Source organism: Cynocephalus volans, chromosome 4, assembly GCF_027409185.1.
Source record: "Cynocephalus volans isolate mCynVol1 chromosome 4, mCynVol1.pri, whole genome shotgun sequence".
In the NCBI taxonomy this organism is placed as follows: domain Eukaryota; kingdom Metazoa; phylum Chordata; class Mammalia; order Dermoptera; family Cynocephalidae; genus Cynocephalus; species Cynocephalus volans.
The window spans coordinates 43337674-43409762 of NC_084463.1; the positions used below are offsets into that span (position 1 = coordinate 43337674).

At 38.7% G+C, this 72089-nt stretch overlaps 1 protein-coding gene across 1 annotated transcript; it reads left to right on the forward strand.

The window, feature by feature from the left end:
* The first annotated feature begins 21162 nt into the window (after nucleotides 1–21162).
* LOC134376067 (zinc finger protein 717-like) lies at nucleotides 21163–38545 on the forward strand. Its single transcript, XM_063094749.1, has 7 exons — nucleotides 21163–21200; nucleotides 24353–24411; nucleotides 32220–32383; nucleotides 34053–34179; nucleotides 34419–34541; nucleotides 36855–37284; nucleotides 37447–38545. The coding sequence occupies exons 1-7, from the start codon at nucleotides 21163–21165 to the stop codon at nucleotides 38543–38545; spliced, it is 2040 nt and encodes a 679-aa protein (XP_062950819.1).
* Nucleotides 38546–72089: the final 33544 nt, after the last annotated feature.

Sequence of the window (72089 nt, forward strand, 5' to 3'; positions counted from 1 at the left end):
TAGAAAATTCTTGTCCTGTTCTTCAAGGGCATCACCCTGAAGGCAGTAGTCTAGTTTAAAAACACACGGTTTGGAAAACCATTGATCTAACTATATGTGCCTCAAATATGTCTCTAGGATTACATTCTGCTGGTTATTTCCTTTCTGTTAAAATAAATTTACATCTACAAAAGGAATCTCCATTTATAAATGGATGTTATTCTTGGCACCAGAAAAACAGGAAGTACTAAATCACTAGAAAAGGAAGAAGGCATGGACTTTAATGTAAGTCACAAAACTTACCTCTGTTTAAGAGTCTTCTCCTGGCCATCTTATCTTAACCAGCATTTCCCTATACTCTTTTTTGGGTGTGTTGACTAATGATGAAAACTATGCTATGTGCCTTTGGTACGTAAGTTTTCTGCTTTGACTTCTCTAGGACATGATAGCTTATTTTTTAAAATGAAAATGTAGGAAAGATGACATCAGAAAAACAAGAAAAAGGTGGAATATGTAGAAATTGGGCAAATAAAAATCTTGTCTTTTCCATAGAAATCGTGTCTCTTCTATAAATACTAGGAAAAAGCATGAGCCACCAAAGTGAGTAATCTTAACATACTCATCTGACAAAAACAAATTTGAGTCCACATTTTATATGCTAGAAAGTATTGTGTTATTGTGCCTATTGTACATGGCTAACATTTTAAAATAAAAACCTATATGATCTGTTTCTGTGTGTGTGTTCATGTACATGTACGTATGAATGTGTGATTTGTTTCTTTACCACCAGATGGTGTCAATAAAATTTGTTTATAAAAGATCTTTAATTGTTGTAAAGAAACATAATTGATTTTAAACTTCCAGAAATATAAACTTTTAGAAACTAACTGAAAAAAATTTTGCTTTTTAATTCATGTGATATGGGGTCATTTTTAGTTAGCAATAGCTAGTTAAAATTTGTTTAATTAAAAAAGGTAGGTCTTCAGAGTGGTAAAAATTAAATGTAATGCAGACCCACAACTTTTATTCTATTTTGCCTTATCAAGTAGTAAGTTTAAAAATTAAGTTATCTGTATTACCAAATTTGTTAGCAAGGAAAAATAACACAATGGTAGCTAGACTTGTTAGGTATTGTAACATGTTTAAAAATAGTTTTCCAAATCTCCTCAGCAACTTACACCCTTCAAGTTTGTCTTTGTTAAATTAAATGATGGATATTCATCAAGTTTTTAGATCACATTCAAGTAAAATAAAATAATGAAACATTAATTTCTGAACATATGTTTATCTACTTTGGATTCTTATTACACATTAACTAAGGATATTTGAGTCTGTTAGCAAACATGTGCTGTACCTCACTGAGAAACTGCATGCTGGGAAAACACATGCTTCTATTTTATTTTTGAATCCAGTAAATATTTACAAAGTAGAAAGTTGAACAAACTCCACGGAACTCAGCAGTACACATTTTCAAGGAGAACACTTGACAAACAACTTCACTATAATTGCATTTCTGGTGAGAGATAAAGCCATAAAATTTTTATTTATAGTTTTTCCTATCTGCAGAATGCTGGTGTGACACACTAATGATTTTCTAGTTCTTACTACACATTAGAATTTATAAGAATTAAAAATTATAACTATTTCTAATTCTAATTACTATACACATTATGTGAAACATCACTGTAAGGAGTGAAGGTAAGATATATTTTTAAGTGAAGCTATGAGGAATAAAGGACGTTCTTGTTAAATAAAGAGTAATTTTGTCCTAATGTAGAATGTTTGGTTGTTCCATAATAAGAAAGAGAATGAATGGAACAAAATGAACTTCTAGAAGGTTTACTGAAGAGAAATTTTGAAAAAGAAATTTTATGTGTGATCAAAGTGGCTAAGAATTGAAGGAAACTACTATGAAGGTTTTTTTTAAAATTGATCATTAATATCGTAAACCAACTGATTCAAAACTAGAATTGTATCTTCTCTATTAAAATAACAAAGATTTCCTGGACTCCTGGTCTGTTCTTATTAAGAAATTGTGGAAGAGATTTTTTGTTTTGTTTTGTATTTTGTTTGTTTTTGTTTTTGGTAATTGAACTAGGAAACAAAGTTTCTTTGTTTTATGAAGATATGTTCTATATTCCTGTGTTTCATGTTGTGGTTATTAGGTCTATTATTTAAGAAAACTGAGTGTATTTGTCTGTTTTTGCGCTGCAATAATGGAATACCTGAGGTTGGGTAATTAATAAAGAACAGAAGTTTATTTGGCTTATGATTCTGGGACAGCTGCATCTGGTGTGGGCCTCAGGCTGCTTCTACTCATGGCAGAAAGCGGCAGGCAGCTGACAGCACATGATGGGAGGAAGCATGTGCACATGTGAGACAGAGAGTGAGAGAGAGAGAAACAGGGGAAGTTCTAGGGTCTTTTTAAACAAGTAGATCTCATGGGAACTAATAAAGCAAGAACTTACTCTCCCCCCCAGGGACAGCATCAACCGAATCATGAGGGATCCACCCTGTGACTCAGCTCCCGACACTGCCACACTGGGGATCAGATTTCCTCATGAGTTTGGGGGTACACCACATCCAAACTCTACCACTGAGTTCTTTCTATTAAATTGCTAACTTTTGCTACAACTATGTGACTATTCATTTTTGCCATTGAAGTCTTTTAATTACTACCCTGGTTAAATGAATAAACACTGTTTCACAGCAATCTGTGATCCTATTGTAATCAAGTGTTTTAAGCTCTATGACATTATTCACATTTACAAAATAAAATTCTAAATTTAGTAAATTTTTTGAGATTGACCTACTTTGGGGAGTTGTGAGAGGGTCCCTGGAATAACTAAAAGGATTTTTTTCTCTCTGTACTTATAAAAAGAAGAGATGTTGTGTTAATTAGGTTTATTTTACATGCTAAATTGCAGGGAAGCAATATCAAATAATAAGCAAATCTTAAAGTGCTGAACTTCTTTTAAGTTATTAAGGGTAGATATGATTAATATGTGTTCATAAATTGTATAAAACTCCTTAAAATCTAATGTGTCTAATATAACTAAAATTATGACTGAGTACATTATGGGTATAATGATTTTTGCAAATGATGTGCATTTAAGAAGTTTTATGAAGAAGAGTATGAGCAGTTCGGTTTTCAAATACCTTTAACATCTTGCCATTGGACAGGGCAACAACTTTCAAAAGTGTAATGGAGCTGCTAACCCAACACCACGAAGAACAAAAATTAGTTACTCAGAGTTGTATGAACTGGTAATGAATAATTGTGTGGTTTTTTAAAAATAATATTTTTTTTACTTGCTGGTTTTTAAAAATATTTTGTCTTCCAGATTCAAGAAAACTTTGTTTTTCCTCTTAAGCTATCTATAGCTTATTTTAATTTTCAAAGTTTATCTTTGTGAAGTAAGAAAAAACAATTACTTTGTCTGTTTGCCTGGTCATTCTAGAACTTGAAAACTATTAATGAGCATTCTTATGGCAGTACAGTTATTTGCAAAAATTCAAAAGGAATTTATGCTTTTTACAACAGGACATAATTAGAAACATTTGTTACATTACCAAGACTTAGACTAGAATGCCATATTTGAGAATGTGCATTGAACCAAATATGACCAGAGGGTTTTAAGAAACTAAGGTGGACTTCATAGAGCCAATAAAACCTGTTGGAATAAGCTTGTTCTGTTATCTGGCTTTAATGGTTTTCCAGCTTTGTAGATTGAGTAAGGAAGGCCTAGGAATCTTCAAAACTATTCTAAGACATCAAGAAAAAGAGGAATTCACCCTAAATTGTAGGTATTGTAGGCAAAGTTTGATGCCAAGTCCTTGGCATGAGGTCTTAGCCTGAAGAGGCTTTTTATAGTCTAATCTAAAATTCTTAAATTTAAGCAAAGCAGACTACAAAAGAGCATATATGATCAATTTCTACAGTTGTGGGCATGGAGTTGAGGTGATGATTAACTCGATATGACCACAATTGTGTCTTTCCACAATGTCAAGCTTGATTGAATCAGACAAACTCAATTCACCTATAAATTATGTGGAGTTCACCAGGAGCTATTTCCTGAGTACTGTCCCTGTCACTCAGTAACGTGGCACAGCACACAGAGATGAACAAAGAAGAATCTACAAATTCCCACTTCAAACAAGGGAAAATCAAAGAAGAAAGAAAATAAGAAGGGGGAAACTCAGTCATTCAAGGCGAGGAAGCAGCCAATAGTAAGGGGTTAATGAATCAGTTCCAGTCTTTCATGCTGCTTGGCTGGGGGTCTGCACAGTCTGCATCTTGCAAGGCAAGGTTCAAGGAGGAGCCCTTTTTAAGTTCACAGACTCGGGCTGCTTGAGGGTAGATGTAGTGAATCAGTGCAGCAGAGTGACGGTCCATGAGTCCAAGCAAGTACTGACCACGGGCTAAGGCAGAAGCAGTTTCTTTTTATACATGCAGGTCGTAGCTTATCTTTCTTGCCAGAAGTTGTTTATTTCATGGATTTGCACAGGCAAGTGAGTGTGTCCAGTGACTCCCCAAGTAAACACTTTTAAAGTCATCAAAAATAAAGTGGGAAACTTGTAAACAGCAAAATGGAGTTACTTATGCTAAGTTGGTCTTGCTCTATACTACTATTCTTACTGCACTATGTAAAAACTCAGGCCAAGTTTGATGAGACTAAACCTACTTTGTAAACAAATTAGTTGTACTCTGATTATCTTTGGTGGAAATGGGGATTATCGTAGGTCGAAATTATGCTTTAGTAGGTAACTACAGCGTAGAAAATAAAATATGTTAGTCTTCCTTATTGCCCTTGTAATTTTATTTTCTAACTGTTTTGTGTTCCTGAAGCCCCACATGCTGGCCTGGATGATTTTATATGCACTTCAGAAGACAAGCTTTTATATGGTGACTCATGAACCTCTTAGGGAATGCACTGAAATGCCCCACGCCATAACTAGAGACATTCAAACTGCAATCCAGGAAATATCCTTCCAGCTCAAATCGAGAAATCTTGAGTGACTGCCCTATGGACTCAGAGATGAATTTATATTTTGTTATAGCCATTAAAGTTTGTTTTTCTTGTTTTGTGTTTGGCTTGGTTTGTAGCACCCTTGACTAAAAATCTGACTTCACTCTCTAGGTATTATTTTTCTGTTAGTCATATTCTTTCCTGTAAACTGTGTTCTCTCAATAGTCATAGATGCATATTCACAGACATCAAAATTATATCGGGAGGTCTCACTGTACCTAGAACAAAAAAAGAAAAAATAATAATTTTTCCACAAGCTTGACATCGTGACTAATGAGTTCCATGCTGAAACAAAGGCAAATAAGTCATAATAGTCACAGAGTGACACTTATGCCTGAGATTTTGTCCGTCTGTCCTAAATGAGAGGGTGACCAAAAATAAGAAATTGTGAAAGCATTTAATTATAAGGACATTAAGCTGAGATGACTTCAACACCTTAGATTCCTACTCAAGAAAAGCAAGACCTAACTCAGTGTAAACAGGGTAAGGAAACTTAAGCTTACCCAGTTAGAAACCGCCAACTAACTTCAAACCAGTCTTTCCACTTCAACCGATCAAGTGTTTTCTTTGTCTGGCTTCTCCAAATACCTCCTAAGAGCTTTCTTTCTCTGCCCCCTCAGTAGAGCACTACATTTTTTCTTGTCTAGTGCTGGTGGGTTTAGAAGTTAGTAAATGCTCGATGTCTTTAAAGTTCTAATGTGTCTGCGTTTACCTTTCAACACAATAACAGAGATGAATAGGTGTGGCCATGCTCCAAAAGAATTTGCACACTCTGCGGTGTGGATTTCTTAGCACCGCACTCTCCCGAGTTTTTTTTTTTTTTTAAGATGACCGGTAAGGGGATCTTAACCCTTGACTTGGTGTTGTCAGCACCACGCTCAGCCAGTGAGCGAACCGGCCATCCGTATATGGGATCCGAACCCGAGGCCTTGGTGTTCTTAGCACCGCACTCTCCCGAGTGAGCCACGGGCCAGCCCCAGTGTGGATTTCATATATTTTCACACCATCGAGTATCTTCTATTTTTTTTTTTTTTTTTTTTTTTTTGTCTTTTTCGTGACTGGCACTCAGCCAGTGAGTGCACCGGCCATTCCTACATAGGATCCGAACCCGCGGCGGGAGCATCGCCACGCTCCCAGCGCCGCACTCTCCCGAGTGCGCCACGGGCTCGGCCCGAGTATCTTCTTTTGATTGTTGTCAATTATTTAAAAAGTGTAAAATATGTGCTTAAGACAGAGGATCAAAAAAATAGGCAGAGAGCCAAATTTAATTCTCAGGCAAAGGTTTGTAATTACATAATCCAGATGATAGCACGAGGCACAATTGTTTTTAAAAATGGGAAGTTGGGGGTTATAATTTAACAAGAGGTGATTTTTTGCCCAGATGCTGTGAGCTGGGGAACTGCAGAGAAGGAAAGACGACCCAGACTGAGATCTGTCTGGCCACACCAAGAGCCCAGGCTGCTTCCCAGGGTTGATTCTTTTTCTTCACTTTTTTCTAGGCTCCTAACTTCATATTCTTTCTGTCAGTGACATCAGAGGAACAGGAGACGGGTCTGAGTATAAAATATCAGGGTCAGCCATGCCAAGGGTGTGGCTTTGGGAAGATCAGAAATACTACCCCAGAGGAGGAAGGACTGTGAGTCAAGGTATGGCCTGCAGTTGACCTTGAGGGATGGTGTCCAGGAAGTGACAGCCAGTCCTTACAGATGTGCAGCCTCCACTGGCCACTGAGGAAACCATAGGTGGGGTCCTCCTCCTCATGCTGGCCAGGCCAGTCCTAAAGGTGTCTTCTCTTGGTTCTGCCACTTCAGAAATCATTTCATGTCCTAATAAAGTGGGTGATCTGATGGAGCGCAAAGCTCTTCAGCTGTTTCCAGAAGGCCATGCGGCTGTGGGAGACACACAGAGCGTGCTGCTGGTGCAGGAGCTGCAGCATGAGCAGAGGGTGGAGCAGCACTCACAGAAGCACAGCCTGGAGAACCAGGTGCAGCCCCACCACCTGGTGGGCCCCACAGAGAATGAGGCAAGGGACATACTCAGACTGTCAGCTGCCCTGAGGAATCAGCAGGGTGACCTGTGAACTCAGGAATCAGATGCAAAAAAGAGAGGGAGAAAGAGCTTTTATCCATATTTTACACCACAAACAAAAAAATCTAAAATCAGATTTTAGACCCAAACGTAAAACCTAATGCTATAAAATGTATACAAATGAGGAAAATGAGGTTTGCTGTTTTCATAGGCCTGGATGGGAGCAGCACAGATCTCCCTGAGCAAGATTCCAGTTGTGGGTTGTGTTCCTGGAGGAAAATATGTCTGTGAGAGAGTGTGCAGGACAGACAGACCCACAGACAAGAAATGTTGAGCATCTGCTTCTTGCAGTCACCCGAACCACAGGAGATCACAAAGTTGGGGGGGACATACTCAAAGTCTGATTTTGGTTATGACTGGTGATGAGGAGAGCAAGTAGCAGGTGCCATAGAACAGTGTAGCAGGGGACTTACAAGGTGGACTGGGTGTCCCTGATGTGTCCCATCTGAGCTGGGTCCCAGGGGCATAAAATGGACAAGGAATAGTATTCCAGAGAGAAGAGCCCAAGGGCCTGGAGTGAAGAGAGTGAGAGCAGTGACAACTTTGGTGCCCTTGTTGTAGAAAAGAAAGTCCTGGGCCTGCCTCGGGCACCTGAACCCAGTTCCAGCAGCAGGGACTCTGTATGTCACTGACATTCTGCAAGCTCTGCTGCCTCACTTCTGCTGCCTCTGGTTGTGGGGGTGGCCACCCAGCCCAGGAAATACACCCCGATGAGTTCTGGGACCAAATGAGGCATCAAGGTCACAAGAAAACACTGAAGTTTTACCTGGAAAAGGCCAAATATTTTCTGAAGAAAACGAAATCCTGTAGGCCAGCCAGACCCCCCAAATCAAAAAAGGATGGCCTGAAACTCATAGCCAAGGCCATGGGCAGACTGCTTAGAAGCCCGGGGGTGTTTCCAGAAAGCTGAAGACTACGTTTTTGCCTCTCACTAAGAATGTTCTAGATTTTGGCAGGTCTGCTCTCAGCCAACACAGAAGCTTCTGAGAAGAAGTTTTAAAAGTGAAAATGGCTTTCCTCTATAAAATTTAAGTGTGCACTGTCTTTGTTAAAGAACAACAACAAAAAAATCAGCCAATACCAACATGTAGAAATTTTCCCTTATTTCTACTAAATTATTTCTCTTTATAGATATATGCATTTAGATAGATAGAAAGACATAGATAGATAGAAAGACATAGATATGATTATATTTATAAAGCTATATACATAGATGCACATATGTAACGCGCTTTAAAAAATTTTTGTTTTTCAAATTTTCTACAAAAATCATACATTTGTTGTATAATCAAAAAAAAGTGACAAATCAAACCAAAGATTGTTGCTTTAAAAGGAAGGCCCATGCAACAGCTCCATGAAGAGCTACCTGCCAGATTTCAGACCCCCCAACGTGGGGTCAGGGTCATGACTCCTGACTGGGGTCTTCCACTCTTAGCCAAGCCCTAGTTAGACGTGGCCTCACCTACCTTCTTTCCATGTGTGAATATTTTTATGTCCTCCTGACATCAGAAGAGATGGAGTGCCCAGTCATCATGCTACAAAATCTCTAAACCTACAGCTGCATCTGCCGGAAATATTTGAACAGATGTGGAAATAAACAGACACATGTACACATTTATGTTTGGCTTTTGGGTGGCATTTTTGTTGCTCTATCAACTGGACAATGTCATAGCTGAAAAAACTAACCAGCCAGAGATCATCACTTTAGTCCAGTTTCTGTGTTTACAGATGAGCAAGAGGCCAGAGACAGGGAATGCAAGGCTGTTAGACTCTGTTTCTTGTAACTCAGCAGCATCTCTGAATGTTTATTGCTCTCTTCACCCAGAGAAGAACTTTGACCACAATCTCATTCTTCCCCTTCCTCTGGCCCAAGCCTTTGTTCATCTTGTCTGTAGCCCACAGACTAAGGAACAACAGGGGCCTCACAAGAGCCAATATTTATTAGAGGATTTAATCTCATCAATTTGTAAAAGGAAACCATAACTAATCCAATTTACAGATGAAGAAACTGAGGCTCAGAGAGTTAGTAATTTGATCCAAATCTCAGAAATACAAAATGGTAAGATCCAGGATACAAATCTACACCTGGTAATTCCAGAGTCTTGAACAATCTACTGTGTCTCCTGGCTTTGGAGTTAGCCAGGGAAAGAGTTCTGGATTTAATTAACTGGATTCATGTGTCAAAGCACAGCAGACATACCTAAATGTATGGAAGTAATAAGTTTATAGCTCAATAAATTATCCAAATGGGACACATCTGGTAACCAGTGCCCACAAGAAATGGAACATCCCCAACCCTGCAGGAGCCCCTTGTGTTCACTTTCCAAGATCCTACCCTGTCTTCCCCCAAAGTAAAGCATTTGCTAACTTTTGAATTAGCTTTACTTGTTTTTAACATTATATAAATAGAATCAAACAGAATGTACTGGTCTCTGTTTGTTACTTTAATTATGCTTGTAAGTTTCAGAATTTTTGTTTGTTTTTTTCTTGGTGGCTGGCCAGTGTGGGTGTCTGAACCCACGGCCTTGGTCTTACCAGCACCACACTCTCCCAAGTGAGCAAACTGACAAGCCCAGTTTCAGGGATATTATCAAATGTGGTTGTAGCTTGTTCTTATTTCTGTTTAATATCCCATTATAAAAAATAAAACTCATTTCATTTATCCTTTGTATTATTGATGAACATTTGAATTGTTTCCAGTTTGGAGAAGTATCAAATAATGCTGTTCTGAGCATTCTTCTGCATGGCGAGCAGAGGCAGGCATTTTCATCAGATATATATGTAAGAGTTAAATTGTTGTGTCACCGAGTGTGTATATGTCCATCTTTATCAGATACTAATAAAGGGTTGGGAAAATGGGTGAAACAAGTGACACACACAGCATTGTGCCAGAGTTTCAGTTGCTCTACACCCTGACAAGAGGTGATATTGTGAATGATTTTTAGTTTTGCAATTGCATAGTGCTGTCACGTTGTGGTAGTACTTTGCAATTTACTGATGAGTAACATTGTGTAGCACTTTTCATTCCCTTGCACACTTGGTTATCTTTTTGGAAAATGTCTTATCAAATTGCCCATTTTTCTCCCAGAGAATTGTTTAATTTTAATTTTGTTATTAACAGAGCTGGGAGAGGCTGAAGTTGGGAAGATCATGTGAGACTTACTTCAAGAGCAGAGGTCTTGGGGCTGTGCCTGCATGTCCCACCCTGGAAAGGAGGTCTAGCTTCCCCATTCCACGTGATCACCGACACTGGCCATGTCAGGAGGCCTGTAAATCTTTGTGCATCTAAGCCCAGCCTGCACTGAAACTCCATCTGGTGTTGATGGAGCCCTAATTCATGTCTTTGCAGAGCACACATATATGCTGTTCCACATCCATCTCTTCATTTACAATTTGTAAACTGAGGACAAGAAAGAGACTTAGACTGGTCCAAACCAGAAGAGGTGGGCAGAGTCCAGAATATTACATAGGACTCCACCTCTTCCCATCAGGATTTCTTTGAAAGTTTGAGCCACTGAGATCCTAAAAGACCTCCGTGCACTCCCTATCCACATAGGGACATTTTTCTTTCCACATGTCCATGTGAGGAAGAGCACACACACACACAGACACACACACACACACACAGACACACACACACACATTGATTTCTGAAGTGGAGACCCTGAAGGTGGAAGCAAAGGGAAGGGGCAAATACTAGGAAAGTGGCATAAGGGGGAAGAAAAGGCTGCAGACAGCTGTGCCATGGGGCAGTGGCATCTATTCTTCTGGTTTCATGCCCAGGGGCCCAGAGCATAGGCAGAAGATCTGAAATGTTCCCAAGATTATGCCTGAGCCAGGGCCATCACCAGCACAGCTGTGACAGGACTGAACTGAAGCCCTGTAGTATATTTATGTGAACATCTGGAACTGAGATGAGCCCTCCCAGTCTGTTGTAGACAGGGGCTCTGGAAAATAAGTGCATTAGTTTTTCTCTATATAAATTGTGGTGCTTGGAGCAAGTGACCCCACGGGTTGCAGGCACTCAGAAAGTGTCTGCTGGCTTTGTTTCTCTATCAAAGACCCATTGTGTTCTGGCTCCCTGCTAAAAAATATTTTTCACTCAGTTTAGATGGACAGCCTAAGTTTCTTATCATCTGTTGGCCTGGATATTCCCTCAGATCTCTGCCATGTGGGCCTCTGCATAGGGAAGCTGATAACATAGGAGCTTTCATTCACAGTTTGAGAAATAGAATGGAAAAGAGAGAAAGAGAAAACATTGAAGAGAGTAAAAGAAAATGATGGCTTTTTTTGTAATCAAATCTTGGAATCTGCAATGGTCTGAATGTTTTTGTACCACCTCGAAATTGTATGTTGAAATCCTAACAGCCAATGTGATAAAATTAGAAAGTGGGGCTTTGGGAAGTAATTAGGTCATGAGGCTGGATCCCTCATGAAAGGGATGACTGGCCTTATAAAATGGACCACAGAGGGCTCTCTCCTCCCCTCTCTGCCAGGTTAAAAGACAACCTGAAGTCTGCAGTCTGCGACCTGGAAGGGACTCCTCACCAGAACCTAAATGTGCTTCTACACAATAAAGTGAATGTACGACAAGTTCAATCTAATATCATATGTGACAGTGAAAGGTTGAAAGCTTTTCATCAAGTTCAGAAATAGAAAAGAATAGCAACCCTTTTCACTTCTATTTAACATAGTACTGGAAGTCCTTGCCAAAAATGTAAAGCAAGAAAAATAAATAAAAAGCATCCAAATCAGAAAGAAAGAAGAAAATAAAATATTTAGAAATAAATTTAACCAAGGTTGTGAAATGTCTGTGCACTGAAAGGATAAAGCATTGAAGGAAGAAATTGAAAAATACAAAAATAAATGAAAATATTTAGTGCTTATTATTTTGAAGAATTGATATTGTGAAAATACACATAATGCCAAAAGTGATCTACAGATTAATTGCAATGTCTATCAAAATCTTATATCATTGGGCCGAGCCCGTGGCACACTTGGTAGAGTGCTGCGCTGGGAGCGTGGCGACGCTCCCGCTGCGGGTTCGGATCCTATATAGGACTGACCGGTGCACTCACTGGCTGAGTGCCGGTCACGAAAAAAAAAAAAAATCTTATATCATTTTTTCACATAAATAGAAACAAATTCTAAAATTTGAATGGAACCACAAAAGAGCCCAAATAGGCAAAATAAAATTCAGTGAAAAGAACAAAGCTGATAGCATCACACTATCTGATTTTAAAATATAATATAAAGCTCTAGTAATCAATAGAGCATGCCACTGGCATAAAAACGGATACAAAGACCAATGGAATAGAATAGAGTGTCCTAAAGGGAATCCATACATATATGATCAATTGATTTTTGACCAAAATATCATTAACAGACAATGGGAAATCAATAGGTTCTTCAAGAGTGTCAGAAACACTGAATATCTACATCCAGAAAAACAAAAATGGACCATATTTTACCCATGTAAAAAAAAAACCTACAATAAATGAATGAAACCTCAGACCAGAAACTGTAAAACTGCTAGAGGTAAAACCTTCATGACTTTGGCCTGAGTAAAGACGTTTTGGACATGAACTCTAGAGCACAGCTCACTGAGGCAGAAATGGACACATGGCAGCTCCTAAAACTAAAAGCTCATGTGAAGCAAAGGAGACAATCAACAGAGTAAAGGGACAACATACAGGATAAGAAAACCATCTGGGAACCATAAATCTTATAAGTGGTTAAGATCCAAAATAGATAAGGAACTTAACTCAATAGCAAGAAAACAAATAACCCAATTAAAAGTGGTGAAAAACTGAACAAAAACCAAAATACGAAAAACTCTGGAAATGTATTTATCATAAGAAGATATACAAATACCACTAAGTATGTGGAAAAAATAATGTTTAACATTACCAGTCATCAGGGAAAGGCAATTTAAAGAAACAACTAATAGACATTACATCACAGCTGTTAGCATGGCTATTACTAAAAAAGAAAGAAAACTCTTGGAACGGGTGCAGAGATAAGCGGGCACTTGTACACCATTGCTGGGAATGTAAGTTAATAAAGGTATTATGTAAACCAGTATGATATTCTCAAAATATTAAAAATGGAACTACCATAAGATTCAGCAATTTTACATCTGGGTATATATCTAAAATAAATGAAATCAGTATGTCAAAGAAATATTTTTACTCTTGTGTTTATTGCAATATTATTCACAATAGCCAAGATATGAAGTTAATCAACATGTCCATCAGGACTAAATAAAGAAATGTGGTATATATACTATTAAAAAGACAGAGAATAACAAATGATGGTAAAGATGTGGAGAGAGTGGAACCTTCCTGCACTGTCGATGGGGCTGTAAATTAGTACTGCCATTGTGGGGAATAGTACAAAGATTCCTTAAACAAGTAGAGATAGAACTTCCACATGATCCAGCAATCCCAGTCCTGGGGATATATCCAGAAGATTGTAAAACATCAGGTCAAAGAGATACCTGCACTCCCATGTTTATTGCAGCTCTATTTACAATAGCTAGATGTTGGAACCAACATAAATGTCCACTGATGGATGACTGGATAAGGAAATTGTGGTATATAAACACAATGGAATACTACACAGCCATAAAAAAGGATAAATTCTCCCATTTGCAACAACATGGATGAGCCTGGGGAAAATTCTCCTAAGTGAAACAACCCAGGTACAGAGAAATACCACATATTCACAATCATAACTGGGAGCTGAATCCATAAATAAACAAATGAACCATAAAGAGAGACAGAGAGAAAGAAAGAAAGAAACAACAATCCCAGTAATAGGCTGAACTTTTAAAAAACTAGATGTGGCCACAACCAGCCCAGTGGCAGCCACCTAGCCACCACAGGAAGCACCCCAGGCTTTCCTGAGCTGGGTTTGTGGGGGAGCTCATGCTTTGGCCTCACATCCCCAACACCCACAGCTAGCTCAGCAGGGATCACTGAGTCACTGCAGGAAGCACCCTGGGCTCTCTAGAGCTGGGGTGGTGTAGGGCCTTGGGCCACAGCCACAACACCCTGACACCTGCAGCCAGTCCAGTGGTGAGGACTGAGCCACTGCAGGGAGTGGCTCAGGCTGTCCCACCCAGGATGGCAGGGGCTCTTGGGCATCAGCCACATACCCCAACACATGCAACCAGCCCAGTGACAACCACAAAGCTGTAGCAAGAAGGACCCTTGGTTCCCAAGCTGAGGTAGTGGGTTGTGAGGGCTTTTATGACACCTGCCTTACATCTGCACCCAGCCCATCAATGAGCAAGCCACTGTTGGAATCCCCCTAGTCTCTCCTGTGGGAATGAGGGGATGCCACAGGCCTCAATACCACCTCTCCTCCTTCCTCCTTCTTCCACTCCATTTCCTTCCCCTTTCTCGTCTCCCCCTCCCTCCCAAATGCACGGCAACAATATGCTAGAATGTAAAAAATAATATTAATAAAATTTCATTTTCTTTACAAAAAAACTAGAGGTGGAAAATGGGGGGGGTAGGAGAGGGGAGAGGGAAGGGGCTAATGAGGAATTGGTCAACAGGCACAAAACATGATTGTATATTGTAATGATGAATAACCTAACAATACTGATCTAACCACTACACATTGAAAACAAGTATTGAAAATCAACATTGTACCCACATGTATGTACAGTAATTAAAAAAAAAAAAACAGCAGGATACTTTTCATCCTTAAAAGTAAAATGCATGAACCTGGATGACATTATGCTGAATGAAATATGGCAGGCAGAGAAAGACAAAAACTGCATGAACTCATTTATATGTGAATCCAAAATTGTCTCACTTATAGAAACAGAGAGTACCATGGTGGTTATCAGGGGGTTGGAGTGGGGTGACAATAAAAGATATGTGGGTTAAAGGATAAAATATTTCAGATGAACAGAACAAGTAATTTCAGGGTATATATTGTTGTACAACAGAGTAAACATAGTTAAAAATAATGTATTCTATACTTTGAACACTACTGAAAGAAATTAAAGAGGACACAAAAAGGTGGGAAGGCATATTATGCTCTTGGAATGGAAGAATTAACATCCCGAAAATGCCTATCTCACCCAAAGCAATCTACAGATTCAATGCAATCCTCATCAAAATGCCAATGACAATCATCACAAAAAAAGAAAAAGCAATCCTAACATTCATATATAAAAAAAAAAAGACCCCAAATAGCCAAAGCAATCCTGAGGAAAATATAAAAATAAACCCAGTGGCATAACACTACCTGGCTTCAAATTATATCACATAGCTTTGTAACCAAAACAGCATGGTACTGGCATAAAAACAGACACTTGGATCAATGGAACACAATAGAAAACCTGGGAATCAACCCACATACTTACAGCCAACAGATATTTGAAAAAATCAACATGAACATACACTGGGGGAAAGACTGCCTCTTCAATAAATGGTGCTGGGAAAATTGGGTATCCCTACGCAGAAGAATGAAACTGGACTTGTACCTCTAACCACATAGCAAAATAAACTCAACATGGATTAAAAGCTTAAATATAAGACCAAAACCATAAAATTACTAAGGGAAAACATAAGGGAAACACTTCAGCAAGTACGATTGGACAAAGACATTATGCATAAGACCCTCAAAGCACAAGCAAGTAAAGAAAGTATAAACAAATGAGATTAATCAAATCAAATTGCTTCTGCACAGCAAAGGAAACAACCAACAGAGTGGAAAGACAATGTATGGAAGGGGAGAAAATATTTGCAAACTATACATCTGACAAGAAGTTAATATCCAGAATATAAAAAGAACTCAAACAACTATAGAGTTAAAATAAATATATAGATCAATAATAATCCAATTAAGAAATGGGCAAAGAAGATGAATAGACGTTTTTCAAAGGAAAACATACAACTGTCCAGCAGACACATGAAAAAATGCTCAGCATCACTAATCATTAGAGAAATGAAAATCAAAACCATATTGATATATTATCTCACCCCAGTTAGACTGGCCATTACTAAAAAGACTGAGAATAACATATGCTGACAAGGATGCAGGGAAAGGGGAACTCTTCTACACTGCTGGTGGGACTGTAAACTGGTGCAGTCATTATGGGAAATGGTATGGAGGTTCCTGAAACAACTACAGATAGAACTACCATATGATCCAGCAATCCCAGTACTGGGCATATATCCAAAGGAATGGAAATAATCATACCAAAGGGTATGTGCACTCCCATGTTCATAGTAGCTCTATTTTCAATAGCCAAAATATGGAACCAACCTAAATGTCATTTGATGGATGACTGGATAAGGAAAATGTGTATATATACTCAGCCATATAAAGGAATGAAATTCTGCCATTTGCAGCAACATGGATGTGTCTGGAGAAAATGGTGTTAAATGAAATAAACCAAACAAGGAAGGGGAAATAACACATGTTCTCACTCTTAACTGGGTGCCAAGAAGGAAGGAAGGAAGGAAGGAAGGAAGGAAGGAAGGAAGGAAGGAAGAAGGAAAGAAGACAAAACAATATGTTGAACATTCAGAAGGCGAGAACAAACCTAAAGATACTAGAGATGGGCGAAAAGCAAATTTTGGCCCTCACACTTTCTGATTTCCAAACATATTACAAAGTTACAGTAATCCAGATAGTATGAAACTTGCATAAAGACAGACATTTAGACCAGTGGAATAGAACAAAAATCCCAGAAATAAAATCACACACAACAGGGTACTTCAAAATATTTGTGAAAAAACAGAACAAAAGATAACTTTTTGAAGTACCCTCATATATGGTCAAATAATCCTCATCCAAAATGGCAAGACTACACAATCAGGAAAGGGTTGTCTCTTCAGCAAATAATGCTGGGAAAACAGGACACACATGTACAAAAAAATAAAGGCAGACACTTACTTTACACCATTTAGGAAATTATATCAGTTGAATTAAAAACCTACATGCTGTGCACCTTGGTTGTCTGTGATTGTAGTCAAATGCCTCAATGAAAATCTCCCAGTCACTTGTAGGCTATTGTGGGAAGGAGCAGACAACATTTGGCTGGGGTGGGGAGTCTCACTGGATGTCTGTAACCTGCTGCTCCCCTGCCCAGCCAAATGTTGTCTGCTCCTTCCCACAATAGCCTACAAGTGACTGGGAGATTGTCATTGAGGCATTTGACTACAATCACAGACAAACAGGGTGCACAGCATTTAGATTACAGATATCCCATGAGACTCAGGGAGAAGGAAACAGAGCGAGAATTCAAGAACAGCCTGTCACATGCTTTCCAGCTGAAGACCCACAGGTGACTCCCAGAGCCTTCTTACCTGTAACAGGAGAGAATGTGGAACAGACACTTCCCACACATGATGGAGGCAGACACAGTGGTTACCATCCAGACTTCTGAAATAGAGAGGATGGTATCAGACCCCTCATAAAATAAACCAGAAACAGTATTTTCAAAATGCACAAACGCACTTCTGAAATCTATGGCCAAAATCTATTCTACTTCCTTCAACATAATCCTTGTGTAAATAAAGGTTTACTTATTTTTCTCTTTTATTTCCAGCTACACACACCTTTGATATGCTGTGTCTTCTGCACTTTCTTCTCCTTTCTGCTAATATTTCCACTTCACAGTGAAGAAATAGAAGTTTTATTTTCTCAAATTTCTAAAGTGTGCACTTTACAGGTATCCTCCTTCCTGCCCTCTAACATTATTAGTATTTGAATTTCTAATTGACATTTCATGGGAGTGAAAAACAACCCTCCTCAATACCACAGCAGTCAGCTGCAAGGATAACTGAGATCAAGTGTTCTCAACTATTCACTCATCCACTCACCCTGTTTTTAATATTTAGAATCTGATTGCCTTCAGAAAGATTGCGTTTGTGAGAGAAGGATCCAGAAACAGAAAGGAAGATGAGCCGTTGGTTTTAAAGTGTCTGTAGAATCTGATTCCCAATATGTGCATTAAAAGCATTTTAAAAAGGTAACACATCTTCATGATTAAACACACTCAACAAACTAGAAATAGAAGGAACCTGACAAAGAATATCTGCTAAAATCTTACACCTACTTCGGAATAAATTTTTGAAAGTTCAAGATGTTTACAGCAAAAACAGAACTGCTTTTTTGAGTGAAATTATAAAAGACCTAAATAAATAAAAATACATGTCTGGTTTATGTATCTAACATTCATTGTTAACATGATGATACTTGCCAAACTGTAATGTAGATTCAATACAATCCATATTAAAACTTAAGCTACATTTTTGTCCTCTAGAAATGCTCATCTTAAGAATTATGTGAAAGTGCAAGGGACCCAGTATAATCAACACAATACTGAAAAATTTGCTGTAAAACATCAGTAATGAAGGCAATGCGATAGTGACAGAGCACAGAAAAAAATATATGTATCAGTAGAACAGAATTGAAAGATAACAAACAAATCCTCACATTTATGGTAAATTGATTATCAACAAATACGAGAAGATAATGTAAAGGTAAAATTTAGGATTTTCAACAAATAATGCTAAGAAAATTGGATATTTACAATGAAAATAATGAGATTAAACTCTCAATTCAGTGCATACACAAAAATTAACTCAAAATCGATCATACGCCGAAATGTAAAAAATAAACTATAAAATTCTTATGAGAGAATATAGAAGCAGAGTTTTGTGATCTTGCTTTGGGAAGTGGTTTCTTAGACATGACACCAGAGGACCTGTGACCAGCAGCTTAGTAAATGTGACTACCACTATGTACCAATGTGAACCTCATGATAGAAGCATTTTGGTGTATTTCAAGCACTCTTTTTCTTCATCCCATTAACCACTGGTGTTAGAGAATATGTCAAACATTCACATTGAACTCAAGGTCCACGTGGCTGGATGCTGAGATGATTGCTTTTGCATGGGCAGCATTTTTTATGAGACCCTCTCATGGAGAGTAAGGTCCCTCAGCTGTGGCCACACAGAAGGTCTGGGACTGTGGATTTCACACTAGGACCTCAGAAAATTCTAGCCTGGTGGTCTTCATCAGTTCTGGTATATTACATTTCTATACGTTGCAGGAAGAACAATGCAATGTATATGTACAACTTTATGCAGTTTCTTTCTAAATCAATAAAGAGAAGAAAGTAGAAACAATGTGCATTTATATTGCCTTTTTATAGGTGGTCATTTACCTTTACTGTGGCCCCATGTTTTTTTGTGTGTGAATTTGTATTATTGTCTGGGGTTACTTGCTTCCAGGCTTAAGAACACTTTTTCTATTTCTTGTATTCCCATCTACCAGCAGCAAATTATCTCAGTTTTGTTAATCTGGGTATAGTACATATTGCACCTTCATTGTTGGCACATAGCTTTTTCTCTTCTTTCCACTTTATGATAAATTATTATGTCAGAACATATTTATTAAAATGCCATTCTTAGTTGATCCTAAACAGTAGCCGCTGTTCTCAGTCTTACCGACTATCACCAGATCCCCGTGATAATAATCTCTGAGCAATGTTGGTCTCATTCTACCACTCAAGCCCACATCAACCTTGATGACTCAAGCCAGGCATTTCTCTGTTTGAAAAGAAGATTCAGTCGTAGCAGGGGCTTTGAGAAACCCATGCACAGAACTCCTTGCCAAGTCTGTGGCAGAAACCAGGGAAGAAAAGGGAAAGTTCAGGCCCATCACATACACTCACAAACACACAAAAACAAATAACGAAATATTTGACTGATGCATATATGGATAAATGAATAGGACCTGGGGGCTTGGGGGCAAATAATTATCAGACACTGCAAGTGTAAATTGACACAGGATTATGGAGTGCACCTACCCTATGACCTGCTATTTTATTTCACTATATACACAATAGCATTTTCCCAATTGTACAATAAAATCCATTGGAGACTCACAAATTAGCTTATTGGATGAAAACAAACATCTTTTGATGAACTGGAAGAAAGTTACCATAATAATTTCTGGCTTGCTAAAACTTTTCAAAGAAGGATTACATATTGTGATGATGAATAAGCTAACTATCCTGATTCTACCGTCGCACGTAGTACACAACTACTGATAGTTAAATTCGTACCACAAAAATATGTATAATAAGTTACTTCAAAAAAATTAAAAACATTAAAAAATAAAATTAAAATAAAATAAAGTCAAATTGGTAAATAGTTTTTTTCATACTTTAAAATGCATCTCTAGAAAATAGACTTGGGTTCTATAACAGCAATATATATATCTATATAACAGAATACTAATATCAGAAATAAAAATTTTTAAAAAGGAACTTATTAATATCATCTACTCATTTGCCCACATTGAATTTTCCCTTTATCACCACAATGTCTCTCATCAAATAAGGATTAAATCAAGAATCAGAATTCCTCATCACCAACATCTGAATAGAGATCACAGCTGTTCCATCACGGCCTGGTGTCCCAGTAGCAGATTTCCTGCTGGAGAAATAAAAATTTCCTCCATTGTTCCCAAGGGGGTACCACAGAGGCTTGTGGGAAATAAAGTCTCATCCTCCGTTGACATGACCTGCAGAGAGCTATGGAACCGGCCTTGTGTATCTTCTGCGCATGTGCCACTCAGTTCGCTCTGCAACCTGGGAAAGGTAGTTTGGCTTTGAAATGACGTCACCCGCACGGGATCCGGGCAGGGCTGTTCTGGATTTGTGGTGCGCATGTGCGGCCTTGCCCGTTCCCTTCATCTTCCGGAGGCTGCGGCCACCTCCACGGTGCTGACGAGGTTCTGTGGTTGGAGTTTGTGTCCTTGAAGGTGGGTGCGAGGGTGAAGGAGGGGACCCTGTGGAGCAGACGGGTGTCTCAGCGTTTGGTGGAACAGGTCCGCTGGTCGGTCTGAGGTGGGCGGAGCCTGATGGGCTGGTCTGAACCATGGACCTGGGCTGGGGAAGGGGGGCCTCCCCCTGTTCTTTCGACTGCTTCGTCAGAGGAATGTGGGCCTGCAGAAGGCGGGGCTTGTCCTTCCTGGAGAACAAAAGCCGGTTTTAGAAGCTCCGCCATTGGGGGTCAAGACCAAGATGGCGGCGGGTCTGGAGTGGGGGCGCCTGAAGACAGCGTGAGCCTGGGAGGAGTGCGGTGAGTTCCCGTTGCGGCCCTGCCATGAGGGCACCTGGTACTAACCTAGTGACATTCAGTTTACTGATGTGTAAGATGAGCGCATTCGCAATAGTAGCGAAATTGCCTCAAGTTCCCAGAGAAAGAATTGTGAAGCGTGTGCACACTCAGTGTTACTCTCTGCAAGTTGTATCTGTGGGGCGTCTTGGTGTCTCTTTTAGCAAGTGTAGTTTCTGTTCCCTCCAGCACTGTGTGGCCTGCCTAGCACTTCTGGTCCGAGTCTACAGATGTTTGTACATGACCGAGTCTCCAGGGACAGTGACTTCTAGGACAAAGATTGGGACACTGGCTGATGGTCCGGTTTTCTTAGGAGTAAAGGAGGTGTTAAAGAGTTTGAAGGATGGTTCCCAGTGAATTGGAATCTCCCCTGCAAGAATTCCCCTCTGACCTGAGACCGCTCAATAGTGCTTCAGAGCACTGTTGGGGACTCAGTGCTATTGGAAGATTTGCACCATCTTTCAAAAGCGACATGAGTTTGAGTATAGGCGAGGGCCTAGGAAATGTTACTTATAGTAGGGGGCTTGAATGTATGGTCTGGGATGAAGGAATAACCTGGCATATCTGAGAGGATCTGCCTACAGTGCCCTCTAAACACGCTCTCGTTTCTTCTATCTTCTCTGATTGTTTCTAGTGTCTGAGCTCTCTCAAACATAGCCTATCACCATATTTGGCATCTAGAGAGAATCCTGAGGCTCTCACTGTCCTGATAGTTGTCCTCAATCGTTCGGGAAGTGTTTGCCAAGTTATTCCTACCTTATTAGAAAGATTGTTTAAAAATGGATTTTAGGAGATGTGATTTGCCCGTGGTCACATAATCTGTTGATGTTACACAGCCTGACTTTTTGGCTAATGTTATCCTTTTGCCACACTTAAGTCAAAATAAGTGACTGCATGCCTTGCCTCATAAGTGGGCACTAAAAAATAAATGTATAAATTAAAAGAAAGAAAGAAAAACAGTCATTAATACATTGAACTTTTCGAAAGGAGAGCTGAGGTTACCAGAGGTGGGAAAGGGGAAGGGGGAGGGAGGAATTGATAAAGGGCTGTGAAAAATGATGACGGTGTATTTTGTTGAACATGCCAGTTATCCTTATTTGAGCATCACATGTTGCACACAGGTATCGATATTCAACTCTGAACCCTACAGATATGTACAATCAACTATGTTACAATAAAACTAAGATTAAAAAATATAAAAAAGCATTTGTTTACTTTTGAGATTATCTTTGTGAGAATGAAATTAAATTAGATCAAACATTGCTTTAATATACTATGCTTTAAATATCACTATCCTTTTTTATTTCCAAAACTTTCTATGGATTATGTGATTTCAAAGGGTCAACAACACAAGTGTTTTCCACTTAATGTCAGTAATCTGTTCTTAAAAATTACAAAATCTGCAAGGATATAATGGGAGCCTTTTTAACATTATTTAACATGGGCAAATTAGACTGCATCACTCTTATCCACACTCATGTCTTAAAATGTAATTAACTTACAGCATAATACTTGCTTATAAGTAAGAGACCCTTTTTATGTTTTATGTTTTTAGGTAAATAGACTTGTTTATGACTTGAAAAATAAAATTTAAAAACTTACAACATGGTTTACTGATGCAACCAATTGCTTTATATAATTCATGTGGCCTCCGTGAGCTCTAGCAACCTCACTGAATTCCATCCAGTTGTCATTCTGTGTGATTTTTCAAAACTTGTGTGTGTGGTTTTGAATTTCTATTGACTATTTTTGGCATGTAATTTAAAACATCTTCTTCCAAATAATTTTGTTACTATTGAGTTCAGACGTCTTCTGTGTAACAGTTACTATTTGCTAGTTAAGAAACTAACCAAAATTCAACGGCTTACAAAAACAGAAATAAACACAAAACACATTTCATTTGCTACATGGGTATTTGCGATGGAAATATTTTTTGGGCTGTGCTCAGCTGGGCAGTTTCTACATTGGTGTTGCCTGGATTACAAATGAGGCTTCAGTCAACTTGTGCCTCGGCTGAAGCTGGTTGGTTTAAGATGTCATCACTCACTTGTGCTGTAGCTTGTGCTGGCTCTTGGGTAGGTTCTGTGTCGCCAATAGCATAGCCCCAGGCTTCTTTACAACATAACTGTGTCTAAGAAGGCAAGCACCAATGGCAATCACTGTTCACAGTCATGTTTGCATCACATTTTCTTTTTTTTTTTTTTTTTTTTTGTCGTTTTTTCGTGACCGGCACTCAGCCAGTGAGTGCACCGGTCAGTCCTATATAGGATCCAAACCCGCGGCGGGAGCGTCGCCGCGCTGCCAGCGCAGCACTCTACCAAGTGCACCACGGGCTCGGCCCGGATTCACATTTTCTAATGTCATAGTGGCCAAAGAAAATCAATTGCAAAGCCCAGTTTTGCAAGAACATACTATATAAAAAGATGGATACAGGGATACCTGAAACTGGAAATTATTACTGGAAGAGTGTACCACAAGAAATATGTATTATATACTCTTTTTTTATACTTATGGGCAAAAAATGTTGGGGTGCAAGATGTACACTTTTCTGATGTTTAGGCATATAAAAGCAAGATATCTTATAGTGGAAACACTCATGTGGACTCCTATATGAAATACCTGAATTAATAGGCAAATGGTTAATATAGCCTAGGTATATTTTATCACATTAATTTTAGTGAAGACATGATAATTTGTTCTTTTGTTTAAATGATTAAATTATATCAATGTAAAATTGGATGTTGCTAAAGCAGTAGGTAATCTATGAGGGGACTTCAAAAAGTGTATTAAAGGATTCACATTATCTTTTAATTTAATTTTTATGCAGACTTTTTAAGTACCCTCATCTGTTTTCATTAACCCCAAATTAAATTGGCTGCTTTTTGTCTATTAATGTATTTGTAGATGCATCTTCAATTAGTTATGTGCTGCCTCTTTTTGACACATAAAGGACTATCATCCAGTAGGGAAAAAGTTCTGTTGTGTTGCTGGTGGTGGTGGTTCTTGTTTCCAGCTAATTGGCAGTGTTTTGGTCAGAAGAATCCAAGATCAAGTCACACCAGTTCTCTTCTTAATTCACTCAATTTTCTTTTTCAGCTGTGCTGCCACAGTGCTATTTGCGTTTCCAAGAGCAACAAAAAATGAAGAAGTCTTTGGTGAGTTGTTTGTTTATGTTCTTTACTTTGTCTTACATTGTGTTTATGAGATTTATGGGGTCCATGAATTAAAATAGAAAACTATAAATAAGTAAAACTTAGCTTGTGGGAAATGTAGGAATAAAAGATAAAGTTGGCGTGTAGACACAGCAGCTTGGCAGAACTTAGTATTCTCCATGCTGAGTGCAAATTGGTCATCAGTCCTTTTGATGTCATGGCAAAAAAAACCCTTTTGTTTCTTGATTGGAATGAAATTTGAGAGGACAGTATACTACATTTTTTATGGAACATCCAGATTTGCTGCCACCAAAGTCTGACAGACTATTTTCATTGAGTATGTTGTGGAAAGTTGTTTTTTTTTTTTTTTCCACCAATTTGAAAACAAATACTTTCAGTTTTCTGCAGTAAACACAATAACCTAGTGCTAAAGAACAATTCCCTTAAAAAGGTTTTTCTGGAATTTCTAAAACAGTGTGAACCGAAACAGCTTTTGGAAGGCCTTATTTGATTCACAGCTAAAACCTGGATCATCGGGAGGATTGAGTCAACCACCGATTCTTGCGTCACTCTCTGCAGGTTTCTCTCAGTTCCTGTGTTCATGCAGGTGTGCAGCACACTGTGCAAAGTTATATAAATATATATTTTTTGTCTTTTTCGCGACCTGCACTCAGCCAGTGAGTGCACCGGCCATTCCTATATAGGATCCGAACCTGCGGTGGGAGCGTCGCCGCGCTCCCAGCGCTGCACTCTCCCGAGTACGCCACGGGCTCGGCCCCAAAGTTATATTTTTTGGAAAATGTTCCCACCGTTCATTTGCTCTTGAACCCACTCAGTGGAGTTTAAGTTCAGTTCTTCAAAAGTTTGCCAATCACCTAAATTATAATCAATTTCAATGACTATTCTCTAGCCTTTGCCCTACTTGAATCTTCTGCCATAATTGAAACTGCTGTTCATGAGCTTTTCCCAGAAATTCTTCTGTGTTACTTGCTATGATGACCTCAGTGATGGTTTCTTCTTTTTTCTTTGAATTCTTCTACTTTCTGTTTGTAGCAGAGTTCATCCAAGCATTCCATCCTGGGCCCTATTCTCACTCTGCAATTCTTCTTGAGTCATTCAATCCTCTGTAGTTTTCAGACCTATTCCTCTCCAGTTTGTACCTCTTTGCAAGCCTTTCAACCATAGATTAAACTCCCTGTTGAATTCTTCCTTGTAGCTATTAGAAATGTACCTTAAGGTAAAAAAATTCAAGACCACAGTTTCCCACAAATTTCTGTCATGTGCACAATATAATTTTCCCCTCTCAAGAACCCCAGAAATTGTTTGCTGTTACAGAACTGGCTGAAAGCCCAACATAAACAGGTCCTGTGGCCTGTCATCTGCTCCTCCAGACACACCCACCTCACAGTGAAGACACTGGCAGGAACGTGTGGGCACTTCCTTTCAGAGAGGGCTGGTGGGAAGGGGAGGCACCTGCAGACACTGGTCTGATCAGTTAGTTCTTCCCACTGGCCACCTGCTGTAGTTCTTTGAACAGGGCCTGGTCCTCATTTCTGGAAAGTTGCCTCATGACCCTTCACACTTCCCCTTTAGCTGTCACCATTTTCTGTCAGTATCCTTTTTCCTCACATGCTTGGGTTTGTACTTGACCAACTTTTTTTTTCTTTCTATTTCTTGCTTATACTAATTTGGGGATTCAATGGCCTCCTTTTCATATTTATCTAACTCTGGTCTGTTGATACAAGAAATGATGTAATCACTACTTTAGAAAGCACAGGCTTCTGTGCCTTAAAATCCATTAGACCAAAGCTACCCCCACAGAGCAGACACAGGCTCTTTGATTTTTAGCCTCCCTTCAAAGTGTGTCATGTAATTTTCAAATATTTGAGACTTTGTGAATATACTTTTGTTGCTGGTTTCTAATTTAATTTCATTTTGATTAGAGAACATATTTTATAGTATTTTAGTCTTGTGACCTTTTATAGGTCAGTGTGTACTGTGTCTTGATGAGTGTTCCTGTATTAGTCTGTTTTTTTCTTTTCTTTTTTTTGTTTTGTTTCTTACAACAGAATATGTTAAACTGGATAATGCATTAAGAGAAGAGGTTATTTTTTACAATTTTGGAGGCTAAGATCCAGTCCAGGATCTTCTTCATGGTGGGGACTCTGTAGGGAGTCCTGTGGCAATGCAGATTAACACATGGTGAGAATGGCAAGAGCACTTTCATGTGCCCAGTGTACAAAGCCACCAGTCTATGCCCATGATACCCCATTAACACATTAATCCATTACTTGATGAATGGATTAATCTATTCACAAGGGCATTGTCATCACAATCCTGTCACCTCTTAAAGGTCCCACCTTTCAAGTATTATAATTGGATTTTCTGACTTCTTAACACTGTTATAATAGGGATCAAGTTTCCAACATATTAACATTGGTGGACACATTTACCCATATCAGCTTCAGATTGTACTCTACAAATATCAATTCAGTTGGATGGGGATAACATACTCAGTTTCCCCTCCTATACTCACAACACACTGCTGACAGCTGACACCAGATACTTGAGGATTTCTCTCCACACACTAAGCCTAGAAGCAATTTTGTAGCAGACATCAAGCTGGGTGAATCTCTAATTCAAATTTATTTTGGCACTATCTATCTGGAGGTAGCATCATATCTCATAAGTTAAGAGCTCCATCCCCAAGACTGTCCCCACTTCAGATGCCAGTTGCAAGTGCATGTTCCTGGATCTTCTGACTGGCTCCCACAATGCCCTTTTTTCTCTTTAGTCTATATAAATTTACTAAAGGGGCTCCAAGAATTCAGTGAAACATTTACTTACACTTGCTCATTCATTCCAAAGGACATTTTGAAAAATACATGTAGGTGAAGAGATACAAAGGGTGAGGTCTGGAAGGGTCCTGGCACAGGGGGTTCCATTCCCTTGGATATGAGGTACACCACCCTCCTGGCACACGGCTGAGTTCAACTGTCCTGATGCTCCCTCAAACCTGTGTTCTTGGGTTTTTATGGAGGTCTCATTAGGCACAATTGATTGCAGCATAGGCCACTGTTGATGAACTTAACCTTCAGTTCCTCTCCCCTCCCTGGAAGTTGGGGATGTGGGCTGCCAGTCCCAACCCTCTAATTACAAAGTTGGCTCCTCTGACAATCAGCTCCCATCCTGAATTTACCCAGGTGCAGCCAGCCACCAGCCAACTGATTAGCATGCAAAGTGACACTCATCACTTTGAAGAGTGTAAGGATTTTAGGAGGTGTATGCTAGGAGGCAGAGACAGAGACAAATATACATATTCATAATACAATATAGTTAAAATTTTGTCAATTATATCTGTACTCTTCCTGATAATTTTATCTGGTTATTTCATTAGTTATTGAGAGAAAAGAATTCTGCAACTATGAATGTTGATTTGTCAATTTCTTTTTTAAAAAACTTTTTATTTATTTATTTATGTTTTTTTCGTGTCCGGTCCTCAGCCAGTGAGTGCAGCGGCCATTCCTATATAGGATCTGAACCCGCGACGGGAGCGTCGCTGCGCTCCTAGCGCCACACTCTCCCGAGTGCGCCAGGGGCTCGGCCCTGATTTGTCAATTTCTCACTTTAGCTCAGTTTTTCTTTTCCAGGTACAGTCATGTGCCTCATAACATTTTAGTCAACAGACCCCATTTATATCTGTGCAGTAATCTACATTATATAGTCCAGGTATGTAGTAGGCTGTACCATGTAGGTTCTGTAAGTGCACTCTATGAGGTTCGTGCAGTGACAAAGTTGCCTAATGACACATTTTTCAGAACTTACCCAGTCTTTAAGCACCACATGAGTGTACTTTGTGGCTCTGTGTTTAGGCACAAACATAGTTATAATTGTTACATCTTCCTCAAATATAATCCTTCTGTTATTATTAAAGGGCTGTCTTTTTTTCCCTGTTGATATATTTTGTCTTGAAGTTTCTTTTTGCTAGTATTAATATCTCAACTTAGGCTTTTTATATTTACTGTCAATGTAGAACATCTTTTTCCATTTTTTAAAATTTTACTCTGTTTGTGTCTTTGCATTTAAATCATGTCTCTGTGGATAGCATATAGTTGGGTCTTACTTTCCTATCAAGCCAGACAGTCTCTGCATAAAGTGGAATATTTATTCCAATTCAACTGAAACTAATTATTAATAAGGTTAGAGTTATGTCTGCTATTTTGCTTCACATTTTCTCTTTTGTCTCAGTTGCCATTTTGTCCTCTGTTTTTACTTTCCTAAATTGTTTTTGGGTACTCAATTTATTTTTAATTATTTATTCATTTATTTTTCAGTATGATCAACTACTGGCCTTTTAAAATTATTTTCAAAATAATCTGTTTTTAGTTTTGGTAAAAAAACACATATACATATATAAATTTAACCATTTCTTAACCTTTAAGTGGTGTTAGGTATATTCACACTGTTGTGCAGCAGATATCCAGAACTTTCTGTCTTGGAAAACTGCAAGTCTGTACTCATTAAATGACAGCTCTCAATTTCCCTCTCCTCCCAGACCTTAACAACCACCATTCTACTTTGTGTTTCTAAAAATTTGACTTACATCAGTGGAGCCATACAATATCTGTCATTTTGTGAGTGGCTTATTTTCCTTTGCATAATGTTCTCATATAGCATAAGACTGTGAGGACTTTCTTTGTTTTTAAGGCTATCTAATATTCCTTTATGAACATAAAATGTTTTGTTTCTGTATTCACATTTCTCTAAGGACATTTGGAGTGCTTCCATCTTTTAAGTGAATAATGTTGCCATGAAAACAGTTGTGCAAATATTTTGCACTATTATTAATTATTTTGGATTTATACACAAAATTGGATTGTTGGATTATATGGTAATTCTAATTTTAATTTTTTAAAAAGCCACTCTATTATTTTTAGTGGCTGCATCATTTTACATTCCCACCAACAAAACAGTTTACAAGGGTTCCAATTTTGCCTGTGCTTGTGATTTTCTATTGTGTGTGAAGTAATATGTCATTGTGGTTTTAGTTTGCATTTCTTTAATGGTTAGTGATGTCAAGCATGTTTTCATATGCTTGTTAGCCATTTGTATATCATCTTTGGAGCAATGGCTGTTCAAGACCTTTGCCCATTTTTAAACAGGTTATTTGGTTTTTGACTTGTGAGATGAAGGATTCTGTGTATTCTGGATATTAATTTCTTGTGAGATATATGATTCACAACTATTTCATTTTTGGGGTGGTAATGTAAATAGTGTGGTTTTTGTTTTGTTGTCTTTTTTTTTTTTTTACTTCAAATTCCACTTGTTTGTTGCTAGCATATAGGAAAGTGATCAAATTTGCATATTAACTTTGGATCTTGCAATCTCGTTATAATCACTTATTAGTTCCAGAAGTTTTTTTGTCCGTTTTGAATTTTTTACACACTATCATATGATCTGTAAACAAAGACAATTTTATTTTATTTTCCTTTTTGTATGCCTTTTATTTTAAGTAGTTATCTTATTGCATGAGCTAGTACATTAAGTACGATGTTGAAAGAGGGGTGAGATGGTGCATTCTTGCTTTGTTTCTGATTTTGTTGGAAGGCTTTGAATTTCTCGCCATTAAGTATCATATTAGCTGCAGTTTCTGTAAATAGACTTTATCAAGTTGATGAAGTTTCCCTCTAATTCTGGTTTACTGAGAGTATTTATCAGGAATGATGCTGTATTTTGTCTCATGCTTTTTCTAGATCATAAGGTTTTTCTATTTCAGTCTGCTGATGTGATGGATTATATTAATTGATGTTCAAACGTGTACCAGCTTTGTATGCCTGGAATAAATCTGACTTGATCATAATGCACAGCTTTTTTAAATACATTTTTGGATTAGGTTTAGCAATATTTTATTGAGGACTTTTGCATGTATATTCATGAGTGGTGATGATTTGTACTTTTCTCTTCTTGTAATGTCTTTTCCTGGTTTTGGTATTGAGGTAATGCTGTCCTCATAGAATGAGTTGGGAAGTACCAATACACAGTAGGGAATTGCTATAATTTCTTCCTTAAGTGTTTGGTTGTATTTACCATTGAACACATCTGGGAAGGATGTTTTTTGTTTTGAAGATTATTAACGATTTACTCATTTTCTATAACAGATATACGCTTATTTATATTGTGTATTTCTTATTGTGTGAATTTTCTTAATTGTATCTTGTGAGGATTTGATCCATTTTATCTAAGTTTTCAAATGTGTGCAAGAGGTTAGTCATAGTATATCGTTATTATCCTTTTATGTCCACAGGATCTGTAGGGATGCCCCTCCTCTCATTCCCAGTATGGGTTGTTTTGGTGCTCTTTTTCCATAGCCTTGTTATAGGATTCTTAACTCTATTTATCTTTCCAAAGAATCAGATATTTTGTTCTTTGTTTTTGATTGTCTCTATTGACTTTCTATTTTTAAATTATTAATTTTTTTTGTGTTTGTGTAAAAGCATACATAACTTTTTAAATTGTTTCCACTATTATTGGGTACAACCTATTATATGTTAGATCAATTCAGAATAAGAAAAAAAAAACCTTTTTTTTACTTCCACTTATTTCTTCTTTAATTCTGTTCCTTTTTTTATGGAGATCAAGATTTCTGACCTATATGCATCTTTTTCTTCTGTCAACAGAAATTCTTTTAATATTTCTTGCAAGACATTTACACTGGCAGCAGATTTCCTTAATTTTTGTTCATATGAGAAAGTCTTTATTTTTCCTTCCCTTTTGAAGGATGATTTTACAGGGTAGACAACTGTAAGTTGGTGGGTTTCTTCTCTCGATGCTTTGAGTGTTTCATTTCACTGACTTCTTACTTGCATGGATTCTAAGCAGATTTTCTATGTAATTCTTATCTTTTCTTCTCTATAAGTAAGATTTTGTTCCCTTTTCCTTTTTGTAGTTTTTTAAAAAATTGATTTTCTGTGTTTTAATAATGATATGCTTAGGTGTAGTTTTTGGCATTTATCATGGTTGATATTCTCTGAGTTTCCTGGGTCTTTGGTTTGGTGTCTGATATTAATCTGTGGACGCTCTCAAGCATTATTGTTTCAAATATACATTCTGTTTCTTTCTGTCTCTCTTTCTATTTTGGGGGCGGTATTCTCATTATTCTATGGGATAATTTTGTAGTTTTCCCACAGTCCTTGGATATTCAGTTCTTTTCTGTCTTCGTTCTCTTTGCTTTTCAGATTTTGAAGTTACTATTGATGTACTTTCAAGCTCAGAGATTCTTTTCTCAGTCTATTATTAAGCCAATTAAAAACATTCCTTATTTCAGTTACAGTGTTTTTGATCTGTGCTACTGTTTTTATGTTTGCTTGCTTGTTTTGGTACTTTCTTAGAAATTTTATGTGTACTTTCATTGCCCATCTGCTGTTGAGTACTGTTTACTTCATCCATTTGAGCCCTAAGCTTATTCGACAGAGTATTTTTGAAAATAACTTGTTTGACATTTTTAACATCCTGATCATGGCTTTTTCTGATGCTTGCTCTATCACTTCCAGCTGTGTTTCTTTGCTTGTTTATTATGGGGTTTTTTTGTCTTTAAAAATGCCATGTAATTGTATATTTTATAGCCATATATGATGTAACATGGAAAAGAAACTACTGTAAATATGCATTCAGTAATGTGTTCTTAAGCTGTGGAGAGGGGGGAGCTGTCTTAGTCCATTTGGACTTCTATAACAAAATATCTTAGAGTAGGTAATGAATAAACAACAGAATATTCTGGCATATTTAAAGGTTTGCCTTTTTTTCACTCACAGGTGAAAGCAGGGGGGAGATCTTTTTTACTATTTACTGTAGGATCCTGTTCATGCTTGTGACAGTGAATTACACAGTACTTTGGTTTCCTGCTATGACTGGGTCCCCTGGAGTTTTAACCCTCAGAGTTCCCTACAACTCTATTGATGAGCCTCCATCAGTTTGTGTAAGCCATGCCTCCATATATTTGCCTGTCTGCCTCTCTAATATTTGGGGCAGCAGTGTGCTCTGTGTCTTTTCTTTCTTACTATTCAATAAGAGTTATTGATTTTTCAGGCATTTCAGCTTTTTATTTGTTGTTACAATGGAGTGATAATTTCCAAATGTTTGTGTGTGTGTGTGTGTGTGTGTGTGTGTGTGTGCACGTGCGCGCGCGCAGGAATAGACACGTGGAATGTGTTTCTAGAAGTACCTTTTTAATGTTTATGTAGATAATCAAAGGATTTTGCTTCATAACTATGAAAGTGATCAATTGTATTGGTAGACTTCTTAATACTGAGTTTTCCTTTATTCGTGAAATAAATTCAGAAAAATTTTCCTGTTCTTAGCAGTCTATTTGTCTTCTTTATCTTTATATATTAATATTTTCTGCAGATTCCCTAAATGTTTAAGGTTATAGATTCATTAACTGATTACTAAAGGTATCGATGAAATTCTGATATTTTCTAAATCTTTATTATGAGCTTAGATCTCTATCCTAAACACTGAAATTATATATTTAACTGCCATTTGGACATTTTCAAGGATATTTTAAGTATTATGCTTAAATTGTGTTCAAATCTGTGTCACTTCTGCATTATAGTTTTTTTTTAAACCCGTTTTCCAAATTTTACTTTACAATGACAGTACCTAAGTAGCTGAAATCATGTAAATAGCCTGGGAATAAGACTCTTTTTTTTATTCTCTGCACAGCAAATTAGAACCATGTTCTGCTCCTGCTTTTTCTTTCCTTTTTTTCCTCTTTGCTATGCTTACTGCTGTGTGTCCTGATGACAGGTGATCATCTATTACTCTGTTTTCTTCTCCTCTGATTCTCCCATAAGCACCTTAACCATTCCCTTCTAGTGGATGAATGTCAAATTCAAATCTGATTATGTCATTTACCTGTCCTTACAGGACCTGATTTTTTACACCTCATGTTTTGAAAAGTGGCAAGCAATTTTTTTGCATACAGAAAGAAAATTTGGATATGTTTGGTTCATGCTTTTAATTTGAAAGTAATTTAAAGTCAACAGTGAGGGCATAAGGTTTTTGATATTTGATTTTGGTCAAATTGTTTTTATCCCATCCCCTAGACATAGTACTGTATGTAGTTCCCTTAATATAGTGTGAATTGTTTGTGTCTTTCTGACTGGACTTTTGCTGTTTACTCATATACTTTACATTGAAAGGCTAAGCATCTTTGGCATTTCAGTGGAGTTGAAACTGAACACAAAATAGAAGTATATTTTCTCATTCTTTCTTATGCCAGTCTATATTGAACTTGGTTCTAAGTTAGTTCAACTCACACTTTTTTTCAGGTAAGTATTTATACTTATGTCTTCATACTATATCATAGATCCCTTGGAGGAGTAGAATTCTATTCATCCTTTTATCTATAGCAAGAATGATGGTCTAGATCTGTAAAGTGGCTTTGTAGTAGTATTTTTTGTAATTAATAATTTATTACAGTTGCAGAATCTTCCTGTTGTGATTTTTCTTTCTTCTACCATATGGAATACTATACCTGTTGTAAGATACATATGTACATGCACCCACGGAATTTTGAACTTCCAGATTTCCATTTTGTGAACCAGGTCTGGTGACTCGAGTTGAGGAGAAATGTGCTGTTACAGGTGTTAGTGTCTTTTGAGGATGTTGCTGTGGACTTCACATGGGAGGAGTGGCAGGACCTTGATGATGGTCAGAGGACTTTGTACAGGAGTGTGATGCTGGAGACCTACAACAACCTGGTGTCATTGGGTGAGTGAAACTCCTCAGTGTCAGGGGCAGTACTTTCTTCCTCTATGGTAAATAAAGGAACCACTTATAAGATTTAATGCTATTTAGGTAGGATTTTATTCCATAAAGAATGCATCATCCCTCTCCAAAGAAACGTTCAAATTGGCCCTGTCATTTCATAGCATCTTAAGACGAGCTCTTGTCATCCTTTCAAGAACCTGACAACAATTTTGCAAAGTCCCTGTTATTATCCATTAAAGGGTACTGCATTACCAAACCTGAAGTGATCTTCAAGTTGGAGCAAGAAGCAGAACAATGGACAATAGATTCCCAAAACCGGAGTCTACAAGGTCAGTATGTCCTGGGCACTGAGGCTGGAAAGAGTAAGGTCCAGCAGATTTCAGTCATGTTCAGCTGTTTTTACCAATATATTTGCTAGATTTCAGACCAGAGAACTGCTGGCCTACTTAGAAACTCATGCATTATATAATCTCCAAAGAGGGCTCTAACACTTATACACCCACATTTTATTTTAATGAGTAGCTCATATACTTCCACAAGTCTAATCTCTACATTTCTTGTTTTAGACCCTTTTATTGACTGTGAACTTTATCAGTATTCTTGGTAGCTCTCTTTCAGTCCATTATCATGTACATCTTCTTCCAGAATGTTTTAGTCCATGTTTTTCTGCTTGTAACTTTATACCTGAAAATAGGTAATTTATAAGGAAACAAAGTTTATTTTTTATTATTATGTAGGCAGACAAGTCCAAGGTTGAGGTGTCACATCTCATGGGGGTCTTCTCATTTGTGGAGACTCTCAGCAGAGTCCACAGTTGGTGCAGTGTATCACAAGGTGAGAGTGGCAAAAGTGTGTCCATATGCTGTTTAAAGCCACCAATCTACCCCCGATAACCCATTAACTCACTATTTCATGAGCAGATCAATCCATTCATAAAGGCATGGCCTTCACTATCTAATAACTTCCTCAAAGCCTTGCAGTTCAAATACCATAGTTAGATTTTCCACACTCTTCCTACTGTTAATATGATGATCAAGCTTCAATATGAGTTTGGGGAACATTTAAATTATAGCACAAACATTTATTTATATGCATATGTTTTCACTACATCATAATTAAATGCGTTTTAAGCACTTTTAATTTTATATATTTTTACTTAAAACAGCAATAATCTAAATGATGTCTCTTTCCTAGGGTTCACATTCTGATGAGAAACAAGATAATAATATACATTAAGTATTTGTTTAAGAATCATGAGGAATATGTAACCACAGTGAGAGAGACAGAAAATTGGGTAGTGAGAATTTAAGAAGGATATCCAGATTGAGCAGTTCTAGGAAGGTTATAGTTTACTTTGGCATAGAGTAAGTTCAACTTAACTCTTTCCAGATTTGACATATTATACTTGCATAAGTATAAAATTGAGAGTTTAGAGAGGACATCACTATTGGAGCTACAAATTTGGAAATTGGTGGCTTACAGCTGATTTTTAATGTCATAATTATAGAGGAGGTTACGTAGGGTGTTGATAAGAAAATGAGCAAAGAGGTTGAGAAGTGAGCATTGTGTACCATGAATCAGAAAGTATGAAGATGTTAAGGACACAGCATAGGCACCTGGATATGAGCTACTGGACTTGGAAGGAGAATCAGGAGATTGTGGGTCCCAATATCAAGTGAACCAAGAGTTTTATGTTGAAGGGCTCAGATTTTTTTGTGGAGTACTGGAACTTGAATTTAGCATGTTCCCCTTCTCTTTGTGAATATTATTCTAAACCAACAACGAGAACAAGGAATGTACATAAGACTTTATTTTATATGAAAATAGGACACAACTGAAACTTCATTGCAAAAATTAAAAGACTTCAGAAGGAGCAAATTATAAAGCAGAGGTGTGTGCACCAGAAAATAGAGGTAGAATGCCAGTAAAACTCAGAAGGAGCTAAATAGAAAAGGAAATATTGTGGGTACATCCTGGGTTGACAACCAAATGTCTTAAACTTGCAGAAAAGGGGTGCACATTGTGGTAAAATGGAGCTTTTTGAGAAGCAGAGGCAGTGATGTTAAATGAGAAATTTGTAGTAAGATGTCTTTATCTACTGTGTGGAAAAGGAAATGTTTTATCTGAAAAATTTCCAGATGTCTTATAGCCTTTTTGTAGGGAAGAATGAAAACTAAATGAACAATAGGGGCAAAATTCTGAACCTAAGCCAAATTTCTGCTTAATGGAAAGAAAATTGGTTTCCTGCTGAACCTGAAAGTACCTGATCCAATAAAGTATTACCATACTCAAATCAGAATCAGAAGGGAAAAATGCACTATGTGATTCGCACTGTTGTTATAAGAATAAAATAGAGAAATAAAATAGGGTAAACAAATGTCAGATGATAAGCCCCTGTTTAAAATTATGACCAAGCTTAGGTGAAAGTTTTGCCAAATATTTTCTTATGAATGAAAAATAAAGAAAGAAAATTGTACATTAGAAAATATGTTAATACAATTTATTACATTATGGTAGTATGTAGGAAACATGTATACTTATAAATCCAATTTCCATTATTCATTTTTGTACAATCCTATGCCATGAGAATATGAAAAAACTTCTTTACCTTTACATGCTCATTTAAGCAATAGTTATGTGTGGCTTATGGATATGGTAATTTTTTCTTATTTTAGATGTTCAGATAGTCAAAGCTCCAATTACAAAAAGCGAAGAAGGTCATGATACACATTTGCAGGATGTTGTAATTGCCAACAGCAATACATCAACTGAGGAGAAAGTTGAAATAGAAGCATTTCATTTGAGCTCAAACTATATTTCAAATTCAATTATAAATAGCAAAAAGTATTTAGGAATGAGGTGCAAAGAGTTCAATGTATGTTTGAATGCACTTCCTCCTAGAGAGGCTGATTGGATGCATGCTGGAGAGAAATCTGATGAGGGTAATATAACTGGGAAATTGTGGAGACATTGTGAGCATCTTAATCAGCATTCTAAGATTTATGCTCAGCAGCAGGCTTCTGAATATAGTGGACAATGGAAATCCTTCAACACAGAGCCAATATTATTGGAACAGAAGAAAGTGTACATGGGAGAGACATCCTGTATATTTGATTATGGGAAAGTCTTTCATAAGTCAGCTGTTCTTACCCATGAGATTATTCCAGTATCAGAGAAAGCTTTTCAGTTTGACATATGTTGGAGAAAGTTCTGTGAAAATTATGAACCCAATGAACAGCAGAAAATACACACAAAAGAAAAACCCTATAAATATACTGAATGTGATAAATCATTCATGAAGAAATTACCCCTTACAATCCGTAAGAGAACACAAACAGGGGAGAAGCTATATTTGTGTAATGAATGTGGGAAAACCTTTCATAAGTCCTCAAACCTCAGCAAGCATGAGAGAATTCACACAGGTGAGAGACCATATGAATGTAGTGAATGTGGAAAAACCTTTCATGAGAAGTCAAATCTCAGCAAGCATCAGAGAATTCACACAGGTGAGAAACCATATGAATGTAAAGAATGTGGAAAAACTTTCTACCGTAAATCATGCCTCAGTGCACATCAGAGATCCCACACAGGTAAGAAACCATATGAATGTAAAAAATGTAAGAAAGCTTTCAACCATAAGTCAAACCTCAGGGTACATCACAGATCTCACACAGGTGAGAAACCATATGAATGTAAAGAATGTGGAAAAACTTTCTACCGTAAATCATGCCTCAGTGTACATCAGAGACTTCACACAGGTGAGAAACCATATGAATGTAGCGAATGTGGAAAAACCTTTCACAGGAAGTCACACCTCAGCAGGCATCAGAGAATTCACACAGGTGAGAAACGATATGAATGTAGTGAATGTGGAAATACCTTTCACAGGAAGTCACACCTCAGCAGGCATCAGAGAATTCACAGAAGTGAGAAACTATATGAATGTAGTGAATGTGGAAAAACCTTTCATTGGAAGTCTAACCTCAGCAGGCATCAGAGAATTCACACAGGTGAGAAGCCATATGAATGTAGTGAATGTGGAAAAACCTTTCACAGGAAGTCACACCTCAGCAGGCATCAGAGAATTCACACAGGTGAGAAGCCATATGAATGTAGTGAATGTGGAAAAACCTTTCATGAGAAGTCAAATCTCAGCAAGCATCAGAGAATTCACACAGGTGAGAAACCATATGAATGTAAAGAATGTAGAAAAACTTACTCTAGTAAATCATGTCTCAGAGAACATCAGGGAACTCACACAGATGAGACACCATATGAATGTAGTCAGTGTGGGAAAACCTTTCACAGGAAGTCAAACCTCACCAGACATCAGAGAATTCACACAGGTAAGAAACCATATGAATGAAAAGAATGTTCAAAAATTTACTAAAGTAAATCAGACTTCAATGTACATCACATTACTCACACAGGTGAGACACCATATGAATATAAAGAATGTAAATCTTTCTACCATAACTTGGATCTCAATAAACATAAGAAAATCACACATAGCAAAGGCCCTATGAATACAATGAGTGTGAAAAAACCTTCAAATGTAAGTCAGTCTTAAGCATGCATCAGAGATTCACACCGATGAGAAGCCCTATGTATATAATGAGTGTGGAAAAACTTCACCAGAAGTCAAACCTCAGCAAGCATTGGAGAATTTACACACTTGAGAATCCAGATGAATGTAAAGAATATAGGAAGCCTTTCTACAGTAAAGCAGACCTCAGTGTCCATCAAAGAACTCACACAGTTGTGAAACCATATGAATGTAATGAACGTATGAAATCTTTCTACCAGAAATCAAACCTTACAAGTCATGAGCACACTTCAGGATGTATCAGAGAACTCACGTAAAAGAGAAAACCTATGAATATACAGCTGTCCATTCATATCCACAGGGGATTGGTTTCAAAACTTTCCATAGATACCAAAATCTGTGAATGGTCAAGTCTTACATGAAGTGGTGACCTATTGTGTAACATTCTGCTGCACAATTTAACATCATGTCTAGATTACTTATATTACTGAATACATTAGAAACAATATAAGGAGTTGTAGTTTTTCTTTTATATTTTGTATTGCCATACTTTCTTTTTTTCAAATATTTTTAATCTATAATTGGTTGAATCCACGAATGTGGATCTTGTGGATATGGAAGGCTCATTGTAATGAATGTAGAACATCTTATGTCAGAAGTCACACGTAAGCAGACATCAGAGAACTCACATAAGGAAGAAATACTGCTTGGCAAAAAGACTAGATTTTTTTTCCAGAAACACACACACACACACACACACACAAAACACTGTCTTTTGTACATACAGCTTTTTCAGCAAATGGTGCTGAGAAAATTATATACACTTGCAGAAAGATAAAGTCGAACCCCTCACTCAAATCAGACCCATTCACAGAAGTATTCAAAATACATCTCTTATTGTTTGTAGGAGATAAAATTATAAAACTTATAGAGAAATAAGGGAGTAAATATTTGTAATTATAAGCTAGGTAACAATCTCTTAGAAATTACACCAAAATCACATTCTAGAGAAGGAAATAAAATGATAAACTGCATTGGATAACATTTTAACACTTATGTTTTTCAAATGAGGCCATAAAGAAAATAAAAAGACAAGTCAATTTATATAAAAAATTTTAAATTTTGTATCTGTGTGAGGGGTATACTTCAGAATAAAGATGAAACTCTTAAAAATCAATAATAAACATTCAAGTTTTTAAAATGGACAAAGGATTTAAATACACATGTCTACAAGAAGATATGCAAATTGTCAATAAGTACGTGGAAATACGAACACTATTGTGGTGATTAGAGAAATGCAAATGAAAACAATAAGGAGGATAATTAACACCCAATAAAATGGCTATAATATAGACAATAATGTGTCAACAAAGATTTACAGAATATGGAACTGTCATATTGTAAATGAGAATGTAAAATAGTGCAGGCACTTTGAAAAACATTTTGGCAGTTTCTCAAAATATTATCTAGAATCAGCGTAATACTCAGAAATTTCTTTTTCAAGTGTATGCAAATAAATAAATAAATAAGTTTATCACCAAAGACTCATATGTGAATGCTCATAGCAGCACTATTTATAATTGCCAAAAGTAAATGAGACATATTCATCCACTAGGAGAAGGTAACATGTATGTGGTGTATCTGTGTCATAGAATACTGTTCTTCAGTCAAAGCAGATATAGTAATGATATCTGCTCTAGCAGGAAAGATCTTGAACAAGTGTCCAGCTATGTGAAAAAAACTAGACCTAAAGAAACTACATAATTTATTTTTGCACTTAAGATATTTTTATAAAGGCTCATCTATAGACACAGGAAAGACATTAAAAATTGTCTAGAGCTGGAGTGGTGAAAGAGTAAATCCAAATGAGATGAGTCATGGACATATTCTAAAGTTTGTGATTATGGTTATATAATTGTATTTTCTAGTATTCCACATGTGTGTAATTTTATTTGTTGGACTTAGTGATAATTTTAAAAAGTTGAAAAACATGAAAATGAACTCTCTGAAGATGAATATGCTGTAGTTAGAGGTCTTTGGCAAGTACTCTTGAAGTCTCAATATTTCATTTCCTTATTGGCTGATGGCCACTAATAAGATTATACAATCAGAGCTGGCCTACTGGTCTTTCAGAAGCCCTTTTTTGCATATGGAGTATGAAAAGGCTTCCTAGGTCCCTACGTGCCATTTTCTCTTCTCTCAGGCTTGGCATCTCTGTTCTTCACAGCTGGGCTCTGCTGTTTTTCAAACAGTGTAAAAACACCATCCCTGAATCTCAGAACAAAACATGAGCTGCAGAGAGTGACAACAGCAGAATGAATGACTCTGCTAGTGTGTCAGAGATGGTGGGAGCAGATTCTCCCAGAGGTTATTGTTCCTGGGTCCTTGCACTTCTCAATCCTGCCCCAACAACTCAGGCTTTCTGGGAACAGATTTTATAATCTGTGAGCTTTTTACATGGGGACCATATCCACGGTCCCCAAGCATATTTCTCCTGAAGAGCAGCAGGCAGGAATAGTATCTTATGACATACGTGTGAATGTACATCTTCCTGGAATAATTCACTGGTTGTGGTGGGTCTTTGCAGGAGTTGCCTGGCTGCCTTAGCATCTATAGGGGAAAAAAAGAGAACAGACTCACTGCCTGCTAATTGCCCCCAGGGCTCTGAATCTATGTAGCTCAGGTCATGCTGGGCCTGGGGAAGGGGATTCTAGTCACTATTTGCTGTCACAGAAATCAGGTTGAGTCCAGGGAGAAGTGACCCTACCTGACTACCTTCTGTTGCTACATTCTAGAAAACATCAGGAGGGTCTCCTTCTCCTGATTGGTGAGAGTATAATGACATCCTGGCACTCTGTTGTTTATTTATTTCTACAGCCTTCCAGAGTTCTCCTATGGGTGTTTCTTAGGCAAATTCCATAGTTGATAGTTGAACTTAGTAGATAGGAGGAGGAAAAATGGTTCTTGTCATCTTGTTCAGACAGGAAGTTCCAGTTTACAAATATTTTCTTTGACTCAGGGCTCTTCTGTCATTTTTAACTAATTTATTTAAATTGATATCAAATGCCCTCCAACACAACAGTGATAAAGTTTAAAATTGAAGAGACTCCATTTCCTCACTGAACACTGATACTTTTCCTCCTATAGACTATGGTCCCATAACTGCATGAGTTATGATTCTGAAGAAAAGGTCCTGTTTTACCCATCTGGTTTCTCTTAAGGTTCATGCATGTGCTTTTGTAACGTGGTAACTGTCATCTGAAAACACTTAGACCCTTAATTTGTTTGTGATTTTATATTAACTTGGAATTCCAGGACTGTGTTGATTGAATAGTTATCGAACTTAACCGGTATTGTTCCTTATTGTATTAGGGCTGCTACATTCCTTTTCAGAAGTAATGATGTTTGCTGAAGATGTTTTCTTACAGATTGTTATGAAATCATGTGACTTTGAGTACCTCCATACCAGTCTATGTTTCCTTGAGAATATATTTTAAAACCTTATAATAGTCTTAGTTACTGTATTTTTTAGGCCCTTGTAAGTAAGATGGAGAGCAGAAACCACATTGTGGCAGTTGTATCCACAATGGCTGGAGCAAAATTTGCGCTCAAATGCTAGAGATGGAAATGAAACCCTTATTTAATTTGGGTTAAAAAAAAAAAAGCCAATGTCAAGAAGTGGTGTTCTTCATGGTCTGCTCCTCATGGGAGTGTGGAGAACTTAATTGTAGCTCATTCAGGTCAGCAATGGCTTCCTGTCTCCATCCAGAAGATGCTCCTTAGTCCTCGACTTATTATAAATATATCTCAGTAGCCATTGAAACTCCTCGTAGGTTTCGGTAACACTGGTGTCCCTGTTTTCTCTTCATACTCTCTTGCCCTTCTTTTTAGTCCCCATTGGGAGTTCAAAATTAAAAGTTTAAATGACCTCATGTCCAAGACTTGGTATTTGTTCTTATTGGTGTTTTCTTGCTAGACAGCATCACCTGTGCTCAAAGATTAATGATGGTTCTGGATTTTATCCTCACTTCATCCAGATCTTCTTTATATCTCAAGAGTTCTATTCTTGGTTGTCTGATGTTTCTCAAACTTGACTCCTCAAACACAAAATTCTTTCCTGCTCTTGCAACAAAAACAAAGCCAATGAACAACACACAGAAAATTAAAAACTGGGGGAAATCCCGTGTGTGTGTCTGTGTGTGTGTGTGTGTGTGTGTGTGTGTGTGTGTGTGTGTGTATTTCTTCTCATAACTACCAAGAAAGGTTTTCCAAGTATCACAATCTAGGTATTTGGAAAACAGATTGGTCCCGTATCCTCTCATAGTCACACAAATATGTGAATTAGTTCATTTGTTTTTGGCTCTCACATATTTCTCAGTTCTATCACCTCTTCTCCACCTCAACTCTCATGACCAAGTACAAGGTGCCTTCACTCCTAACAACCCTAGGCTCTAAATAATCACAGTGAACTGCTGGTAAGGGAATATCCAAATCATTACTACATTTTAAAATTTGTGTTTTTGTCCTTTCATTATATTTGGTTGTTTTCAGTATAAAATTAGAACACTTACATTCCTAAAATTTTATCCAGAGGTTTTCATTCTTTTTGATCCTATTTCCAATGGTATCATTTTCTTAGTTATGTTTCCAGAATGTTTATTGCTAGTATATAGAAATACAATTGACTTTTTTATATTGACCTCATAACCTGCTACGTTGCTGAACACATTTATTTTTGAGGATTTTTAGTTGAATTCCACAGGATATCTTTTATATACAGAATTATATTTTGAGCATTAAAGTAAAGCTTTACTTTTTTTAAATAAAATTTTGCAATTCAGAATCATTTTTTCTCATTTTTATTGATTAATTTCTTTAGAAAAAGCCTCCAGTATTTATTACAAGCAGTAGAAGTAAAAGATTGACGAATAACAGATAAATATGTCTCCAGCAAAGGAATCCAACAAAGCATAGAGTTTGCTATGTTTTTGTTGTTACTACTCTAATAAAATTCTTACAATTGTAACATGATTTTTGTAAGCCTCATGGTAACCACAACACAAAAGCTTATGAGACATACTAAAAGTAGTGAGAAATCAAAATATAATGCTATTTAAAACCACTTTACCACAAAGAAAGACAGTAAGCATGGGAAAAATGACAAAATAACCTACAAAATCACCAGAAAAAAATAATAAAATGGCAGTAACAACTCCGTGTATATCAATAATAACCCTAAATACAAATGGATTGAATGCCTTAATTAAAATATACTCAGAGGAATGGAAATCATTATGTCAAAGGGCTACCTGCACTCCAGTGTTTATTGCAGCACTACTTACTATAGACAAGAGTTGCACCAGCCCAAATGTCCATCATCAGATGAGTGGATAAGGAAAATGTGGCATATCTACACAATGAAATGCTACTGTACTATAAAAAGAATGAAATGCTACCATTCACAGCAACATGGATGGACTTAGAAAAAATTGTATTAAGTGAAATAAATTAGTCACAGAAAGAGAAATACCACATGTTCTCACTTATTTGTGGGAGCTAAAAATCAATCAATAAATATAGAAACGTGCAGTTGGCAGGGGTTGGCGGGGAAGAAGACACAACAATCACAACAATTCCTTGAGCTTGTTAAGACAAGTGAACAGAAAATGAAGATGGGGGAGGGGGGAGGGAAAAGAGAGGAATTGGTAAAGGAACACAAGAATCACTACATTGACTATCAATAAATTAAAGTAATAAAATAAAATACACAAAGTGGCTGAATGGATTATAAAGCAAGAGTCCACAATATGGTGTGCAGAAAAACTTACCTCACCTATAAAGACACACTGTCAGGAAGTGAAGTGATGAAAACATATTTTATGGAAATGGAAACCAAAAAAGAGCAGGAGCAGCTACACTTATCTCAGATAATATATCCTTCAAGCCTAGGAAACTTAAAAATAGAAAAGATCAGGAAGGTTATTATATAATGATAAAAAGATCAATTCAACAAGAAAATATATGCACACGTGTTTTAGTCCATTTTGTGTTGCTATAACAAATACCTGAGGCTGGGTAATTTATAAAGGAAAGAGGTTTATTTGGCTTATAATTCTGGGACAGCTGCATCTGGCATGGGCCTCAGGGCACTTCTACTAATGGTGGAAAGTAGCAGGAAGCTGGCAGGTACAAGCAGATCACATGGTGACAGGAAGCAAGAGAGAGAGATAAGGTGACATGGTCTTTTTAAGCAACAAGCTCTTGTGGGAACTAATAGAGTGACAAATCACTCATTAATCCCATCTCCCCCAGGGAGAGCCTTAATCCATTCATGAGGGATCTGCCCCCATGACTCTATCAGTTTCCAACACTGCCACATTGGGGATCAAAATTCCACATGAGTTTTGGAGGGGACAACATATCCAAACTCCATCATTCCACCCCTGCCCCCCAAAACTCATGTCCCTCTCACATGCAAAATACAATCATTCTATCCCAACAGACCCAAAAGTCTTAGCTTATTCCAGCATCAACTTAAAAGTCCAAAGTCTCCTCTGAGACCAAAAGCAAAAGTCCTTCCAGCTGTGACCCTGAAAAACAAAACCAAATTTATCTGCTGCCAAGGTACAATGGTGGAACAGGCATTGGGTACACATTCCCATTCCAAAAGGGAGGAATAGGCCAAAAGAAAGGAAAAACTGATCCCAAACAAGTCCGAAACCCAGCAGAGCAGGCAGTAAATCTTAAAGATCCAAAATAATGTTCTTTGACTCCAAGCCCTGCATCTTGGGCACAAAAGGGTATCTGAGTACCCAAAGCATCAGGTAGCCTTGTTACCACAGCTCTGCCAGGCACAGCCCAGTGGGCCATGCTGGTGCCTATGGCTTTTCCAGGATTGCGTTGCACATTGCCAATGGCCCTGAAGTTCCAGTGTTCTGGCAGCAGCCCTGCTGCATTGGTTCTACTAGACATTTCCCTGGTGAGGGTTCTCTGTGGTGGCTCCAACCCCACTTTTCTGCTTGGCATTGCTCTAGTAGATGGCCTCTGTGGTGGCACTGCTCCTGTGGTAGGTCTCTGCCTGGGCTTCTAGGGTTTTCCATACATTCTCTGGAATCTGGGTGGAGGCTGCTATGACACCACTGCTCTCACATCCTGCCAGCTGCACACTTAACACAGCATGGACGCCACCGAGGTTTTAGGCCTCTACTCTCCAGGGCTGCTGCACAAATCGCACTTGGGGCTATTCCAGCTAGAGCAGCTGGGATGCAGGTAGCAGGATCCTGAGGGCAGCTGTGCCCCAGGTCTATCCTCCAGGATAACTCAGTCCTTCTAGGCCTCAGGGTCTGTGATGGGTGGGCACCCTTCCAGAGTTCTGAAATTCCTGCAGGGCTTTCCTCTCATTTTCTCCGCTATTAGTATCTCACTGAATCACTGCCAAGATAATGTCTTTAGCAACCAGTTTATCTGCTTCACACTTGCATTGTTCTCTGTCTCTCTACTTCTTTACTGCATGGCCAGGCTGCAAATTTTCCAAAACTTTATGCTCTGCTTCCCTTTTAAATTCTGGCTTTACATCATGACTTTGCCACCATAAGTCAGAATAGGCTCTTAAAAGCAACCATGCAGCTTCCTTAATGCTTTGCTGCTTAGAAATTTCTTTGACCAAATGCTCTGGTTCACAACTCTTAAGTTGCAACTTCCACAAGTCCAAGGGCATGGACACAATGCAGCCAAGTTCCTTACAATGGTGTAGCAATGGTTATCTTTTGTCCAATTCCCAATAAGTTCCTCATTTCTACCTGAGACCTCACCATCTACATGGCCTTTACTATCCATATTTCTATCAGCATTCTGCTCACCATCACGTAAGTCTCTAAGACATTCCAAACTTTCCCTCATCTTTTTCTCTTCTTCTAAGTCCTCCAAACTCCTCCAACCTTTGCCCATTACCCAGTTCCAAAGCTGCATCCACATTTTCAGATATCTGTTTAGCAACACCCCACTCCTTGGTACCAATTTTCTGTTTTAGTCTGTTTTGTGTTGCTATAACAGAAATAACTGAGGCTGGGTAATTTATAAAGGAAAGAGGTTTATTTCGCTTATGATTCTGGGACAGCTGCGTCTGGCACGGGCCTCAGGTTGCTTCTACTTATGGTGGAAAGTGGCAGGCTCCAGTGGGTTCAAGCAGATCACATGGCGACAGGAAGCAAGAGAGAGAGATAAGGGGCCAGTGTCTTTCTAAGCAATGAGCTTTCATGGGAACTAATAAAGCAACAACTCACTCATTAATGCCCCCTCCCCCAGGGAGAGCATTAATCTATTCATGAGGGATCCAGTCCCATGACTCAATCAGTTTCCAACACTGCCACATTGGGGATTAAATTTGCACATGAGTTTTGGAGGGGATCCAAACTCATCAACACATCCAAACTCCATCAACACCTAACTCTGGAGCACTCAGTTATATGACAAATTACTATTAGACCTACAAGGTGACATAGACTTAAACTCAATAATATTTAGAGACTTTAATACCGCACTTTTAGCCAAAGACAGATCATCCAGACAGAAACTTAACCAGAAAACCTTAGAATTAACCTCTAGTACAGGCTGACTGACTTTAATGGACATTTACAAAATATCATCCAACAGGTGCAGAGTACATATTCTCAGTGGCACATGAAACAATCTCTAGAAGAGACCATATGATAGGACAAAACAAATACTAAGAAGTTTTTGTAAAATTGAAATTATACCAAATATCTTGTCTAACCACATTAGAATACAGCTAGAAATCAATTAAAAAAGGGTTACTAGAAACCATAAAAAATACATGGAAATTAAACAGTATGCTCCAAATCAATGAATGGGTCAAGAAAGAAAATAAAAAAGGCAATAAGAAAATTCCTGGAGACAATAGAAAATGAAAACAACATCCCTGTTCCTATAGGATACACTGAAAGCAGTTCTAAGAGGGAAGTTGTATAGCAATAAACACCTACATCAGAAAAGAAGAAAAACTCAAACAATGCAACATTGTCGGGTCCACTGCCTGCTGACCCGAACATCCCTAGCCTCGTCATTTTTGGTGGGTGAACGAATGGCCCGGGATTCCTCTTTCCCTCCTGTTCCCTTTGGAAGGAGACGGGGGAAGAGAGCCATGAGGAGAGGTGAGCACAGCCGCCGGCCCCCCACAAACAGCCCAGTTAAAGGACACTCAGATTCTGTGGTGGGTTCTGTCAAGAAGTTCCATTTATTAGCACACAAGCACTTGCTTTTAAAGGCAAATGGGGGAAGGAGGTGTTTTACATAATCTTATCAGCTTAAAGGTCAAGAGAGCATGCATCCTGTCTCAATGCCTAGCTATTGCAACCTCGAGCGTGGAAGCACGTATTTGGCCAATAAGGGCTAAGGCAAGGTTCCCACAGACACCCCCACCCTACTTCCTCCTGGTGCCATCCTAGGCTGCCACATTAATATGCCCTTGTGGGCCCATAATGGCACTGCTTGTAATGTCACTTAAGGTGGCATTAGTTTTTAAGGCCTGACACAACATTACACATTGAGGAGCTAAAAAAATAAGAACAAGGTGGAGGCCCAAGGTAGAACAACTTGCTCATGAATTATTAAGTATTTAATAATGGGAACAAAAATGTAAATTTTGGCTTAGGTGAGAAGCCATCATGGCCCACCCCATGATGCCATGGAAGATGTGCACAAATGACCCCAACCGTCAGTGTGCCCACACCCAGACATTGCCTGGAGCTGAGGGCAGCATCAGTCATGAACAAAGGGGGAATAGGAAAGGCTTATTAGCACCAGGTTACAGAAGAGCAGGGGGCCAAGACCCATGCCTGTGAGGCAGTGGGAGATCAAACTGTGCATGACCCCAGGTTCTAAGCCTTCTGGAATATGCCACATTTACTCATCAGACAACTTTCAAAACACAAATCCAAGTTAAATTTATTAAACACTTAAAGCAATCGTAGATCATTAAACTCCATATGTGGGACCATTTTGTGAGCAGCAGAGCAACTGAACTCGTCACACCACCATGAAGCTGGCCATACATCTCCATTTCAATAGAATGGTCCAGGCTTATTTACAACCCATCCACAATATGTGAGGCTCTTCATGTGAACATATTATATATTTGATAGAATGTAGTTTAACTTCCTGATGGGAGAAATGGCCTCTCTTTTCAATTTAAGTTGTTATTTTCTTTGTCTTTGTCAAATGCACATCATTTTATAATTTCATGGGATATTTTCTCTTTTCTAGATGTAATTTTTTGCCGGGAATTGTAATTTGCTTTTTGGATATTATCTTCTTAGCTCTTCTCCATTCTCCTGCCAAGCTTCCATCTATCTTTTCACTTTTAAAAATACTAGACATTTAAAATCTAAGCTACTAAAATTTATGAATATTTTAAAAATTATGTTTTTCACATGAATCCTTCCCAGTCCCCAAGATACAAGTCTACTTGCCTACATATATTTGTAATACATATATTTTAACATAAAAACTTGTTGGGTTGATTTTGCTTATTTTAATTTTTTCAGGTTTAGTGTGGTATAATTGACAAATAAAAATTATATACATTCAAGGAGTACAATATGTTGTTTTGATGTATGTATACATTTTGCAATGATCACCATGATCAGGCTATGTAATGTATCCATCTCCTCATGTAGTTAGCCTGTGTGTGTATTGAGATGGAGAAAAGGTGATAGAATTGAGAGTTACATGGTGCTCTGACCCTCAGGGTATTCAACGCAGACCCTGGAGGGGGGAGTGGGAATTGGATCTGACAAGAGATGAGAGAAATGGAGACAAGACAGTATTCTGATCAAGTCTCGTTTATTAGCCAGAAGGTCACAGCTTATATAGCCAGTAGGAGGGAATCAACAGACAAGGAAGTGAGCAGCAGATGGTTTACTGAGAAAACCACAGGGTGGGTTGTTCCGGTAAATGGAAGATTCCCCTGTTATCTATGTCCAGTTGCAAAGTATCCCACACCCATAGTGCACACGAGGGGGAGTGATGGAAGATAACAGCAAACAAGGCAGCAAACAAGGCAGCAAACAAGGCTCTGAGGCCTCGAGGCAATAGCCGGGCTCTATGGCTCTGGACAGGAAGGCTCTTAGGCAACAGCCGGGCTCTATGGCTCCGGACAACATGGAACAAGAACAGATCCCGAATACCCAAAGCAATCCTGAGAACATAATAAATAAATAAATAAATAAATAAAGTAGGTAAGTAAGTATGTAAGTCAGAGGTATTGCACTACGTGACTTCAAATTATACTACAAAACTATAATTACCAAAACAGCATGCCACTGGTATAAAAATGGACAGAGGGACCAATGAAACAAAATAGAGAACTCAGAAATCAACTCATGTTTATAGCCAAGTGCTCTTTGAGAAAGGCACCAAGTATACACATTAAGGAATGGACTGCCTCTTCAATAAATGATGCTGGTATAACTGGATATCCATGTTAGAAGAATAAAACTAGACCTGTACCTCCTGCCATATACCAAAATCAACAAAAATTATACATCGAACAAGGTATTAATATCCAGAATATAAAATGAACTGAAATAACAGTAAAATAACAAGCAAATCATCTTTTAAAGAATGGGCAAAGGAGCTGAATAGACATGTCTTGAAGGAAGACATACAGATAACCAACAGGTACGTGAAAAAATGCACCACAGCACAAATCATCATGGAAATGCACATCAAAACCACACTGAGATATCATCTCTTCCCAGTTAGTCTGGCTATCATCAAAAAGACAGAGAATAAGAAATTTTGGCAAGGAGGCAGAGAAAAAGTAACCTTTCTACACTGTTGGTGGGACTATAAATTGGTGCAGCCACCATGGAAAATAGTATGGAAGTTCTTGAGACAACTACAGATAGAACTGCCTGATGATCTAGCAGGGTATATACCCCCAAAATGGAAATCATCATGTTGAAAAGATACCTGCACTCCCATGTTTATCACAGCTCTATTTACAATAGCAAAGAGTTGGAATCAACTTAAATTTCCATCAGCAGACAAGTGGATAAGGAAAATATGGCATATATGCTCAATGGAATACTACTCAGCCATAGAAAAGAATGAACTTCTGTCATTTGCTGCAGCCTGGATGAGCCTGGAGAAAATTATGTTCAATGAAATAAGCCAGGCACAGAAAAAGAAATAATGCATATGCTCACTTATAAGTGGGAGCTAATAAAAAATAAATAAATATAAAAAAAAGAAAAAGAAGAAAACAATTACAATAATGTGTTCATCTTTCAGGAGAACAGGATTGAGGTTACTAGAGGCTTGAAAGGGGGAGGAGGGAGGAGTTTTAGCATGAAACTAGTTAATAGACAAAGAATAATTATGTTTTATAATATAAGTGTGCTAATTATGTTGATTTTGTCATCACATATTGTACACAGGTATTGATATTCAACTCTGTAACTCACAAATATGTACAATCATGTTTCAATTTTTAAAAATGTATGTAAAAATGTAGGGATGGAGATTGGGTTGAAGTATAGGTGAAAGCAAAGTGCCACATGCTTAGCTGTTGAGGCTGGGTGACAGGTCTATTATACTATTTTGTTTATTTTGTATGTTTAAAATGCTCATTAATAAAACACTTGTATAAAAGACAGAGTTGATCTCTACTGTAAGCTGTTAAGATCTTGGCTACTTTGGGGAGGAGGGTGGGAGAAAGTGATTGTTGAGATGCATGAGTCAGGCTGGTTCTATTTGGTGGTTACACAAGTGGGTTCCCTTTGTAGTCATGCATAGAGCTTTACGTGAATGCTTTGTGCATATATTTTGATATGAATGTTATACATTGTTAAAATTTCTAAATATTACATATTTGCACAAAACTTCTAACTCAATATCTCAAAATAACAGCAGTGTTTTGTTTTGTTTTAAGGTACCACAAGTTCATTCTTGGCATCATCAGCTAGGTTTTAACATTCTAAGATATTTATTAATGTCCTGACCCTTGGGTAATCCCCTAGGACCAAGAACAGATAGTAAATTAAGAAGTTTGCCTTTAATCTTTCCCCTCCAAATCCAAACTCAGAGGAACAAGGGCATGGATAGATCTTAGAACAAGGTGTTTCTTCATTCTGGGACCCATTTTTATTGCATTGCTGTCTGATGATTAGGAAGGTAAATGGGCCCACACCAAGCAGCAGATGGCAAGCAGTGGTTTCTCTTTAGACCCTTCCTCCTTGCAGCCATCTGTTGTCTGTCTGGGCACCACCTCTCCCACCCTTGGGCCTGAGGAGAGATGTTGGTGGGAAGCAGGTGTTTCCTCACCTCTTACCTAGAAGAGGGTTTCAGTTCCTTCATCCCCCTGATATCAGGAATATCAGAGATCTCAGAGCTGCACTTGCAACGTGACAACTGCTGGCCACGTGTGGCTACTGAGCACTTGGCATGTGGATGGTCTGAATTGAGATGTGCTGGAAGCATAACATACTGAGCGAGTTTTGAAGATTTAGTACCAGAAAAAGGAAATACTTCATTAATATTTTCGTACTGCCCACATATTAAGATGATAATATTTTGAGTTAAACAAATTATTACAATCAATTTTGTCTCTTGATTTTCTTTTATGCGACTACTAGAAAATTTAAAATTACACACGTGGATCACGTTTTATTTCTATTGGACATTGCTGCCTCAGATGACCGCCTCCCTTTTCAAAGCTCAGGCTGCCTCCTCAGAACACAAGAGGCCAGGAAGGTTATAAAATCTTAAATGGTAAAATAATTGTCATCACATTGTTTCCACTTGTCAATAACGTGTGTGTGTGTGTGTGTGTGTGTGTACACGTAGATATATTCAAATATACATATATGTCATAAATGAACATAACCTTATATACAAGGTCACATGCCAATGTCTCCTCTGGCAGGGTCAGATCCCACAGCAGGGAGGAAGCCCTGCCTGAAAAGGGCTGCAGCCCAAAACCTATCACTCTGCCTCATTCAGCAATGTGTCTGCGCTTACCTCCTGCCACTCTAGGCCTGAGAGGGGTGGGGCCTGAAGCTCTGTCCAATCAGGGAACAGCCAGGGAGGAGGGGGCGGCCTTCCACAGTCTGGTGGGATTTCTGTCTCTGGCACTGGCGGAGCTCCGCGGGTCTCCACAGTTCCCTGTTCTCTGCTCCGGGAGGCCCAGGTGACTACGCCATGGCCTCTGTCGCCCTGTGACCTTCAGGGACTGGGAGATCCTCGGGGAGGAAGCAAGGACAGTCTGGATGCTGGGAAATGATGGGTGTATGGGGAGGGTCCTCCGTCACGGAAGGGGGTTGGTCGGAACTGGTCCCCTACGGCCACGGTGTGTGCACTGGGTGGCGGCCGAGATCCCGTGGGTGTTCTGTCTCATCCCCCCATGGCGACTTTGGGAGCCCGGAGCCCTCTGTGGGCAGCTCCGCGCCAGCGCCCCGCGTCTCTTCAGATTGCGGTGACAGCGGGAGGGTCATCTGGAGAATCCCCACGCGGTGTGCGCTCTGGGACAGAAGAAGATGCAGTCCCTGGGCTCTCCAGTCCCTCCTTTCTACTGTTAAAAATTAAACTGAGGCTATGTTAAAGTGTTGGAGAGTTTATTTAAGCAAACAGTGATTTATGATTGGGAAGCACCAGCCGTGGTATGTGTTTTGGGGTCCACGGGAGGGTCTTAAGGAAAAACGTTTGTAAGGTGTGGGTGCAAGCAAAACAGCAAATAATTGATTGGGTGCAGAGGTGTAGTCTCCTTATTTGCACCATTTGGGTGGAAATTTTCTGGTCGTGTAATTAGAGGTTAATTTGTGGTTCCTGGTTGCTTAAGCCTAAATTTTATTTTTCTCTAAATTAGTAATTTACGAGAAATGCGTGTGAGTTAGATTTCAGTTTCCTTAGGGACCTACAGTCCCTTCGCTCTTATTGCCTAGTTTTAATTAACACTCCAAAGTGGGGCTGGCCTCCCCCTGCCTTTTTCAAATGTATGGAAAGCAGAGTCTCAAATCCAGTCCTCTGTCCCCTCAGCCTGCCATCTTCTAGAGCTTGCAGTAAAACCCTAAATTTCCAGTTCCTTCTCCACATTCCTGAAGCCAACTTCTTCTCTCTAATTCACAACATTGTCAACTATTTGTCCTTTATTGTACATTTTGAACACACTGTATTTTAATTGTTCATCATATTTTTACAGAGCAATTGATGGCTCCTTAAAATATTGTTTGGTTCTTTTTGTTTGTTTGTTTGTTTTTGAACATTTCACATGAGAAGAAACAGAATATTTACCTCCCACTCTACTATAAAAAATCTTTGTGCCTCTCCTCATGTTATCTTCCTTAGGCACCTTATCAAAATATCTTTTTGATTGAGGTTCCTCTGTGAAAACTTGACAGAATGGTGTGTCCTCAGCCACACTCCTATCCTCCTGTCCTGTGTTCCAAAACTGTCTGTGGCTGACAGAAGGTGCCCACAGCAGCTGTGTCTCTTGGAGTGTTCAGTGGACATCAGCCTCTGGGTCATCTCCTCTCAGAGGACAGCCTGATGTGTGGGGGTAGATGGAGCTTCACAGGGGAGCAACTGGATGTCCTGGCACTGGTGGGAATCTCCTGGCCTGCCCTTCACCTAAAAACATAACCCCTTGGACATTAACCTTTTCTTTCCCTAACCCCAGTTTTATTCCTTGTAGACAAACTGGTTTCAGCCAATCAGATGCTGGTATTGAGAGGAAATGACAGAAATTATTTCTGCCCTCTGGAGTCTCTCAGATTTGTGAAGAAAGAAAAGGTGTCCCAAAAAACAAGGGAAACCCACACCAGTAATGTGGTGCAAAAACCTGCCAAGCAAAGTTCACTTTGGACACAAGGTGGGGCTGGGGGCAGAGTGCAGGGTCTCCAGGGAGGGTGGTCATTGACTGCTTCAGTGAGCCAGATGGGGGTGAGATGATGTCCCAAGTGATAGGATGGCCTAACTTGACACTTGTGTTTGCTACTGTTGTTTATTGAAAGCTGTAATTGTCCATTTGTTTAGTGACTTTTCAAAAGTATTTCTGTAGAGACTGTATTACATGTTGTGTGTAGTCACTGTAAGTCTTTGATTTTTTTTAGGTGTGTGTAGCCAATGTTTTCACAGAGATTTTCTTGAATGTCAGGTGCTAAAAAAGAGAAAGAATGAAAGGGTGAAAGAAAAAGAATGAAAAATGAAAGAGAAAGAAAGAAAAGAAAAAAGGAAAAGAAAGAAAAAGGGAAGGAGAAGAAGATGAAGAAGGTTATCTAGATCGCTCAGTTTTCCACACTGATTGGCTTCTAACTTTGTCAAAACAGAAAATCAAGCCTTGTTTCAGATCCTTTGTTACCCCCAGACAGATTATAACATACAAACACAATAATTTGCAAGTAAGATCTGCTCTGCTATATCTGGAACCAGTGACAAGGGCTCCACAGTATGAGTTAGGGCTGTTGTCTTAGGGACTGGCACCAAATCAGGGAGAGATTGGAACAAGGAAGGACAAGTGAAAACTCCACAAAACTTTCTCACCATTTCTCTCTCTCTCTCTCCCTCTCTCTCTTTTGCATCCACATGGTTCTGTAAATCTTTAAGAGTTTTGAAAAGTTTGTTTCTGGGCTGGCCCCATGGCTCACTAGGGAGAGTGTGGCGCTGGTAGTGCCGAGGCCGTGGGTTCAGATCCTATATGGGGATGGCTGGTGTGCTCACTGGCTGAGCGTGGTGCAGATGATGCTGTGAAAGGGGCTGCTATCCCCTTACCATTCAAAAAAGAAAAAGAAAAGTTTGTTTCTGATAGTTTTTGTTTTTCCATATTTCTGTCTAAGAACAGGTGTTTGGGGCAGCTAACTTTGTCATTCTGCTGACCTCTCTATCCCTGAACTCTCTTTTGTATTCTATTATCTAAATGACTTTTCCTGTGTCATTACTACAGTATCTTGATTACCATTGCTTTGTAGCAGATTTTAAAATTCTGAAGTGTGAGTCCTCCTAATTTGCCCTTTTTCATGTTGTATTCTGAGTCCCTCGTGATTTCATATGGATTTCAGCATCAGCTTTTAGTTTCTGTAGTTACTAGCATTCTGATAAAGATTGCATTGAATCGTACATTTTTGGGGGGAGTATTGCCATCTTAATAATATTAAGCCTACCGATCTGTGAACATGGGATGGTTTTCCATTTATTTAGATCTTTGGCTTTTTCCAAAAGGTTTGTAGTTTTCAGAGTATAAATTTTGTACTTTTTAAAAATTTCTTCCTATGTATTTATTCTTTGGGTGCTGTTGTAAATAGATTTATTTTCTTCATTGTATTTTCAGATATTTTATTGCAAGTGTATAGAAGTACAGTTGTGTTTGTGTGTTAATTTTGTACCTCCAACTTTGGTGAACACATCTTCATGTTGGTTGCTTCCAAGTTATGAAAATAATGAACAAGGTTGCTGTCAACATCCCTGTGCATGGTTTTGTGTGGACCTACATTTTCAACTCATTTAGGCAAACCCACCCTTGGGAATTGGTTTGGGGTTCAAGACATACCTCTCTGCCCCATGGGATAGGAATGAGAACAGTTCACTCTGTGCAAATTGAGTGGATATGGGTCTATGATGAGGTTTGTGTAAAACCTGTGCGTGAGTTGGAGCCCAGTGATTTATCAAGTGCTTCTCTTCTGTGTAAAAGCCCTTCCAGTAGGTGCCACTGTGAATAAAACTGAACAAATATCCCTGTTCACTTGAAGCTGGCATTCTAGGAGACAAGAGATGAGGGGTGGATGTAAAATACACACTGTGTCAGATGGTGGTTATTTCTAAAGAGGGAGAGAAAGGTGTTGAATAGTGCAGAGGCCTGGACTGTGTGTGTGTCTCTCTGAGCATTTCTTGGCATCCTTTGTCTGTTACCTCTAAGGGTTACTGAGTTTTGTGTGTGTATAAGTGCACCCACTTGTATATGTGGTGACACAGTCTATGTGATTTTGCATGTCTTTTGGGGGAGTTGTGAGTGTATGCTCTTTAAAATCTGGATTACTTTCCTTTGTGCCTATTTACCCTGGCAGCATCTTTGTTTCCGTGATAAATAGAAGTGGTGAGAGCATGTTCCACTTGCCACTGTGTAACGGAGACAAAGAAAAGGATTACTCAAAGCACCATGAATGCGATGAGAAGTCCATAGGGTCTGCGCCCCAGCAACTCCTTTGTTAGAAGGAGAAAACTGGGTGCACTGCCCTCATTCAAAGTTTGCTTTTGTTTTTTGTTGTAAAGCCGTGTAAGTTTCATGAGAAAATTCAGTAGATTCAATCATTACAAAGGGACACAAGGACATGGGCAGCATTACAAAAGTTATCTATGGATAAGTATATTTAAACAATGGAAATTAGTAACATCAGTAAAATGTGACATTCCAAAGTCCAATTAGTGAAAAGCTAAGTTGGTCAAACTGGCTCATTATCTAAAGTATAACCTCTCCTTAAGCGAGAGTTACATTCTTATGATAAAATCTAAGTATAATTATTTCTGAAATTTCCCCTAACAGACATCTTGCCCCTAGCAAACATTTTTTTCACATCTTTCCCTTCAGCAATTCTTAAAATTTCTTAATAGGATCGGTATGACAACCACCTGTTAACTCTAAAATCATTAAAATATACAATCCCATACCAAAGAGTTGATTAGACAGGATTTGCCCTCTATCTGTAAACTACCCGAGGGCTTTTGACCCATACATGCATTTACCTAAAAACCCTATTCTAAAATCAAATGACAATCAAGATTTCTAACCCTCTACAAGAGCAGACATTGTTGTCCTGTTTCTGATATTAGGGAGACAGCATTCAGTCTCTCAGCATCAACTATGATATGGCTTGTGGGGGTTTTCATAGATGTCATATAGTGTCTTGAGTAGTTGCCCTTCTGTTTCTAGTTTATTGTTTTTATTGTGAAGGGGTGTTGAACTTTGTCAAATGCTTTTTTCTTTATCCATTCTAGATATTAATACCTTGCCAAATATATGATTTGAAAAAATTTCTACCATTCTATGTGTTTCCTTTTCACTCTGTTGATAGTGTCCTCTGAGGGACAAATGTTTTTAATTGAGATGAAATCAAATTTCTGTATTTTTTGTTGTTGCTGACAGTTTGTGGTGTCATATCCAAGAAATAATTACCACGTCCAATGTGGTGAAACTTTTGTCCTATATTACTTCTAAGAGTTGTTTAGTTTCAGCTCTTTTTTTTAGGTCTTTGACTCAAGGGGCCAGCTTTGTACTTCTGCATGTGAATATTCAGTTTTACCAGCTCCATTTTTTCCATGGACTTCTTTTCCCACTGAATGATCTTGGCTGTTGAAAATCATTTTATTTTATATATGAGGGTATCTTTCCGGGCTCCCTATCTTTTCCATTGGTGCACATGTCTGTCTTTATGCCAGTACCTCAATGTTTTGATTACTGTACTTTTGTGTAAGTTTTGAAATCAGGAAGGGCAACACTTCCAACTTTGTTCTTCTTTTTCTTTTGTTTTGGCTATTTTTCATTCCGTGAGATTCTGTTAATTTTAGGATGTTGCTTTCTATTTCTCTTTGAAAAATGTCATGGGGCTTGTGATAGGAATTGCATCAAATTTGTACATCCTTTGGGATAGTACTGACATCTGAATAGTAAGTCTTCTCACCCTTGCACATGAGATGCTGTTACTGCCAGACCAGGCTCAGCTTACCCTCTTGCATTAAACAAATGACTCAATGTCCAGAAGTTGGTGCAAGGATTAGAAGGCGTATACAGATAACCAACATCTGGGGAATTACCAAGCTAAAATCACCCCCATTTCTGATGCCTATTCTGGGTTTTATGAAGGAGAAGAGGCAGGAAGATGAGAACGGGTTTTTCTGCTAAAGAAAAAAGTGGGGGAGAGTCTGGGAGTAGCAGATGGTCTGAGTCAAATGTCAGGCTCCCATATGGATCAGAAACTTCAGTGTCACAGAGTCTGTGGTCAGCTTTAAGTCCTTGATGTTACCTTCAGGTTGGTGTCCTTACCTCTTAGGGAGAGCTCAAGGAAAATAACCTCGGTCAAATATCATAAAAATACTTGACTTGGATTTTGAATTAATGTGGATGTAGTTTTCCTTTAAGTAAGAGGGGGAGTTTACAGCCAGCGAGGTTGTCTTGCCTCTCTCTTATGTCTCCTCTTGTTTGCAGCCAATTAGAGAGGTAAGAAAAACAAGAAAGTTACTTTCAGCCCTTAATCGTAGGTGCACCCCGCTGAAGTCAACTGGCATAAGAGCTGTTGATTTCATCTCCTGGCGGTCTCTTGATTCTTTTGCTAACTTCAAGGAATTGATAATTATCAGTTTCCAAGTTAAGGGCCAACTGAAACATTCTGCTTGGTCTTAGTTACCCCAAAGATGGCTGCTTTTCTTTCTAAGTTCCATTTCAATGCCCTGCTGTCAGTCATTCTATCCATTTCTATGGATATGGGCCATTGATGTTGTCTAGGCACCTCCTGTGGAGGGAGGGCATCATGCAATTTATCTTACAATGGAATTTTTTGACACGGCAGGAGAAATATTCTTTAGTTCCTTTCTTCATCTTTGGGTGTAATAAGAGGTAGTTTTCTGTTCTGAGTTTTGATCTTCTTTTGCATAGTTTTTTTTTCCTTTGCAACATTTGTATAAAATGTATATGAACAAAATAATAAGGAATAACATGATTATTGTAAGAATGATTCACCCAAGATATATATATAGAGAGAGAGTGAGTGGATAATAAACATTCTCACCATCCCCAAACCCCTCTGCTGGCATTGCTGTATTCCTTTATCAGGTTCAGGATATGTTTCCATTCATCATCTACTGTCATTTGAACTTTATGGTAGACCTCATTGGAGGTTTGTAAAACTCATTCTAAGTCAGCATCTAAAAGTCATAATTCCTCTTGTGGCCATTTAGTTTCCATGGAAATGACATCCTGAGAGGGATATAAATTGGTCTTAAGGAACAATTTGTCTTCAATGTCTAAGTTATCATAGGATTTATTTACAGCAGGCAAACCTATTTTTCCTATGACCGTTGTATTACACCAGATGCCTGTTTTAGAGATGGGGAAGAAAGATTCTATACAGGAGTAACCAAACAGCTTCACTGTGGTGTTGTATTGACCCTCCCAACAAAAATGACCCTTTCCCATATACCAGATGTTGTGGCTCATAGGAGTTGATATTAAAGGCCATACTTGGGAGGTATCAGAGTTCCAAGTATATTGAAGGCAAAGCCATTGTCCCTTCTTAATTTCACAGTCTGAAAGGGAAATAGGGTTCCATGTGTTTTAATAAGTTAGAATAGCCCAATGACTTCCCATAGGAAGGACTCTGGTGTGATCGACAATCATCCCAATGCCTGCTAATTGAATTACTAACTCTGGGTTCTATTTAGTTTAGGCACCTGGCCTTTAAGAACACAGTACCTAAGGTCACATTTATCATCCAGGAATTGCTATAAGGCAGGGGGACCATAAGCCTCCCAAAGGTTGAGATGGGATGTCGGCTCTGAGTATTGTGGTCCATTGTCTCATACCTATTTCAGATTCCATTTGTATCAGTATGGTCATTAGTGCCCATTGGGTTCGGGTGCATGCATGTTCCCATCTCTGAGTTTCAGAATAAGATTGTATGATTTGTTGGTTTTTTTCTATCCATTTGATAAGGGACTCATTATTCTTTTTTGCTGCTTTCCAGCCTTTCTCTTCTTCTTGGTATAATATCCCTTCTATATGTCCTATCTTGGATAAAGGGGCTTTTTCTAGATAATGCCTTTCTTCAGTGGCTGCAAATTCTGCTTCTCCCAAAATGCCTAATCCTGTTCCTATTCCCCCTATGAGATCTCTTTTCAGTCTCTGTGGGGGCCAGTTCTTGTGTATTCAACATGAATGTTGCTGTCAAATTATATTAGTAGCCTCAGTGGAATTAGGATATATAGAATTGATCCAGAATCTCTGGGTGTCCCAAACCACTGTTAGGTGGGTGGATGTTACTGCCAAGTTGGCTTTTGTCTGGATATTCTATAAAGCCTCCCATAGTTGACCTGATCTAATGGTCAAGTTTGTACTGTCATGGATCTCAGCTCACCATGTGATTCCCAAAAATTTATTTTTAAGAGTTTTATTATCTGGGGTCATGGGCATCCATCCACAAGTACAAGACTGAGGAGATTTTGAGCACATCATACTGTGGCAGACTACACATGAAGCTGCTGTCCTTTTCCCATTATACCAAGCAAAATTCTAAGCCTCTGGTCATTAGTTTCTATAGTAACACAATGCTCTTTCTGATCAGAATTCTCTAATAGTTTATCAGTGTTGTTGTTGGGCAAATACACTTGTAACAAGACATATTTTCTATGGCTTTTGAAGTAAAGGTATCCCAGGAAAGGATTTCCTTTAGTAAATTCAAAATTGAGCTGTTTCACCTGGTACCTTTCATTACATCATTGTCAAAATCATGCCATATGACATATGCTTGTCCCACAGGGAGATCTGTAAGATTGGCAATTTCCCAGAAATATCCTTCAGGCTTAAAAAGTGGTGGAGGGGGTGTCATACAAATAGAAAGGACCATGGGAAACAAGGTACAATGTAAAAGCATCTTCTATTAATTACATAAAAATATAATCATAAAACCATTTATTTAACTTTTCCGAACAGGTATTTTAGGTCTTCCACTGGATTATAATTCCACTGAGGTTTGGAGCTCTCTGTTCCTGAGTTTTCTTCAGCAGGTGCCCTTATGACTCATGTGTGAGGAACCCAGGGCTTTATACCTGAAAGCTTTAAGGCAGAATGGGTGGTTAATAAAACATCATGGGGCCCTCCCCACTTTTCTTTTAGCTGTTGCTCAGGACCCTGTTCTCTCCAAGACTTCAATAACACCTTATCTCCTGGTAAGAAAAAAAAAGGTTCAAAGGATCATCAGTGGGATAAGTGCACCTGGAAAGAGCAAACTGATGAATTAATAGCAAGTTTCATGTAGTTGTTTTACATTCCGTTTCACTTGGATCTCATTTCCTAATTCAGGATTACTTAGGTTGAACCTAGCTTGGAGAGGTCTTCCAAATACAATTTCAAAAGGACTCAATTTGAGTCCACTTCTAGATGCTACTCAAATATGGAGCATGGCAAGGGGCAATGCCTTATCCCAGGTAAGGTGAGTCTCTTGGCAGAGTCTGGTAAAGTCCTTTTCAAGCTCTGATTCATCTTTTCAATTTTCCCAGTGGACTGTGGCCTCCAGGAGGTGTGGAGCCTCCAGATGATCTTTAAATTTTTACTCGCTGCTTGCCCCACTTCAGCCACAAAAGCAGGTCCACTATCACTCTGTATTGAGGCGGGCAACCCAAATCTTGGAATTATTTCCTTTAATGGTGTTTTAATTACTTCAGTCACCTTTTCCTATCAGATGGGAAAGAGTTCTACCCACTCCAAGAAGGTGCCTACCATTACCAACAAATACCTGGAATCCCCAGCAGCTCTGGGCATCTGAGTGAAGTCTATTTGCCAGTCTTCAAAAGGACAAATGCCTTTATATTGTACACCCTGTTGTATGGGTGTACTTCTGTTTTAGGATTATTTTTGGCACATATTTGGCATCCTCTGGTTACTTGCTGAATAATTTTACTCATCTGAGGACACTTAAGTTGGGGCTGCAGCCAGTCTTTCAGGGCATCTCGACCATAATGAATCCACTTGTGTAAATGTTTAATAATTAAATATACAGGTGCCTGAGGAAGCAAAATCTTGCGTGTCTTATTTATTTTCCATTTCTTGGAAGGATCCTCACATGTGAAACCCCATTCTTTAGCTTTTTCCTGATCCTCAATGGTGTATTGAGGTGTAAATCTCGTGAGGTCTATGTGTAGGATTAAATCACCTAGTAAGGGGGCTTTTTTAGCTGCCTCTTTACCTCCTCAGTCAGTGGCCCAGCTCCCTTGGTTTATCATAGAATTGTTCTTTTGATGCCCAGGACACTTCATGACAGCCACTTCTGCAGGGAACATAACTGCCTGTAGAAGTGTTAGTATTTTGTTAGGGTATTTCACATCTTTACTTCCAGCAGTTAGCAGTCCTCTTTCCTTCCAAATGGCCCCATGTGCATTCAAAATCCTAAAGACATACCTGGAATTGGTGTAAATGTTGACTCTTTGACCTTGAGGTAATTCCAAAGCCCAGGTGAGTGCAATCAGTTTGGCTTCTGGGGCTGAAGTCCCAGTGTGGAGGGGGATGGCTTCTATCACCTGATTAGCAGTGACAACAGCATAGCCTGTGCAGTGTTTACCTTCTCCCATAAAGCTGCTGCCATCCGTGTATAGCTCCCAGTCAGGATCCATCAATGGCTGATCAGCAGGTCTCGTCTACTAGAGTAAATCAAATCTAACACTTCAACACATGGGTGCTGTAAAGGGAGCTCATCAGAAGAAGGCAGTAAGATTCCTGGATTCAAAGAAGTAATAACTTATAGGCTGATGTTAGGATTTCAAGCAAGATTGCTTGATATTTTCCCATCCTTCCCACTGTTGGCCAGTATGCTCCCTCCTGTTCCAGGAGGATGAGCACTTGATGAGGCACATAAACAGCAATTGGCTGTCCCAAAGTAAATTTTTTGGCTTCCTGGAGTATGTCACATGTTATGGCCACTGCTCGTTAATATGGGGGCCATCCTTTTATAGTCTGATCTAATTGTTTGGAGAAGTAAGTGATAGGCTGTGGATTTTCTCCTATGTTTGAATAAGAACTCCTAACCCCAGTCTCTCATGAACATATAACTTGAAAGTCTTTCTGGGGTTAGGAAGGCCTAGAGCTGGAGGCAACTGCAGATTGTCTTTGTGTTTCAAAGGCTTGTTGACATTCTAAAGTCCAAACTAGGGGTTCAGAGTCCAGACATTTTAAGGCTTCATATAGGGGCCTTACTATAGATCCATATTTGGGGATCCAAATATGGCTAAATCCCACCATGCCCCACAATCCTCACAATTGGTGTTGGGTAATAGGAGTCCTGATGGCCACTATGCCCTGTTTTCTCTCATTCAAAAGTCTTCTTTTTCCTTTTTGTATTTGGAACCCCAAATAGGTAACCTTTTCCTTGCAAGTTTGGGCCTTCTGAGAAGATACCTTATACCCACACTTGGCAAGGTGGTTTAGCACTCTGTAGTATTTTTTTAAACATTTTTCATAAGTGGGGCTGTCTAGCAGTATATCATCCATATATTGTAGTAAAATCCATTTATCGAGTTTTAAAGGCTTTTAGTCACAAGCCAAAGCCTCACCAAATCAGGTAGGAGAATTCTTGTACCTTTGTGGTAACACAGTCCAACAATATTGAAAAATCATTTTTGTCTTTGGATCCTGCCATTTAAAGGCAAATAGCTGTTGGGACTTCTCATCTACAGAGATATAGAAGAAAGATCCTTCAAGTCTAACATAGAGAACCAAGCATAATCTCCAGGAATTGTGGTCAATAAGGTATATGTATTAGGAACAGTGCAGTGAATATCTTGTACTTTTTAATTAATGGCCCGGAGATCTTGTACAAACTGATATTCTCCCATGTGTGACTGCTTTACTGATAATATTGGAGTGTTGTGAGGAGATTGGCAAGGTCTTCTTAGTCCATATTTAAAAAATTTCTGTAAGACTGTTTGAATCTCCTCTGAAACTTCTTTCTTCAATGAATACTGTTTCTTTTTTGGTATGGGTGCCTTAGGCTTTAATTCAATGGATACTGTTGGGACATTTATTGCATAGCCTAGGACCCCATCTGCCCAGACTTTTGTACTCACTTTCTCATGGATTTCAGGTGGAAATGAGTCGATAAGTGGATCTTCAATTTGAGCAAATAGCATGTGAAGTCCCAGAGCTTGTTCAGGAGACACCTGTAGTTAGCTGTTTATCTTCAGAGAAAAAGGTTACTTGAGCATTTAATTTGCAAAGTAAATCACAACCTAGCAAAGGAATTGGACATTCAGGCAGGTACAAGAAGCTGTGTCTTAAGGTTTTGTCCCCTACATGGCACTCAAGATGTTGCAAGAAGGTCTTTTGTTGGGGTTTGCCAGTTACTGCCATTATAGGCACAGATCGGTTAAAGTCCTTTGCCAACCTACTGTTTAACACAGAGAACATTGTCCCCATGTTGATTAGAAAATTAAGTAGTTGATTCCCCACTGTCAATTTTACCCGGGGCTCCTGTGGGGAAATAGTGATTGGTTTGTTTAGATTGAGGGGAGACCCTGGCCCTCTTTATTCGTCATCTGAGTCTTCTTTTTCCACCATCTGTTTTTGTACTCTTTCCTTCTGTTTCTTTTCTTTTCCCTTCTCTAACTTTGGACATGAGACTCTCCAATGTTATGTTTACAGCATGCCCATTGATTGGCCCTCAAACTTCTTTGAGGGTCCCTTTTCCCCTCTCTCTTCTTATAACCTGCAGTCTCCAAAAAGATAATAGACTGTCTGGGTTTTTTAGCCTCTCTGGCATTGTAAACTTTGAAAGCAATATCCACCAGTGATGAGGGACTCATACCAAGAGTGCCATCTAGCTTCTGCAGGTTTTTCTAATGTCAGGGGCACTCTGTCCAATAAATGTTAAGTTGACTGTCCTTAAATTTTCTGGGGCCTCTGGGTCCAAATCACTATACTTTCTATAGGCTTGATACACTGTTCTAAAAACTGTGCAGGTCTTTCATTAGTCTCCTGTCATAACTCCTGGATTTTGTTTAAGCTTATTAACTTTGTTCCCCCTTTCTTCAAGCCAGCCAAAATGTATTGATGATAATGTGCCAGTCTCGGCATTCCCCCATTACTGGGATCCCAATTAGGGTCTACCAAAGGCACAGCAGTTGTTCAATCAGAGGTCCCATTAGGATCTACCTGATGTGTTTGTCAAGCCTCTGCAGTAGCCTTGTCAATAGCTAGTCTCCTTTCATCGGCTGTTAACAATATATACATTAGGGACTGGATGTCACCCCATGTGGGGCAGTGGGTACTGAACACACTAGTGAACATTTCTGTCATTTTCTGTGAATCCTCTTGATATGGAGGATTTGAGTTTTTCCAATTCATCAGATCTGATGTTGAGAACGGTGTATAAATCCAAAAATTACCAGCAGGTTGTCACTGAGCATTCAGTCCCCCTCTGGGGAATTGCTTTAAAGGGAATTGCCCTACTGCCTATGAGCTTGCACCTGGACAAAATTGGGTGCCCTGGGGATTATGGAAGGAGAGACCATTCCATCTTTTTAACTATACCTTGGGAGAGCACTGGTGCCAGGCATCTCTGTGTCCTCATCTCCTGACAGGGATGGATCTGGAGGAGCATTGAGGTGCCCTGGCTGCAGAGGTGTAGAATCAATTGAGGCGGGAGGGAGATTTAAGATTTCTATTAAATCCTGGTCTTCAATTTCTTTTACCTCTGAGGTTTTTAGTTCTAAAACAATTTTCTGAGATTTCTTGTCCTCTCTTTGGGCCATGAGATGATTTCCTTCTTTCTTAGCAACCAGATTGTGGAGAAGCATAAAGGCTTGGACATGGGATCTGATCTCATTTTCCAGATCTCTGACAAAATAGTTCTAATACTATACCATTTAAGTATACTAGTTCAGAGATCCATTCAATGGCGAACGTTCTTCTGAATCTAACACAAACACTGCCCCATGGTATTACAATAATATTTCATCATTTTCTTAGTCATGGGGGTGCAGCTGTATTCACCCCATTTTGTGATTATGCACCCGAAGGGACTCTGAGTGGGGATGACACGTACTTCTCATATTACGCCACACCCTTGATCTTTTAATTCAAGTCTGGTGCCAACCTTCAGTTGGAAGATTCTTATTATTAGCTGGGACACAAACACCACTGTATTTTCCATATTGAAATATTTCACATGAAAGGCCCGAGCCTGACACTAAAGGCTAGTGGAGGAAGGAGGGCTAATGCAAGACAAGAAATGGGCAACTGACTGTGACTTGGTTCCAGGACCAAAAGTGTCTTTCTCAGAGAGCCGGTCCTTCCTTCAGTTTCCTAGTGGGTTAAAAACAGCTGTGTTTGGCATTACCTTTTCTCAGTGACCGTAAGGCCAAAAGGCATGGAATTAGATCTTGTGACCCCAAAGTAGTAGCACAAAGAACAGGCAGAAACAGTTGCCACATACAGATGAAAACACTCAAGCACGTGCACACATACACATCCCAATGAGATGTCTCAACTAACAAATTCTTTGGGCAAAATTCTAACTTGCCATATTCCACACCTATGGTACACATCCCAACATTAATCCTAACAAACAGCATGGAATATTGGGTGTCTGTGGTGTGCACACCAACAATAACTCACCGATCCAAGGATTCATCAATCCAGCTACAAACTCTTCTTTCCTCACCAACCAGGAGAAAACTGGCAGCCAGCAGCATGGTGGGGAGAACAGGAGAATCCACAGGGTTAAAAGGACCCTGGTGGCCACTTAGGAAAGTCCCAAATTCTCCATCATAGGGCTTGCTTGACAGGCCAGGATAATCTCCAAAACATGAGTAGGTTAACCCAGTGTGCTTCTGCAGCCAATTGCTCCAGCCATTGTGATTCAGGGGAATGTCCAGGCAACTAACAGGGCTTTCCTGGCTTCGCTCACCAAATTTGTTACCACCAGACCAGGCTCAGCTTGCCCTCTTGCATTAAACAAATGACTAAAAAGTCCAGAAGTTGGTGCAAGGATTAGAAAGTTTATGGAGATAACTGGCATCTGGGGGATGACCAGGCTAAAATCATCCCAACTTCTGATGCCTGTTCTGGGGATTATAAAGGAGAAGAGGCAGGAAGATGATAAGGGTCTTTGTTCTAAAGAAAAAAGAGAGGGAGAGAGTCTGGGATCAGCAGATGGTCTGAGTCAAATGTCAGGGTTCCATGATGGATCAGAAACTTCAGTGTCACAGAGTCTGTGGTCAGCTTCAAGTCCTTGATATTACCTTGAGTTTGGAGTCCTTATCTCCTAGGGAGAGCTCAAGGAAAATAACCTCGGTCAAATATCATAAAAGTACTTGACTTGGATTTTGAATTAATGTGGATGTAGTTTTCCTTTAAGTAAGAGGGGGAGTTTACAACCAGCAAGGTTGTCTTGCCTCTCTCTTATGTCTCCTCTTGATTGCAGCCAATTAGAGAGGTTAGAAAAACAAGAAAGTTACTTTCAGCGCTTAATTGCAGGTGCACCCTCTGAAGTCAGCTGGCATAAGAGCTGTTGATTTCATCTCCTTGCAGTCTCTTGATTCTTCTGCTAACTTCAAGGAATTGATAATTATCAGTTTCCAAGTTAACGCTGACCCAAATGTTCTGCTTGGTCTCAGTTACCCCAAAGATGGTTGATTTTCTGGCTAAGGTCTCTTTCAATGCCTTTTTATTTATTTCTATCTTCCTTAATTTCTTTCCGTAACATTTTGTAGTTTTCAGTGTACAAGTGTTTTGTCTTCCCAGTTAATTCCCAAGTATTTTATGCATTTCAATGTTTTTATTTGTGGTATTTTCTTAATTTTCTTTTTACATCATTCATATTAGTGCATATAAATGCAACTAATTTTAGCATGTTGATTTGCTATCCTGCAACTTTGCTTATTTTATGTTTAGTTCCAATTATTTGGGGGGTGTTTGTTTTGTTTTTGTGTGTGCATTCTTTATGAATTTCTACTTATAAGTTGATATCATCTGTGAAAAGGTAGAACTTTATTTCATCATTTAAAATTTGGATGCATTTTCCTTTTCCCAATTGCTCTGGCTAGGATTTTTAAATATGGTATTGAGTGGAAGTGGTGAAAGCAGGTGTCCTGTCTTTTCTTAAGGGAAAGACTTTTTGAATTTCACTGTTGATTATGATGTTTCTGTGGGTTTTTCATATATGTTCTTTATTATATTGAGATAGTTTTTTTTCTAGTCCTAGCTTCTTGTGTGTTCTTATCATAAGTGGCTTTTGTATTTTATCAAATGCTCTTCTGCATTTATTGAGACACTTGGGGTGTTTCAGTCAGTTTGCTAATGTTGTATATTACATTGATTGATTTTCATTTGTTGAACCATCTTTACATTTCAGGGATAAATATCATTTATTCATGGTGTATAATCCTCTTAATATCTGCCAAATACAATTTGCTAGTATATATTTGAAAATTATCACATTTATATTCATAAAGACATTTGTTAGCAGTTTCGTTTCATGTAGTGTCTTTTGTTCTTGGTGTCAGTATAATTTTGGCCTCATAGAATGAGTTGGGTTTTTAGCTTTTTGGAAGAGTCTGAGGAGGATTGGTATTCACAGTTTTTAAAATGTTGGTAGATTTCACCAGTCAAACTATTTGGCCCTTGGTTTTTATTTATTGGGAAGTTTTTAATTACAACATCAGTCTAAAACTACAGGTCTATTCAAATTTTCTGTTTCTTCATGACTTTGTCTCAGTACATTGTGTGTTTCCTGACATTTGTCCACTTCACCAGTGTTTTCCACTTGTTGACATACCCTGAGAGACTTCTTCAAATATGTCAGAGGAATACAGTTTAAGTAGCTGTGCTCTGCTGTTTTTATGCATGTGCTGTGCAGCTGTTGATGTGGTGGGAAGGTGTGGGGTGAGGAGAAACATTCGACAGATCCATGGTTTAGCTTTATATTTAGGAAGCCTGTGTCTCTGTGGCTTGATTTGCATAAGTCCTTCTCAGTCCCCACCCTCCTCTTTTTGTTTAGTGAGACAGGAATTTTAGAGGGGGTGGAAGTAAGTGTTTTCCTTTCCCCAGATAAGTTTGTTCCTGGTAAAATCTCAGTTTGTTAGTCATTTGAGAAATAGTTGGGCTTTTTCAAAGGCAGAACTTGTTCAGAGGAACAGAATTCTCTGGGCACATTTGGAAATGGCTACTTTCTCCTCCTCGTCTCCTTTTGCTGAAGGCAGGGAGAATTTTTTTTTTCTAAGATCTTCACTGTAAGAGCCTGGTACTATTTCTAGAGTAAATCATGTAAATTTGTGATTAAAAAAATTTTTTAAAAACTTAATAAAAACACTAAGGATTTTAGCTCATGAACTTCAGCAATTCACCAATTATAGTTTAGGTTTTCCTATACCTGTACTCTTCCCCCAGGGGTTTCTTATGGTTTCTGTTGAAGTAAGTTATGATTCTCGAGATGTGCCTCTGGGTCTCCAATTTGGGGCACTGGTTTGACCTGAGGATTCAATTCTGTAATGGATCTAAGAAGAGTTTGACTGAGAAAGTTAGGCAAGGTTCTAGAAAATGTTACTTTATTGGAGGGGGCTTGTCAAAGAACAAAAATACAATAAATTTAGATGAAGATCTCAGTTTAATTTATTGTGATTTTAGAATTGGGTGACAAGTTGTTCCATAAAATAGAATTAAAGGTTCTAATGAGCTGAGCAGAGGAGGTTGATTTTACAGACAGCAAAAGGTAAAAGAAAGCAAAAACAAAAGAAATAGGTTCGTTATTTCATATTTACCTTCCTCCTAAGGTGAGAACAGGATGAGAACAGGAAGACAGAATAATAGAAATAAAACTATTCCTTTTGTGGAAGAATTAAAGTAGAGATAACTTCATTATCATGGCTATTGAAGATTTAAATTAGCCCATTTGGGAAGCTGCTGTTATCTCTTTCTCCTGATTTCAACCTAAGAGACCTGGAACTTAGCAGGGGCAACTCCACTTTGAGTTTTAGTCTGTTCTTGTTGGGCCCAGTACAGAAACTTAGTCCAAAACAATGGTCTCCTAAAAGTTCTATTTAATATGTTTGAGAGTGTGGTCTGGGGTGGAGAAATAAGCTGTGAAACCTGAGAGATCTGTCCGCAGTGCTCTCTAAACACGCTCTCATTCCTTCAGTCTTCCTGTATTGTGTCCCGTGACTGAGCTCTCTCTAACGTAGTCCATCATCTGGTGGTGAACCTCAAGTGCACAGCCAGAAAACAACGTGCACAAGGGGTTCCAAAGTACCCACATCTGTTACTCACTGCTCCAGTGGGTCACCCGCAGGAGGTATGTTTCACATCCTACTTCTGATGCCAAAACTGATAAAAATGACCTTAGACACATTAACATTTTAAAGAGTTTATTTGAGTAATCAAAAATTCATGAATTAGCACCAAACTTCAGGTGGCTCAGGGTTCCACCAAAGAAACATAAGGGGGAAACTTTTAGACAGTGTTCACAGCAGCAAAACAAATGAAATATTTGATTGGCTTAAGTGGAAATTCTGTAGATAAAGGCTAGTAGACAGTTTTGATAGGTTAAGTTACTCTAAGTTAAGTGTCAGTTTGCTACTTAGGCACCAAGAAGAGCAGAGCCACCTCCAGCAGGCCTTCATGGAGGGTCAACATCATGAGGGTGTGACATAGTTCAAGATCAACTCAATTTTCCACTGGGTGGGACGAAGAGGGACATATAGTCAGTGGCAGCTCCATGAACCACTCAGAGGATTGGGGTCTGAAGCTCAGATGAAGAAGTATAAACCTTCCAGAAATGTGTGCTCGAGGAGAGATATGAAAGCTTACAGTGAGAAATATTCTAAGTTTTCAAGAACAATTTTGGGGAGGAATGACTAAATTGTTAGTAACGTTTAAAATATTCATCGTGAGGCCATTAGCCTGAGATGGTTCTGCTGTTCTTGGTGAGTGTGTGTTCCTTTGGGGCACAGTGGTGGCTCTGTTGTCTGTTAGCTTTCTTGGAAATGTCACTGAAGTTCTCTGAGCCTAAATTTTCTATGCTAAAAAGCTCTTCAGTGACAGGGAAGATCTCATTTACTTTTTGTAGGATTAAATAGGACAGGGAGTGGCAGGTGGTTACCTAATGCTTGGCTCCCTATGAGTGGCTTCCAGATGTGCTATGGCTGTTCAGATTTATTATTTACCTTTCCTCTATAAAGAATTTATCACCCCTCACTGACCCAGGGATTTATGTGTTTTGAAGGAATCACATAGAAAGAAAAACTGTTTTCCTGCTTGTAACGGTGGTTTGAGATTTAACCTTGGTGGTCCTTGTCTTTTCTGTAGACACAACAGCATCCCTGGTTCTTATTTATGGCAGAGGGGTTCCAGGATCGCTCAGGTATCTCAGAAGGTTCTGACTGAGCCTTAATCATACAACAAAAATGTGTTAAGTACACATTATATGCAGTCACTTTTCTAGACACTTGGCAGAATTTAATGAACAATGGAGTTGCCAATTCGTGGTCCTCAATACTACTCAGGACGTCAGAATCTCACAGTAGACCTCACACGCAGGTTGTGTTCAGAGAATGATAGATGGGATACCCTCATGGTGCCCTCTAGGTATGGCTCCATCCTCCC

Excerpts from the sequence above, each read along its gene's own strand:
- LOC134376067 (XM_063094749.1), top strand. The coding sequence starts at position 21,163 with ATGGCGGCGGGTCTGGAGTGGGGGCGCCTGAAGACAGC. Across the intron at positions 34,180-34,418 it reads CAACAACCTGGTGTCATTGG|GGTACTGCATTACCAAACCT; the intron begins GTGAGTGAAACT and ends TATCCATTAAAG. Across the intron at positions 37,285-37,446 it reads TACATGGGAGAGACATCCTG|TAAATATACTGAATGTGATA; the intron begins TATATTTGATTA and ends AGAAAAACCCTA.